Genomic DNA, 70,932 nt, shown 5'->3' with positions numbered 1-70,932 from the left:
GAGAATGAGTGAGAGAAAGAAAGCAAGAGAGAAAGAGGGACAGAGAGAGAGAAAGAAAGCAAGAGAGAGAGAGGGAGAGAGGAAGAGGGAGAGATAGAGTGAGTGAGAGAGAGGAAGAAATCAATAGAGAGAAAGAGAAAGAAAGCAAGAGAGAGAAAGAGGGACAGAGAAAGAAAGCGAGAGAGAGAGAAAGGAAGAGGGAGAGATAGAAAGAGAATGAGTGAGAGAAAGAAAGCAAGAGAGAAAGGGACAGAGAGAGAGAGAAAGAAAGCAAGAGATAGAGGGGGAGAGAGGAAGAGGGAGAGATAGAGTGAGAGAGAGAGGAAGAAATCAATAGAGAGAAAGAGAAAGAAAGCAAGAGAGAGAAAGAGGGACAGAGAAAGAAAGCAAGAGAGAGAGAGAGAGAAAGGAAGAGGGAGAGATAGAAAGAGAATGAGTGAGAGAAAGAAAGCAAGAGAGAAAGAGGGACAGAGAGAGAGAGAAAGAAAGCAAGAGAGAGAGAGGGAGAGAGGAAGGGGGAGAGATAGAGTGAGTGAGAGAGAGGAAGAAATCAATAGAGAGAAAGAGAAAGAAAGCAAGAGAGAGAAAGAGGGACAGAGAAAGAAAGCAAGAGAGAGAGAGAGAGAGAAAGGAAGAGGGAGAGATAGAAAGAGAATGAGTGAGAGAAAGAAAGCAAGAGAGAAAGAGGGACAGAGAGAGAGAAAGAAAGCAAGAGAGAGAGGGACAGAGAGAGAGAGAGAGAAAGCAAGAGAGAGAGTGGGAGAGAGGAAGAGGGAGAGATAGAAAGAGAATGAGTGAGAGAAAGAAAGCAAGAGAGAAAGAGGGACAGAGAGTGAGAGAAAGAAAGCAAGAGAGAGAGGGACAGAGAGAGAGAGAAAGAAAGCAAGAGAGAGAGAGGGAGAGAGGAAGAGGGAGAGGGAGAGATAGAGTGAGTGAGAGAGAGGAAGAAATCAATAGAGAGAAAGAGAAAGAAAGCAAGAGAGAGAAAGAGGGACAGAGAAAGAAAGCAAGAGAGAGAGAGAGAAAGGGAGAGGGAGAGATAGAAAGAGAATGAGTGAGAGAAAGAAAGCAAGAGAGAAAGAGGGACAGAGAGAGAGAGAAAGAAAGCAAGAGAGAGAGAGGGAGAGAGGAAGAGGGAGAGATAGAGTGAGTGAGAGAGAGGAAGAAATCAATAGAGAGAAAGAGAAAGAAAGCAAGAGAGAGAAAGAGGGACAGAGAAAGAAAGCGAGAGAGAGAGAAAGGAAGAGGGAGAGATAGAAAGAGAATGAGTGAGAGAAAGAAAGCAAGAGAGAAAGGGACAGAGAGAGAGAGAAAGAAAGCAAGAGATAGAGGGGGAGAGAGGAAGAGGGAGAGATAGAGTGAGAGAGAGAGGAAGAAATCAATAGAGAGAAAGAGAAAGAAAGCAAGAGAGAGAAAGAGGGACAGAGAAAGAAAGCAAGAGAGAGAGAGAGAGAAAGGAAGAGGGAGAGATAGAAAGAGAATGAGTGAGAGAAAGAAAGCAAGAGAGAAAGAGGGACAGAGAGAGAGAGAAAGAAAGCAAGAGAGAGAGAGGGAGAGAGGAAGGGGGAGAGATAGAGTGAGTGAGAGAGAGGAAGAAATCAATAGAGAGAAAGAGAAAGAAAGCAAGAGAGAGAAAGAGGGACAGAGAAAGAAAGCAAGAGAGAGAGAGAGAGAGAAAGGAAGAGGGAGAGATAGAAAGAGAATGAGTGAGAGAAAGAAAGCAAGAGAGAAAGAGGGACAGAGAGAGAGAGAAAGAAAGGAATAGAGAGGGAGAGAGACAGGAAGAGGGAGAGATACAAAGAAAGTGAGGGAGAGAGAAAGAAAGAGAGAGAAAAAAAGGAGAGGAAGGAAGAGAGAGAGAGAAAGAAAGAGAAAACTTGGCAAGGAGTTGGGGACTTGCTCCACTTCACCTCCTCCTCCTCCCTCAAGGCAGCAGCATTAAGAAAACCGCAGGTTTTTTTTAATAGTTTGGCCCTCCAACAGTCTGAGGGACAGTGAATTGGCCCCCTGTGTAAAATCTTTGGGGACCCCTGGGCCAGAGAGACGAGTAATAATTCAGTAATACAAGCCAGATTTATTTTATTTTATTTATTTTATTATTTAGATTTGTATGCCGCCCCTCTCCGCAGACTCGGGGCGGCTCACAACAAAATAAAACAATTCATGACAAATCTAAATTATAATTTAAAATATTTAAAAACCTCATTTACTAAAACAAACATACATACAAACATACCATGCATAAATTGTATATGCCCGGGGGAGATGTCTCAGTTCCCCCATGCCTGACGACAAAGGTGGGGTTTAAGGAGCTTACGAAGGGCAAGGAGAGTAGGGGCAGTTCTAATCTCTGGGGGGAGCTGGTTCCAGAGAGTTGGGGCCGCCACAGAGAAGGCTCTTCCCCTGGGGCCCGCCAACCGACATTGTTTAGTTGACGGGACCCGGAGAAGGCCCACTCTGTGGGACCTAATCAGTCGCTGGGATTCGTGCGGCAGAAGGCGGTCTTGGAGATATTCTGGTCCAATGCCATGAAGGGCTTTAAAGGTCATAACCAACACATTAAGTGTATATTTATCTTGGCAAATATCTTAGTCAAAAGCAGTTCCAGTCATACGCAATCAGTCAATATATCTCAATAAATATACAGTACTATAAGCTTACTTGTTTAGCTTGCAAATACATAAACCATCATTTGAACACAGTTCCTACTACATCAGAGTCACAAAGACAAAACAAAAAATAACAGAGAATAGCTGAGAGAGTGAATCACGCTTCTGGCTCCCTCTTATGGCAATCCATAATACAGTACTAGCTCTTAAAGCAATAGTGGACTTCAGTTCAGCATTCAATACCATTGTACCGGACATTCTCTTAACCAAACTAAATCAGCTAGCGGTACCTGAACACACTTGTATGTGGATCACAAGCTTCCTAACAGACAGGAAGCAGCAGGTGAAGCTAGGAAAAATCACATCAGATATATGTACAATTAGCACAGGTGCCCCCCAAGGCTGTGTACTCTCACCACTTCTCTTCTCTCTATACACTAATGACTGCATCTCATACGATCCATCTGTTAAACTACTGAAGTTTGCAGATGATACAACAGTGATCGGACTCATTCGAGACAATGATGAATCCGCATACAGACGGGAAGTTGAACAACTATCCTTGTGGTGTGACCAGAACAATCTAGAACTGAACACACTCAAAACTGTAGAAATGGTGGTAGACTTTAAGAGAAACCCTTCCACCCTTCCACCTCTCACAATACTAGACAACACAGTATCAACAGTAGAGACCTTCAAATTTCTAGGTTCTATCATATCTCAAGACCTAAAATGGTCACCTAACATCAAAAACATCATCAAAAAAGCACAACAAAGAATGTTCTTTCTGCGCCAGCTCAGGAAGCTCAAACTGCCCAAGGAGCTGCTGATTCAGTTCTACAGAGGAATCATTGAGTCTGTCATCTGCACCTCTATAACTGTCTGGTTTGGTGCTGCAACCCAACAGGACCGACACAGACTTCAGAGGATAATCAGAATTGCAGAAAAAGCAATTGCTGCCAATCTGCCTTCCATTGAGGACCTGTATACTGCACGAGTCAAAAAGAGGGCGGGTAAAATATTTACTGACCCCTCGCATCCTGGACACAAATTGTTTCAACTCCTACCCTCAAAACGTCGCTACAGAGTACTGCACACCAAGACAACTAGACACAAGAACAGTTTTTTCCCGAACGCCATCACTCTACTAAACAAATAATTCCCTCAAAACTGTCAGACTTTCTACTAAATCTGCACTTCTATTCTACTAGTTTTTCTCATCATTCCTATCACCCATTTCCTCCCATGTTGACTGTATGACTATAACTTGTTGCGTATATTCTAAGATTTTTATTAATATTGCTTCTTCATTGCTTATTTGACCCCTATGACAATCATTAAGTGTTGTATCACATGATTCTTGACAAATGTATATTTTATTTTATGTACGTTGAGAGCATATGCACCAAGACAAATTCCTTGTGTGTCCAATCACACTTGGCCAATAAAAATTCTATTCTATTCTATTCTATTCTATATGTAAACATACATTGTTGGTTTATTTTATATATTGGCAAACCCAACTAGTTATGTACATGGTAGTAACAAATCTTACCAACTTCAAGATGGGTGGGCTTCAACTCCCAGAATTCCCCAGCAGCAGCATGCTTAAAGATAGAGGGACTTCAACTCCCAGAATTCCCCAGCAGCAGCATGCTTAAAGATAGAGGGACTTAAACTCCTAGAATTCCCCAGCAGCAGCATGCTTAAAGATAGAGGGACTTCAACTCCTAGAATTCCTCAGCCAGAGTGGACTTCAAGTAGCTAGAATTGGGAAGCACTGATTTTATAATACAGGTTTTATTATTGGAGCTCTCTTTAAACAAGCTTCCACCCATTGCAGGAAATCCTTGACTTACAAGCATTTTACTAGGGTTCTGTAATTATTTTTTAAATTGTTCTTTTAAATATTGTTTTTATTTGTTGTAAGCCGCCCAAAGTCCTTGAGGAGTTGGCTGGCATATAAATTAGATAAATAAATAAATTTGTTTAGCGACTGCTGGAAGTTACAATATTGAATTGTTGTACAACTGAAAAACCCTGACATTTTTTTTTCCACACTTAGGATTATGGAAGCATCCCCATGGTCAAATGGTCAACATTTCAGGTACTTGACAACTGACTTGTATTTATGACAACTACAGTGTCCTGGGGTCATATTGTTCATTACCTTTTTCTGCCTTCTGACCAGCAAATTCGATGGGGCGGCCAGGTTTACTTACAACCAGGTTACTAATTTAAGAACTGCAATGACTTGCTTAACGACCATAGCAAGAAAAGGTCGTAAAATGGGACAAAACCCGGCATAACCAGTGTCTTGGTTAGCAACAGAATTTTGAGGCTCACTTGTGGTCATAATTCAAAGACCCACCTGTACCAGAGGTGGGTTCCTCCTGGTTCGGACCAGTTCACTGATGACATAACAATGACATCACAGAACTGGCTCGGTTGGGCTTTTTTTGTATTTTTTTAAAAATTGCTTTGGATTTTTTTAAAAAATTTTTGGGGGGGGGGACGGGAATATTTTATGCGGGGTTTTTTTTTTTAGTTCCCAGCACTGTGCATGCGGTTGCAATCTTCTTTTCAGCTTTTTAAAAAAAATGATTTTTTTTTTTACTGCACAAGCCTCTTCCCCATGTGGTGCAGGTAATTTACCTGACCTGTACCAAATGCCATTCTAGATCTGATGTAATTTCTTTCTTGGATATAAATGCTCCATTTCCTTCAAGACTTGCTTAAAAATGTTAGGGGTAAAATGCTCCTGGTTTGCTCATGCCTGTCAATCATCTGAGAGCCAGTCATGAAGGCATTGCAAAGCTCCACCCACCTGTCCAGACCCTGCCATTTGGGTTCTTTTATGCTTTACACATACACAGAACTTTGCGCATACGCAGAGGATAAAAGAACCCAAATGGCAGCATCCGGGCAGGTGGGAGGAGCCTTGTGCAGCCTTCGCAACTGGCACACTGTCAACCGACAGGCATGAGCAAATCGGGAACATGAAAATTGTCCACAGTCACTTTTATCTTTTACCAATTAAATTTAAATTCAGATGCCAGGTCCCTACTATCATATGTGGTGGTGGACATGCTCAAAGGCGAAAAAATATTGGACTAAAATATATACTTGGCTTAGAAAAAATAAAGATAAAACAACATATAGATTTGAAACCAGAAATATTCTTGTTGGATATATTACCAGAACAGTATGACAAAGGGAAAATATATGTTTGTTTGATTGATTGTATTTATATGCTGCTCATTCCAAAACGGACTCAGAGCGGTTAACAACTAAGATAAATACAACAATAGAAAAATAGAGAAAGAGTAAAAAAAACAGTCAAAATAAAACCAACCAGAGTCAGGTTACAAGCGGTGTGCCACAAGGGTCTGTTCTGGGTCCTATTCTTTTTAATATGTTTGTGTGTGACATAGGGGAAGGTTTGGTAGGGAAGGTTTGCCTATTTGCCGATGACTCTAAAGTGTGCAATAGGGTTGATATTCCTGGAGGGGTCTTTTTGTTCTCATTTCTCTCTCTCTCTCCTTTCCTCTTCCTATCTGTCTCTCTTGCTTTCTTTTTTTCTCTCTCTGTCTTGCTTTCTTTCAGTATCTCTTGCTATCTCTCTTTTTCTCTCTTGCTTTTCTTCTCTCGTGCTTTTTCTTGTTCTTTCTCTCTCTCTGTTGCTCTCTCTCATTCTCTTATTTTCTCTCTCTCTCTCTTTTCTTTCTCTCTCTCTTAGTCTCTCTCTCTCTTGTTCTCTCTTATTTTCTTTCTCTCTCTTGTTCTTTCTCTCTCTCTCATGCTTTCTCTCTCTTGTTCTTTCTCACTCTCTCTCTCTCTGTTGCTCTCTCTCGTTCTCTCTCTTCCTTTCTTCTCTGTGGAGGCCAGCGAAGGTTTCCCTTAGTTTGAATGTTCCGAGCAAGCTGGCAGGGGGATGGGAAGCAGCCCCTTTACTGACAGCCCGGGACGGGACTGTGAGAGGGGTGGGCGTTCCCACAGCGCTTGGAGGGGCTAGCGGCCGGATCGCCAGCGCCGCTGCAGCCACCGCTGTGGAAGAAGCCGCACCCCAAAAAAGCCGGAGAGAAGGAAGGATCGGGCGGGCGGGGACAGCCACAAGTGGAAGCCTCAGCCCTGGAGCCCCCTCGCGCCCATGGCTTCTCGTCGATGCCTCTGCCTGCCCGATCCGCGGGAGTGCTAATAGCGGCGGACAGGAGCCCCCTCCCCCTGCTATTCCCGCCGCCGCCGCTATTAGCACTCCCGCGGATCGGGCAGGCGGAGGCATCGACGACAAGCCATGGGCGCGAGGGGGCTCCAGGGCTGAAGCTCCCACTTGCAGGAGCCGCGCCCCCCCCGCTATTGCCTGCCGCCGCCGCTATTAGCACTCCTGATGCCACAAGTGAAAGCCTCAGCCGCTGCTATTGCCAGCCCGCCAAGTCCCAAGCTCACCTGCTGCAAAGAAGGAAGGCACGAAGAAGAAAGGAAGAAAGAAAGGAAGCCGGGACACTCAACTTCCAGTTTGGGAAGCGGAACTTGGCGGCACACCTGACCTTGTCTCGCGGCACACTAGTGTGCCGCGGCACACCGGTTGGGAAACGCTGGTCTGGAGGACAGAAGGAAAAGGGGGGACATGATCGAAACATTTAAATATGTCAAAGGGTTAAATAAGGTCCAGGAGGGAAGTGTTTTTAATAGGAAAGTGAACACAAGAACAAGGGGACACAATCTGAAGTTAGTTGGGGGAAAGATCAAAAGCAACGTGAGGAAATATTATTTCACTGAAAGAGTAGTAGATCCTTGGAACAAACTTCCAGCAGACGTGGTTGGTAAATCCACAGTAACTGAATTTAAACATGCCTGGGATAAACATAGATCCATCCTAAGATAAAACACAGGAAATAGTATAAGGGCAGACTAGATGGACCATGAGGTCTTTTTCTGCCGTCAGTCTTCTTTGTTTCTATGTATAATAAAACAATATTCTAAAAGAACATACATACACAGCAGTCAATCTAATTCCAGGTCTTTACGGCTTTCTGGAAGACCGGTAGGGAGGGGCAGTTGATTCCATAGGGTCGGAGCGGCCACAGAGAAGGCTTTTCCCTGAGATCCTGCCAGCCGATGTTGCTTGGTGGACGGGACCTGGAGAAGGCCAACTCTGTGGGCCCTTAATTTTACATGTAATAATGACAGCAAGACTTGTGTTTGCACAACAATGGAAAAACAAAAAGATCCCTACAGGTGAAAGTGTTACTGTAAAAATAATAATTGAATGTGCTGATATGGACAGATTAACACTTTAATAAAGGAAGAGGTCCACTCCTCTTAAAATGACTAAATTTGAGAAAACACTGCAATAATCCGTTCCATGATTGCAATGCTGAGAACTGAGAGGTTTTTCTTCAACCTGGTTTAAGGCTTTTGCAAACATTAATCCATGAACTTTGACCGTAGTTTTCAAGAGAAAACAAACAACAAAAGCACAGCACAACAGCGCAGTTTGGTAAGTTATTAACGGCCACATGACTGTGTTTAGTTTAAGATAGACACACACACAATGCAACTTGTGATCTACTTTTTTTTTATTCAACGTGGGCCAGAGGGATACACAAGTGAGGTCATCCCTGATCTGAAAAGATCAAAGACCAAATTTATTTCTTTGTTTATTAGTTTAATTTGTTGTTAAATTCCAGATTGATTTTTGAGGAATGGAGTTTTTTTCCCTTTGAGCCAACCAAGACTGCAGATTCCTTACAGTGATTCCTCTCTGATCCAGCAGGGGGCAGGGGCTAGTTGACCCTGGCTGCTTTTTGCATTTAGCACACTCCTTCTCAAATAGTAGGGCACAGGGGTGTGTGTGCAGAGCAATGCTAGGGGAGGGCACATGTGACCCTGAGGAACATGCATAGTCCCTCTCAATTGATTTCCCCTGGATGGGGACAGTTTTCCCAGTTGCACGCTGCTCCGAACCCAGAAGAAAAGGCAGCTTGTTTATGTTTATTGTTTATGTTTATTAATAGAGTTGAAAGGGACCGTTAGGTCATCGAGTCCAACCCCCTGCCTGAGCAGGAAACCCTACAGCACCCCAGCCAAATGGAAGTCCAATCTCCTCTTGAAGGTGTCCAGAGTTGGGGAGTTCACCACCTCCCCTGGCAGGCAGTTCCATTGGTTGATCGCTCTGACCGTCAGGAAGTTCTTCCTTATTTCCAGGTTGAATCTCTCCTTGGTCAGCTTCCAACCATTGTTCCTCGTCCGGCCCTCTGGTGCCCTGGGGAATAAAGAGACCCCCTCCTCACCGTGGCAACCCCTCAAGTATCTGTAAACTGCTATCATGTCCCCTCTAGACCTTCTTTTTTCTAGGCTGTCCATGCCCAGTTCTCTCAATCTCTCTTCGTAAGTCTTGGTTTCGAGTCCCCTAATCATTTTGGTTGCTCTTTTTTGCACCTTCTCCAGAGTTTTGATGTCTTTTTTGTAGTGAGGTGACCAAAATTGGATGCAGTACTCCAGGTGGGGTCTGACCAGGGCGTAGTAGAGTGGTATTAGTACTTCCCTGGTCTTGGAGCGTATTCCTCTGTTGATGCAGCTTAGGATTGAGTTGGCTTTTTTGGCTGCTGCTGCACATTGCTGACTCATGTTTAGTTGATTGTCCACCAAGACTCCAAGATCTCTTTCGCAGTCACTACTGCTGAGTGGGATATCTCCCAGGCTGTATGTATGTCTAGGGTTCTTTTTGCCGAGGTGGAGGACTCTGCATTTCTCGGTGTTGAACCTCATTTTGTTGGTATGGGCCCACTGTGATAGTCTGTCTAGGTCTTCTTGTACTCTGAGCCTGTCCTCAAGGGTGTTAGCTACCCCCGCCAGCTTGGTGTCATCTGCAAATTTTATTAGTTCCCCTTTTATTCCCTCGTCCAGGTCGTTGATGAAGATGTTAAAGAGTACAGGACCCAGGACAGAGCCCTGTGGTACTCCACTGTCTACTTTTTTCCATGTGGATTTGGTGCCGTTGAGGACAACTCGTTGGGTGTGGTTGGTTAGCCAACTGTTTATCCATCTACATGTGTAATAATCTACTCCATTTTCTTCTAGTTTGAGGATTAGGAGATTGTGGTCGACTTTATCGAAAGCCTTACTGAAGTCCAAGTATATGAGGTCCACTGAGTTGCGTTGGTCAACTGACTTGGTTATGGTGTTGAAAAATGATATGAGATTGGTTTGGCATGATTTGTTTCTGATGAATCCGTGCTGGCTATTGGATATGATCTTGGCTGCATGGGTTCTTGTTGTTCTCAGCGGGCTCCAGTAGCGGGTTGCTAGTGGTACGGTAAAAGACGCTGCACCGGTAGCAATCGCTGTGTGGCGCACACAGCTTCAGTTACCTTGCATGTGTATGCATGTGCCCCAGCGCATGCGCAAGAAGCAAAATCTCACAAGGGGACATCCACGCTTGCGAGATTTCAGCTATTTTTTGCTTCTGCGCATGCACAGAAGCAAAACAAATTGCCAAAATTTTACATGCCTCCCCTCAAAACAATTTGTTTCCTGTGCATGCGCAGAAGCAAAAACACGCTGGGACATGCAAGCTAACTGAAGCTGCACGCGCAGCAGACCAGTAGTGGCAGTCAATGTTCCCTCTAATTTTTTGGGGGGGTGGCCGGAAAAGTATAGTGTCTGAGCGGCAGTCCCCTTGGGACTGGGCGGCATAGAAGGAAATTATGTATGTATGTATGTATGTATGTATGTATGTATGTATGTATGTATGTATGAATGTAGGTATGTATGTATGTATAAATCAATCAATCAATCAAATCAATCCATTCTTTTTTATTAAAAGAAATTAATAATAAAACAAAACCAAAATCTATTACAGCAAAGCCAAAAACATAACTATTAATAAAAACAGGTGATGGCTGGAGGTTTTTTTCTCTGTTATTATTTAAGTGCTCTTACCATATGCTTTAAATCAAGAGTCACCTCTCTATTTCTCTCTCTTTCCTGTCATTCTCTGCCTCAATCATTGTCTCATTTCTCTTTTTTCTCCCCTTTTTTCTATCATTTCTCTCTCTCTCTCTTCCTTCCACTCACCCCTCTCTCTCTTGCTTTCTTCCTCTCGCTCTCTCTCACTCTCTTCCTCTCTCCTCTCTTTCTTTCTTGCTCTCTCTCTCACTCTTACTCTCTCTTCCTTCCTATCTTCTCTCTCTCTCTCTTTCTCTCTTGCTTTTCTCTCTTTCTCTCCCCTCTTGCTCTCTTTTTCTCACTTTCTGTCTCCCTCTCTCCTTTCTATCTCTCTCTCTCTTGTTCTCTTTCTGTCTCTGGTTTTCTTTCTCTCTCTATTGCTTTCTCTCTCTCACTTTCTCACTTGTTTTCTCTCTCACGCACACACATTTCTCTCTCTTGTTCTCTCTCTCTCTTGCTACCTCTTTCTCCACCTCTTTCTCTCTCTTTCTCACTTTCTCTCTATCTTGCTCTGTCTGTTGCTCTCTCTCTCTCTCTTGTTCTCTCTTTCTCTCTCTTCCTTTCTTCTCTACAGAGGCCGGCAAAGGTTTTTCTTAGTTTGAATGTTCCAGGCAGGCTGGCAGGGGGAGCGCGCGCGCATGCGCGCTCGACATTCAAACTAACCTTCGCCGGCCTCTGGTGTGAGAAGAACGCCTGCCCCGCCTCTCCTGCAGCCCCTTTGCTGACAGCCGGGACAAAAGTGCTTTTAGTGAAGGGACTACGAGAGGGGCAGGGCGGGCACTCCCAGAGCGTTCGGAGTGGCTAGCGGCTGGATCAGGAGGACGAGAAGCTGCAGCTGCTGCAGCCACCACTGTGGGAGGAGCCGTGCCCCAAGGTGGGAAGTGGAGGACGCTGGGCGGGCAGGGGGCAGTGGTGGGAACCCAGAGGTGCGAGGGGGCCGGAGGCGCTGGGGGAGTGGGGGGCCACGGTTCCTTGAGCTGCCTTAGCAAAGGGTGCGCGGGGGGTGTTTTGGGGTGCGCGGGCATGCACCTTAGAGGGTACAGTGGTGGCAGTAATAGGAATGAATGGTGTGGTGAACCTGGAGGATGGGCGAAAACTTTGAACGACACCCTAAGGCCTCCCTCCACACCATTTGCTGTAAGAACCTGGCAGAGGCGGCGCTAATGGGCCAGACCGCCGACCCCAAAAACATCAACTTGATGAAGCTGGCCTGGCCCCGTGTCCAAAGAGGGCCCTCACCACAGTAGCCTCTGCCTGCCTAACTGAAAAGAGGCTCCCCAGAGTTCAGGGTGACTTACTCCCAGGTAAGTGTGAAGAGCAGCCAAGAGTTTGCCTGCAGTTTATAATAAGTAAAATACTAAATATTAACACGAAAATTCCACTGGGGGCCAGATTGGAAAGTTATGGGGCATGAAATGTTTACTTCTTGCTGGGGAAGGGGGGTGTAACAGAAAGTAATGCTGATGCATTTTTCCTTCAAAAGGAGGCTGCTAAGGAGACCCTAGGACCACAGTGGGAAGTTGCAAAGTCTGTTGAAGCAAAAAAGAAACTGCTAGCCTTTCTATGATGTCAGATGCTCTCTCGAGATCGATTTGGGGAGACTTGACTCCTCTTCATGTCATGCTAAAATTTCAGCAGTTTTGCCTGGGGTTTTCCTACCCAGTTTTGCCTTCACAACAACCTTGTGGGGTAGGTTAAGTAGAGTGACTCAGTGTGTTCTGACCTATCTCCCCAAACATGAGGTGAACTCAAAATATTCCTTTATTAGCAGTCCCAGCAAACAGTTTCTCTCTCACTGCAGGCTAACAAGTCCCTCCGGCAGGGAGATGAATCGTCTGTCATACCTATTCATCTCCGCCCCCTGCCTTTTATCCCCAAAGCTAGGATGGGGCTTCGCTAGCAGCAGTGGCTCTTCTGTCCCAAGGACCGGCCCATAGATTTCCACTGCTCTCCTCTCCTCTGCCTTTTGAGCATCTGCACATCAAGCACTGGGCCCCAGCCGTTCCTCCTCTTGCTCATCAGCCACCTCCAGACCTGGAGACTATTGACTCTCTATCTGAGGGCTGATGGACGGCCCAGGCTCCACCCTGCTCTCTCTTCCCCCCCCAAGTCCATCCCCTCTTCCCTCTTTTGAGTTCTCAGGTTGCCCTAATGCTGACCCTGACTCCCACGCCGCCTCCTTCTCCTCCGATTCAGCTGCTGGAGGAGCTGGCGGTTGACAGGCCACAACAGTCAGCAAATTTCATACACTGTAGTGCAGTGGTGGTTAATGTACTAACAGGGCCATATTTCATGCAGATAGCCACCTCCTTTCCTCCCCGGTAGCTAGTTTGAGACCACCAGCATGCCTCCCTCGGGGCACAAACGGCCCAGCGTGTCTTTTGCGTGAGCTACAACACTCTCCAGGGCCCTTCAGCATTGCTCCCTGCCTCCCCTTCCAGACCTTTCACCACCTGGTCAATCTTCTACACGCTCCATCAGCTCCAAGTTACAGAATACAGATTTTCCCCTAGACAGCCCCTTCCCTCTCCCCTTGTTTTGGGCAAACCCAACCCCTTGCATCCGTTCAGGATCCAGTGGTTTGTATCAATGGACGCCTCGTGGGTTGCATCAAAGCACAACGCAATGGGCTGCATCCTTTTATACCCACCCGATCTCATCAATACTTGGTCCAGTGGATCGCCTCCATTTATGATCCAGTCAATCACTTCCATTTATGATCCAGTAGCAATAGCATTTAGACATATACCACTTCACAGTGCTTTTACAGCCCTCTCTAAGCGGTTTACAGTGTAAGCATATTACCCCCAACAATCTGGGTCCTCATTTTACCCACATCAGAAGAATGGAAGGCTGAGTTGACCTTCAGCTAGTCAGAATCGAACTGCTGGAAGTTGGCAGATTGAGTGTGCAATATTGTATTCTAACCACTGCAACACCATGGCAATAGTATAGCATCAAATTATTTATTTATTTATTTATTATATTTCTATGCCACCCCTCTCCGAAGACTTGGAGCGGCTTAGCAATAGCACTTATACCATTTTATAAACCTCTCTAAGCGGTTTACAGAGTCAGCCTCTTGCCCCCAGCAATCAGGCTCTTCATTTTACTGACCTGGGAAGGATGAACCTGAGTCAACCTTCAGCCGGTGGTGAACAGCCAGCAGTTAGCTGAAGTAGCCCGCAGTGTTGTACTCTAACCAATCCAGCTCTTTGTAGGTTGCATCAATTCACTTTCTAGTGGGCTTCATCCATTTACACCCACGAGATCACATCAATGCTTTATGATCTAGTGCAGTGTTTCCCAACCTTTTTTGAGCCGCAGCACATTATTCACATTTACAAAATCCTGGGGAACATTGGGGGGGGGGGGGGGCCGCTAAAAAAAGTTTGGACAAAAAAAATCTCTTCCTCCCTTTCGCTCTATTTCTCTCTCTCCCTCTTTCTCTCTCTTCCTTTCTTTCCCTCTCTCCCCATCCGTCTGTTTCACCCTTCCTCTTTTTTTGCTCTTTCTCTCTCTTTCCCTCCATGTCTTTCCCTCGCCCTCCTTCCCCCCTTTCTCTCTCTCTCTCTTTCTCTCTCTCTTGCTGTCTTTCTCTTTCTCCCCTCTCTTTCTTGCTATCTCGCTTTCTCTCTCTCTTTTGCTTTCTCTTTCTCCCCCCTCTCCCTCTCTTTCTCCCTCTCTTGCTATCTCTTTCTCTCTCTTTTGCTCTCTCTTTCTCTTTCCCTCCTCTCTCCCTCTTTCGTACTCCCTTTCTTACTATCTCTCTCTCTCTTGCTATCTCTTTCTCTCTTTTGCTTTCTTTCTCTCCGCCCTCTCTTTCTCTCTCTCCCTCTCTTGCTATCTCTCTCTCTCTTTTGCTTTCTTTCTCTCCCCCCTCTTTCTCCCTCTCTTGCTAGCTTTCTCTCTCTAGCTATCTCTCTCTTTCTCTCTCTCTTTTGCTTTCTCTCTCCCCCCTCTCCCTCTCTTGCTATCTCTTTCTCTTGCTATCTCTCTCTTTCTCTCTCTCTTTCTCGTACACCACGCCACAGCAGCAGCATTGGGCAGTAGCCATGGGGCGGCGGCAGGGTGGTCAGCTGTGAGGCGGAGCTCCGGAACGGAGACACTGACAGTGGCAGCTGGACATGTTGCTAGACGCCGTAACATGCTGGCGTTGCGCTGGGCATGGGCGTGGGGCTGGAGCCTCCGTCCCGGCCCACCCAACAGGCAAGTGCCAGCCATGCAATGCCAGCATGTACGGCGTACAGCAACATGTCCATCTGCCGCCGTTGGTGTCTCTGTCCTGGAGTTCTGGCTCGCAGGCGCCCACCCTGCCGCCGCCCAGCGGCTACTGCCTGGTGCCGCTGCTGCTGTCGGCCTCCCGCTGCCACCGGCCTCCCGCCGGGCCCCAAAGCTCACCTGCTGCCACTGCCAGAGAAGCTCCAGCCGGGCGGGGCGCTGCAGCTGCCGGAAAACCTGGAAGGCGCAAAGAAGGAAGCTCAGCTTCCGGTCTCACAACATTTTGCTCTTCGCACTGTCAGCAAAAAGTTGCAAGACCAGAAGCTGAGCTTCCTTCTTTGCGGCACACCTGACCATATTGGGAAACACTGATCTAGTGGATTAGCTCAATGGTTGCGGTCCATTCACAACCCAACAGGTTGCACCCATTTACAGCCAACGGATTGCCTTGATATTTATTTATTTATTAGATTTGTATGCCACCCCTCTCCGAAGACTGTGGGTGGCATGCGATTTGCGATCCAGTGGATTCCATCAAACTTATACCCGGTGTGCTTTGCATCCATTCACAATCCATTGGATTGCATCCATTTATGATCCAGTGGATGGGAGGGTCACAGACCGGTCTCTTCCACTTGTCCAGACCAAGAAGGGGGTGGCAGCTCTTGGGTGCCCATCCAAAATAACAGCCCCCCCACGGGAACAGCCTCAAGTTTCCACATGGAGTTGCTGTTACAGTCGATAGGCACCCGCTTCAGTGGTGTGCCCCCCTCTCTCAGGATCCCTCTCCCCCATTCTGGGGAGCCCTGCTGAGGCCGTGTGAGCAGCCTCCTTCTCCTGGATGCTCCACCTGTGGAAGAGAAAGAAAGGCAGCCAGATGAGTCCACGCTCTTTGCAAAGAGGGCTTTCCCCACCTGCTTCTACACCGCCCCTTCTCAGTGCATATTACTCAGTACATATTATTAATATGTACTGAGATAGAAATGACTTTAATTTGCAAAACCTGCTTAAATGGAAAATCTGAAAATTTACAATATGGAAGTCATAGAAACACAGAAGACTGATGGCAGAAAAAGACCTCATGGTCCATCTAGTCTGCCCTTATACTATTTCCTGTATTTTATCTTACAATGGATCTATGTTTATCCCAGGCATGTTTAAATTCAGTTACTGTGGATTTACCAACCACGTCTGCTGGAAGTTTGTTCCAAGGATCTACTACTCTTTCAGTAAAATAATATTTTCTCACGTTGCTTTTGATCTTTCCCCCAACTAACTTCAGATTGTGTCCCCTTGTTCTTGTGTTCACTTTCCTATTAAAAACACTTCCCTCCTGAACCTTATTTAAATGTTTCGATCATGTCCCCCCTTTTCCTTCTGTCCTCCAGACTATACAGATTGAGTTCATTAAGTCTTTCCTGATACGTTTTATGCTTAAGACCTTCCACCATTCTTGTAGCCCGTCTTTGGACCCGTTCAATTTTATCAATATCTTTTTGTAGGTGAGGTCTCCAGAACTGAACACAGTATTCCAAATGTGGTCTCACCAGCATTCTATATAGCGGGATCATAATCTCCCTCTTCCTGCTTGTTATACCTCTAGCTATGCAGCCAAGCATCCTACTTGCTTTCCCTACCGCCTGACTGCACTGTTCACCCATTTTGAGACTGTCAGAAATCATTACCCCTAAATCCTTTTCTTTTGAAGTATTTGCTAACACAGAACTGCCAATACAATACTCAGATTGAGGATTCCTTTTCCCCAAGTGCATTATTTTACATTTGGAAACATTAAACTGCAGTTTCCATTGCTTTGACCATTTATCTAGTAAAGCTAAATCATTTACCATATTACAGACCCCTCCAGGAATATCAACCCTATTGCACACTTTAGAGTCATCGGCAAATAGGCAAACTTTCCCTACCAAACCTTCCCCTATGTCACTCACAAACATATTAAAAAGAATAGGACCCGGAACAGACCCTTGTGGCACACCGCTTGTAACCTGACTCTGCTCAGAATACTCGCCATTAACAATAACTCTCTGATATCTATGCTTCAGCCAGCTGCAAATCCATTGAACTATCCAGGGATTAAGTCCAATCTTCACTAATTTATCAGCTCTTTATGTGGAACCATATCAAAGGCTTTGCTGAAGTCCAGGTAGGCAATATCCACGGCACCACCTTCATCCAACACCTTTGTGACATAGTCAAATAAATCAATGAGATTAGTCTGACATGATTTGCCTTCAGTAAAGCCATGCTGATTTGGGTCCAATAAGTTATTGGTTTTTAGGTGCTGATTTATCCTCTTTTTGAGTAGAGTCTCCATCATTTTAACTACAACTGATGTCAAGCTAACTGGCCTGTAGTTACCAGCTTCTTATCTACTGCCCTTCTTGTGAATAGGCACAACACTGGCCATTCTCCAATCCTCAGGAACTTCTCCTGTTAACAAGGATTGGTTAAACAAATCAGTCAGGGGGTAGTAATGACAGATCTGAGTTCTTTAAGAACTCTGGGGTGGATGCCATCTGGACCCATTGCCTTATTTATCTTTAATCGTTCAAGTTCTTCTAAGACATCGGCTTCTAAGATCACTGGAGCTGAATCCGTACAGCTGGAAGCAATGCTATATCCCTCTATAGTATTATTTTGTACGGTGTCTTTTGAGAAAACTGAACAGAAGTAGCTATTGAAATGGTCAGCGATCTCCTTATTCCCATTAATGCATGTATTATTCCAGGTACTAAGTTTCGTGATGCCGCAGTTTTTCTTCTTCTTATCACTAATACTGTATATCTGAAGAAGGTTTTATCCCCCTTCTTTACAGATTTGGCAATTTCTTCCTCTTTTGAGGCTTTAGCAGCATATATTATCTGTTTCGCCTCCTTCTGTCTCATTTTATACACCTCCCTATCAGCTATACTTCCAGACTCTTTATACCTCCTATAGGCAGCCTTTTTTTCATTGACTATAGCCCTTACATCATTGCTAAACCATAGCGGTTTCTTCTTCCTTTTACCTTTAGTTATTTGTCTTACATACAGTCCAGTGGCTTTTAAGATGGCCTTTTTTAATACAGTCCACTGGGTGCTCGCTCCTGCCATTTTATCCCTACCCTTTAATTCATTTTCTAAATATTCCCCCATTGCATTAAAATTTGTTTTTTTGAAATCCAATACTTTGGTTGCATTATAGGATTGCTCACAATTAGTTTTTACATCAAACCACAAACATAGATGGTCACTGCATCCTAAATTTTCTCCCACCTTGACATCTGAAACCCAATTCCCATTCGTAAAAACTAAATCTAGAATATTCTCCCCTCTAGTTGGTGTCTTAACCAGCTGTGCCAGAGCTGCTCCTGTAAAGGCCTCTACTACATTCTTACTTTTGCATGTAAGGGCACTGGGGATATTCCAGTCAACATCAGGCATGTTGAAATCACCCATAACCACAATATCTCCCTTTACTGCCATTTGGGTAATTTCATCCACCATCTTGTTGTCATATTCCTCGGATTGCCCTGGAGGCCTATAGATCACCCCAATTCTAATGACAGAACCTTCTTTATTTTGCATGCAAATCCAGAGAGTCTCTAGATCTTGACATGTATTGTGAATTAGTGTTGTTTTTAGACTTTCTTTAATATAAATGGCTACTCCACCTCCCCTTCTCTCTATTCTATCCTTCCTATACAGTGTATATCCTGGTATGGATATTTATCTAGTAAATTGACCATTTATCTAGTAAAGCTAAATCATTTACCATATTACAGACCCCTCCAGGAGTATCAACCCTATTGCACACTTTAGAGTCATCGGCAAATAAGACAGAACATATTAGTAGCTTTGGAATGACATATAAAATCTTGATGACTATGAAGAAAACCTGATATTTACAATGAAAATTAATATAAGATAATATGTTTAATTATATGTTGAAAGATAGAGGTGTTTAGTTACATTAAAAGAAAGAATAAGAAATGTTGAAGAGATCTGGGAAGGGGCAGGGGAAGCAATAAATCTAAAAATGAAAAGGCGCAAGAAATAATAACCATTTTGGAAAGTTAAGTCATAACTTACAATGATGGGCTCCTATGGGAACAGTCAGGTATGCAGAACCGGTAGAAAACTTTTGAATTTTTTTCTTTTTTTCCCTTTTGGGCTCTGGATATGTTTTTCCTATTGCAGTAAATGACGTTGAATGTGTATAATTTTAGAAGAGCTGTGTGTGCGTGTGTGCAAATACAGTTTATATAGTAAATAATGTATATTTTTGTGTGCCTGTATATATTATGTATGTACACATATGGCATATATACAGTACATAGGATTAAATAGTATATTTTGGATGGTCAATAATAGTGAATAGATAGGGAGATCATATGCTGCAACGTCCTGCCTGTCAAAGACTACTTCAGCTTCAACCACAACAACACAAGAGCCCACAACAGATACAAGCTTAATATTAACCGCTCCAAACTTGACTGTAAAAAATACGACTTTAGTAATCAAGTTGTCGAAGCGTGGAATTCACTACCAGACTCTGTAGTATCATCCCCTAACCCCCAACACTTTACCCTTAGACTGTCCATGGTTGACCTCACCAAGTTCCTAAGAGGTCAGTAACGGGCGTACATAAATGCACCAGAGTGCCTACCGTTCCCTGTCCTATTGAGGTGAGGAGAGGCCAGGCACCCTAACCCTAACCCAAACCCTTGACGTGAGTGATGTCAAGTTGGCCACCTTTATGCTTCACTGCATAACTATTAAATGAGGGTGTTAAATGGAGGACTAAGTTGATAGAGAACCCAGAAGACAAAACTATTGGAGGTAGTTTTTTTCCCTTTGGTGTTATATACCTAGAATAAAGAGTTCTTTATATTTTTATTTTTATAAATAACAAGAATTTTTGGCAGACTTGTGGGTAGGCTTAAAATTTGAATATACAGCATCAGTCTGCAAACTACGAGATGAGTTAGAAGGGAAGCTACTGTGAAAAGGTTAAAGAGGGTAAAAGAAGTACAGGGGGGAGGAAGAGAATGAGAGAGAGGTAGAGAAGAAATGAAGGAGTAAGTAGGCAGGAGGAGGAGGAGAAGGAGGGAGAGGAGTGCAAGAAAGAATAAGAAAAAGGGCAACTGGTGTTGGTTAAGATAAGAGCAGAATAAGATGTGGATTCCTAAACAATGGATAGAAATGTGTTATTATGCATGTTATTTGTAATATTGAATATGCACGTGAATTTCTTTTGTGGAGGAAAAATGATTGAAAAACAAAACACCACCCCCTTCTCCTGTCTGTCTCCACCATATGAGATTCTTGCACTGATTGAGCTGCTCCGATTGCTTATGGGATTGTCTCTCCTCACTTCTCTCTATCCATTTATTTATTTATTTATTAATCAGATTTGTATGCCGCCCCTCTCCGCAGACTCGGGGCGGCTCACAGCAGTAATAGTACAATGTAAACAAATCTAATATTTAAGTTTAAATTAATTTAAAACCCCAATTTAAAAAACAATCATACATGCTAGCATACCATGCATAAATTTTATAAGCCTAGGGGGAGGGAGAGTATCAATTCCCCCATGCCTGACGACAGAGGTGGGTTTTAAGGAGCTTACGAAAGGCTAGGAGGGTGGGGGCAACTCTGATATCCGGGGGGAGTTGGTTCCAAAGGGTCGGGGCCGCCACAGAGAAGGCTCTTCCCCTGGGTCCCGCCAAATGACATTGTTTAGTTGACGGGACCCGGAGAAGGCCAACTCTGTGGGACCTAACTGGTCGCTGGGATTCGTGCGGCAGAAGGCGGTCCCGGAGATATCCTGGTCCGGTGCCATGCAGGGCTTTATAGGTCATAACCAACACTTTGAATTGTGACCGGAAACTGATCGGCAACCAATGCAGACTGCGGACTGTTGGTGTGACATGGACATTTTTGGGAAAGCCCATGATAGCTCTCGCAGCTGCATTCTGCACGATCTGAAGTTTCCGAACACTTTTCAAAGGTAGCCCCATGTAGAGAGCATTACAGTAGTCGAGCCTCGAGGTGATGAGGGAAAGAGTGACTGTGAGCAGTGACTCCCGGTCCAAATAGGGCCGCAACTGGTGCACCAGGCAAACCTGGGCAAACGCCCCCCTCGCCACAGCTGAAAGATGAAAGATTTGGCAGAAAGGGGACTCAAGAGGAGACCCTCTTCAGTCCTGGTGCCCGGGTCTCCCCCAGCAGTGTCTTGTTTGGCGCAGTTTTCATCTGGCTAGCCCTGATCAGTTGCGCCCTCTCTAGTGCCACCCTTGGTTGGATCCCAGGAGAAACCTGGTCCTCCCCACTTGGCAGCCGTGCCCATGGCCATCCTCAGCCTGTGCCTGCCGTTGGACTCTGAACCTGGTGTACATGTGGCCTGAAGCGCCTGGAAGTGAGCCCTGCCTTCTTGACGTAAACAGTGGGGCATGGCACTGAAGTTGGCAGTGGAGCGATTCAGAAGAATTCAGAATTTGGAAGGGACCCCGGAGGTCTTCTAGCCCAACACCCTGCTCAAACAGGAGACCCTAGACCATTTCAGACAAGTGACTCTCCAAATCTCTTCTTAGAAACCTCCAGTGATGAAGCCCCAACAACCTCTGGAGGCAAGTTGTTCCGCTGATTAATTATTCCAATTGGAAATTATCTCCTTAGTTCTAAGTTGAATCTCTCCTTGTTTAGTTTCCATCCATTATTCCTTCCATCCGCTCTTGTCTGACCTTGGGGTGACTCAAGAGTCTCAACATCTTTTTTTATAGTGTGGTGACCAAAACTGGATGCAGGATTCTAGGTATGGTCTTACTAAGGCTTTATAGAGAGGTATTAGTAGCTCATTTGTTCTTTTTTAGCATGGTGACCAAAACTGAGAGAGATACATTTCCAACCCTCTCCAAAGTTCTTCAGATAATGTGATGGGACCAACACACCACCTTCTGCAATAGCAATAGCATTTAGACTTATCTACCACTTCACAGCACTTTACAACCCTCTCCAAGCAGTTTACAGAGAGTAAGCCGTCCCCAACATTCTGAGTCCTCATTTTACCCACCTCGGAAGGATGGAAGGCTGAGTCAACCTGGAGCCTACTGAGATTCGAATTGCCAAACTGCTGGCAGCCAGTGACCAGCAGAAGTAGCTCTCAGTACTGCACTCTAAGCACTGCACCACCGAAGCAGCCTCGTATTCCATGGACATTAAGACTACATCACCCATAATTCCCTGGCTGAGTGAGAATTTCCGCATGCTCCCCCAACACATAGATAGGTAGGTAGGTAGGTAGGTAGGTAGGTAGGTAGGTAGATAGATAGATAGATAGATAGATAGATAGATAGATAGATAGATAGATAGATAGATAGATAGATAGATAGATAGATGGCTTTAGCACAGCTGTGGGATTGGAATAAATGGACTGTCTCCATGGGAGTTTAAACCCAGGAAACTGGAGTCATCTCTTCTCCAGCCTTAGCCCGGTCTGCCTCCCAGGGATATTGTAAAGACAAAACCGATCGAGCTCCTCCCACCTGCTTCAGCTGGATTTTTCATGGGTAGCTCAACACACAGCCCAAAGGGGGAGATTTATAGGTGGCAGAAACTTTTTTAAGAATCTTCCATTTCTGAGTCAAGCAAAGGTCTGGAATCAAGCACACACACCTCCACTTCTCCTTTTCATTCTAGGGAAGGAAAAGAGAGAAGGGAGAGGGATGGAGGAAGAAGAAGAAGAAAAAGAAAGAAGAAGGGAAAGGGAATAAGGAAAAAGAAGGAAGGAAGGAGACAGGAGGGGAGAAGGAAAGAAAGAAAGAAGGAGGGAAAGAAATACAAAGGGAGGGAAGGAGGGAGGAAAGAAAGAAAGGAGTAAAGATGGGAGGATGGGAAGAAGGGAGGAAGAAAGGAAAGGAGTGAAGGCGGAAGGAAGATAAGAAAGGAAGAAGAGGAATAAGACGGAAGTAAGGAAGAAAGAAATTCAAAGGGACGGAGGGAGGAAAGAAAGGATTGGAGGAAGGAGAAAGGAAGGAGAGAAGGGAAGAAGGAAGGAAGAAGAAAAGGGAAGGAAGGAAGAGGCAATGGTTTAGGTACCCAAAGGGCACTTTACCTTCTCCTAGGCTCCCCAGCCTGGGACTGTCCTTCGCTGGCTGCTGCTTGGTCGAAAGATCCTCGACCCATCCAGGAAATGGGCAAAGTCAGACCAGCTCCACCCAGCGGGGCCGTTGGCTCATAAAGATTCAGCCAGTTAATGATTAGCCTGCTGCAAATATTTGATAAGTGCTGGGGGAATTCAAAGGGCAGCACCCAGGAAGGGGGGGGGGGGGGCAGGTGCCACGATCCCTTGAAACCCCTGGAGGCTTCATGGCCTGTCCCCATCCTTAGCTCCAATTGATCTAAGAGGTAGCCTGGCTTTTCTGCTGGGAACAAGCCCTCCAGGCACCTGAGCAATTTTTTTCAAATAGGAATGCAACAGAAAAGTTAGACATTAAATGAAGGAAGGGCTGCTCCTACAAACAGGGTTGGACCCCTGATCTGAGTCTGCCCTCATTTCATTCCCCCCTGGACGAACATTCGAGGTCCCCCCTCCTGAGGAAAGAAACTGCCCCCCCTCCAATTCTGCTTGCCTTCTTCTTAAGCTTAGCAGTTCAAACTCTAGCAGAGTCATTTTCAACCTTGTTAACTTTTTTAAAAATGAGTGAACTTCAACTCCCAGAATTCCCCAGCCAGCCACTCTGGCTTGGGAATCCTGGAAGCTGAAGTCCACCCATCTTAAAGCAGGCTGGCTGGGAAATTCTGGGAGTTGAACTTCATGTCAGCATTCCAAATAACATCGGAGAAATAAACCAGAGTCCAGACCTTGACATTCTTCCATGTTCCAATTTATTAACAGCCATTTTGGTTGCGAACTGTAATCAACCCGATACTAACTTTTCCTACAGTTCCCCATCCAGGTTAAGGTTCATCCCTCATCCCCACACCCACAGGTTAATCACGTGGACCACTCCAGTTCTCTCATTGTCCATGATCCCCCCCATGTACTTCCGGCTGGTGCTGAAGAAAGGATGGCCTTTAAACTCTGGAAAGAATTTGCTGTGGCTAATATTTTTCACTCTCATGCAAAGACCCCTCCCCAATTCCCACAGTCCAGTCTCCAACTCAAAACAATGGCTTTTGCCTGACATGTCACATGTCTCAAAGCAAGCTAGCTGGGGAATTCTGGGAATTGAATTCCACATGTCTCAAAGCATACAGACTGGGAAATTCTGGGAGTTAATTCCACATGTCTCAAAGCATGCAGACTAGGGCATTCTGGGAGTTGAAGTCCACATGTCTCAAAGCGTGCAGACTAGGGCATTCTGGGAGTTGAAGTCCACATGTCTCAAAGCAAACAGACTAGGGCATTCTGGGAGTTGAAGTCCACATGTCTCAAAGCAAACAGACTAGGGCATTCTGGGAGTTAATTCCACATGTCTCAAAGCATGCAGACTAGGGCATTCTGGGAGTTGAAGTCCACATGTCTCAAAGCAAACAGACTAGGGCATTCTGGGAGTTGAAGTCCACATGTCTCAAAGCGTGCAGACTAGGGCATTCTGGGAGTTGAAGTCCACATGTCTCAAAGCGTGCAGACTAGGGCATTCTGGGAGTTGAAGTCCACATGTCTCAAAGCAAACAGACTAGGGCATTCTGGGAGTTGAAGTCCACATGTCTCAAAGCAAACAGACTAGGGCATTCTGGGAGTTGAAGTCCACATGTCTCAAAGCGTGCAGATTAGGGCATTCTGGGAGTTGAAGTCCACATGTCTCAAAGCAAACAGACTAGGGCATTCTGGGAGTTGAAGTCCACATGTCTCAAAGCAAACAGACTAGGGCATTCTGGGAGTTGAAGTCCACATGTCTCAAAGCAAACAGACTAGGGCATTCTGGGAGTTGAAGTCCACATGTCTCAAAGCAAACAGACTAGGGCATTCTGGGAGTTGAAGTCCACATGTCTCAAACACAATTCCCTCTAAGGTGCATGGCCGTGCAGCCGCGCACACAATCAACAGCATTTTCAACTTCAGCGCAGACACCCGAGAGAGGAGCTGCAGGACCCTAAGGCTCTGCAGAGAGAATTGCCTTCCGGCTCCTGACAGAGACTGGTGAGCCTGAACTCACGTTACCCACCTTCCCACTGAGCAAAGAACTCCAGGGGTCCAAGTGCCTTTTATCCTATGGTCGCTTCCAGATTACTGCTGCCGCTACCCACTCGCCTCTTCTTTCCCTAACACAAACCTCCCCTCTAACACCGAGAGACTCTTTATCCCATTAATTCAGAGGGGCATGGAAGCTCCACCCATAGGATCGCTTTTGGACTCCATGGGTCAGCCCGCTCTGTCACTTAAGTTTAGTCTCTCCTGAGTGCTTTCATTGGAGGGTTATGAGAGAGGAAGTGGCTCTGGATTGGCAGTCACCCAGAGAAAGGGATGTTTGATTGAAGAGTTCTGATTCATTATTAAAGTGACAAGAAACTCCTCAGACCAGGAGTCTCCAACCTTAGCAACTTTGAGACTTGTGGGCTTCAACTCCCGGAATTATGTTGCCAAGGTTGGAAATACCCTGCCTTAGACGGTAACTTTCAGTTTCACTTTCAACCCGGAAGCAGAGTTCTTTATCATGTACTGTATAATTTTACTCCCTGCAGTTAGACATTACTTAGACAGGCTCAAATAAAATATTTTTGACACTGTCTGAGGGGAAGGGGGGGGAAAGAAGCAAAAACAGGATGATTAGCAGCCAAATGGATTGAGACAGTTACGGCAATGAAAGATAAGTTGTTTGAAAAGAATAGGTTGAGAATATCATCCTGGACAAAACATGTAGTCACTCCAATAAGAGACTTTCCTATTGAATGCTCTTTCTTCTGCCTCTTCTAAATAAGTAATTGTATTTTACAAGTTTGCTCTATAAGAGAGATTTGTTTAAAAGGAAAAGTTCTGTTTGAAATAAGCAAATACAGTGGTCCCTTGACTTTTGTGGGGGATACATTCCAAGACTGTCCGCAAAAGTCAAATTCCTGCAAAGTAGAAACGCTCCCTTCCTTCTTCCCCCTCCCTCCTTCATTCCTGGTTTTACCCATCCCCAGAACCCGTAGGGGCAAAGGGGCAGCAAGCTGAGGGCCTTTGCTGTGCTGGCTGCCAGCGTCTCCCATGGCAGCGGCGGCGGCGGCAGCACCGGTGCTCAGGGTCAGGGCAGAGGAAGGGGAAGCTCAAGGCAGGAGGGATCCAGGCCAGGACTCGTGGTCGGGATTCCAGGCGAGTCAGCTGGGAGGTCGGATGCTACCACTAAGGGAGATGGCTTAGGTGGGTGGGGGAAGAAGAGGCAACGACGGGCAGCAGTAAGGGACGGCGGCGGAAAAAGAGGCTCCGAGAATTAAAGGGGAGGGATCAGGAGGCTGGGGCGGAAGTGGAGCTTTTATTTAAAGAAGCAGGACGGCTGCCCCCCTCTGGAGGAGAGTTAAAATGCATAGTACACTGGGTGCCGTGGGAAAACCCGTGGTGTTCAAAAAAACCGCGGAGTATTTTTTCCATTAATATTTTTTGAAAACCCATGGTATAGCCTTTCCGCAAAAGTCGCACCAGCGAAAGTCAAGGGACCACTGTATATTCTATATGCTGTTTAATAGACTTAATAATGATAAAATGGTTATGATAACATGACAGTATGAATTTTGATATAATTAATACAGATATTTTTTGAGAGAGAGATTGGTTCTTCCTTGTACAAAGTGAATATTATTTTATAGAGGAAAGATTACATGATTAAGGATGGACTAATTCCTGATTTGATATTTATTGAGTTAGTAATGATCCTAATTTATGAAATAGTGTTTAAATGGAAAATGTGAAGATTTACCATATGAAAGTCTGAATTAATCAATTGATTTGGAATGATGATTTTAATCTGTGAGATAATGTTTAAATGGAAAATTTGAAGATTTACTATATGAAAGTTTGAAATAATTGTTTTGAAATAATAATAAACTCCTGATTATTAAGAAAATCTGATATTTATAATGAAAATGAATACAATGTAATGTTTGACTATATGTCTAAAGGCCGAGTAGAGGTTTTTGATTATGATAAATGAAGGAATCAGAAAAATAGACATTGAGGAAATGATCGGGGGGGCGGGAGAGGAAGCAGCAGGCCAAAAAGGGAAAAGGTATGAGAAATAAACAACTATTTTGGAATGATAAACTATAGTGATTAATTGTAGGATTATATTGCTGGATTAATTTGACAATGAACCCCGGAAGACAAAACTAGATATATATTTTTTTACTGGATGTAGCTTCCTTCTTGGACATTATATACCTAGTATAATATTTATTTTAAGTTTTATCATTGAAATGTTATAAACAACAAGAATTCACTTTTTGGGGGGGAAGAGTTAGGGATATTCTTTAAATTTGATTATGTAACACTAGTCTGTAACTAAGATGGGAGATATTCTGGAAAGGTTAAAGAGGCTGGAAGAGGAAGTAGAAAGGAAGGAAGACAAGAGGAGAGAGGTAGAGGAGGAGTGAAGAAGTAGGTAGAAGGAGGAGATGGAGAAAGAAGGAGGAGTTTGAGAAAGAATAAAAGGAGCAGATTGGGGTAGGTTATGAAAAGAATAGATGAAGATGGGGATTCCTGAATAATGGATAAGAATGTGTATCTATATATGTTTTTTGCAACACTGGAAGGAAATACATGTGATTTGTTTTATGAAGGTGGCGAAAAATAAAAAACCTTTTGCTAAAAAAAAAGAGTACCAAAATCACCATCACAGTTAGACATATACTTTATAAAACAATTTTAAAATGAACAGCTTTCAAATGGGTCACTATGTAACACAAATTTTGTTCCCAGATTTTAAATGTTATATTCCAATTGCTTATGTCTAAAACAAATTAAAAATTGCTTACATTCATCATAAACTTCGCTTTTGTGACCACGGCAACGGAAATTATGCATTTTTACTATAGAAACAGACAATTTTGCATCGTCTCATTTATACAGTCAGACTAAGAACACTATATGCATTGCAAATTTACACAGATTACCAAAAACTGTTCAGAAGTGTGCGGTTTTCTGAGATTTACGACTATACTGCAAATCAGTCACCCATCATGTTTTCGTTATATTGTCCTTGGTAACGGCGTTCAAAGTTCATAATGTCCTAGTGAAAGCACTTGCCTTGTTCCTCTGAATAAGCTCCCATGTTCTCTTTGAACTTATCAAGATGAGCATCAGGGATATGGATTTTGAGTGACATCCTGCAGCCCATTACAGCATAGTACTTTATCAGTATGAACCAGTTGTACATAGTTTTCATCTTTATGATTGCCTAGGAAGCCGCAAACCACTGCGACAAAACTGTTCCAAGTTGCTCTCTCCTTCCTATTCAGCTTCTTGGGAAATTCACTGCACTCTATGATCTTCTTGATTTGTGGTCCTACGAAGACACCAACTTTGATCTTTGCTCCAGACAGCTTAGGGAAAAGATCTTGGAGGTAATTGAAAGCTCTCGACTCCTTATCTAGAGCCCTAACAAACAGTTTTATGAGCCCCAACTTGATGTGTAGTGGTGGTATCAGCACCTTGTGTGGGTCCACCAGTGGTTCCCACTTTACATTGTTCTTCCGCACAGTGAATTCTGTCCGCTGAGGCCAGTCCCGCCTGTGGTAGTGCGCTTCAGTATCCCGGCTGTCCCAAAGGCAAATAAAGCAAGGATACTTAGTAAAACCACCTTGGAGGTCCATCAGGAATGACACCATTTTGAAATCTCCGATAACTTCCCAGCCATACTCATCATACTTCAAGGCACCTAGCAACATCTTGACACTGGTGTACAGGTATTCCTCTTTCAGGTGCACCGAGTGAGCTACAGGAAGAGACAGATACTTGTTCCCATTGTGAAGCAGCAGGGCTTTGAGGCTCTTGCATGAGCTGTCTATGAAGAGGTGCCATTCATTTGGGTTACAGGTGATACCTATAGCCTCGAATAGACCAGCCACATTGTTGCAGAAGCACAGTCCATCTTGATGACTGAAGAAGATGGAAAAAACTTGGTGACACTTCCTCTGATCTGTGACTTGGACACTTTCAGCTAATAAGTTCCATTGCTTGAGCCTTGATGTCAGAAGCTCAGCGTTGGACTTGGTGAGACCAAGGTCTCTGATCAGATTGTTGAGGTCTTTTTGGTTAGGGTAGCATGGCTTCCGCTCCTCATCTGCATATGAAGAGAAATCATGATCTTCAACGTCTTCCTCGGTGTCTGACCTGCTGCTTTCTTTTGAAGGTGGTGTAGCTCTATCTGGAGGTGTTGGTACAGGAAGTTCAGGGCAGTGTGGTACTGGGGCAATAGATGAAGGAATGTCAGGATGCGTTACAGGTGGTGCATTTTTGCCAGTGCGACGTTTGGAAGGGTTCACCATGCAGAAGTAGCAATTTGTTGAGTGATCAGTTGGTTCACGCCAAATTCTTGGGATAACAAAATGCATGGCTCTCTTCTCTCCCCCTGTTCCAACCTATAAGCAAACAAAATAAAATTTGGATTGAGAATTTGATTTAGGCCTATTTCACACTAATGACTAGTGATATTTACAATATTAACACAATTAATCTGCTATTTAAGAGAGTAGCATTTATCCACTTACCTTCAAGAGTTTTCTTGCAGTGCTCACATGTGAAATGAGGAACCCATGGTTTGTCTTGGTCACCAACAGGCATGCCGAAGTATGCTTTGTAGGCCTCACACATCTTAGCAGATGTTTCCACAGAGTACTTTTTCGCTCTTGTGTTTATAAACTGGCCACATACGTAGCAAAATGCGTCTGCTGGTTGTATACAACCTTTTGATGCCATCTAAATTGACTAAGTTGCTGTGTACTGTAAGGAAAAAGGATGTCTCTCCAAACTTGATAAAAATGGTATTTCCATGCAGTATTAAAGTACTAGTGTAGGGGAGGATAGAATAGAATAGAATAGAATAGAAGCCCACCCCAGATGTCGCTGCTTAAGTTTAGCTGTGAACCAAGGTTTATTGTTACTGTATTTCTGATTTCTAGTTGGCACACATAGGCCTTCACAAAAACGGACATGTTGATTGTTATGAGGCATGGTGGATTGGCTGGCTGTTCCTTTGAATTAAATTGTTGAGTTTCAGCACCCTCCTTGGTTGTCAATGCTTGACTCCTGGGTTGAATTTGGAGTTCTGAAAAGCTGCTATGAAGAAAACTTAGGAAATCCTTAAAGTGTTTTTTTTAGTGTTTTAAAATGCCCTGATGGGCAGCATCCTGGCTTAGCCCCAATGCTAGTTTGTTTGTTTGTTTTTTTATTAGAGTTGGAAGGGACCTTGTAGGTCATCTTGTCCAACCCCCTGCTCGAGCAGGAATTCCTATACCATTTTGGACAAATGGCAATCCAATCTCTCCTTGAAAGTGTCAAGTGTTGGAGTTCTCACAACCTACGCAGACAAGCCATTCCATTGGCTGATCTCTCTCACCATCAGAAAGTTCCTCCTTATTGCCAGGCTGAATATTTCCTTGGTCAGTTTCCATCTGTTATTCCTTGTCTGGCCTTCAGGTGCTTTGGAAATCAGCCTGACCTCTGTTGTGGTTAGCTCTGGCCCAGCTCCTGCCCCAGCGAATGTGGAGGTGGTTGCAGGGCCTGTGTTATTGCCGACAGAGTCAGTTCAGAGTTTAGTTTGCTCAGATGAAGAAGAAGGTGGGAGTGACTTGGAAGAGGGGGGCTTGGCACACAGCCCAGGCAGTCAATCTCCCTTATCTTCCATTGATTTGGATGAAGACGTCTTGGACCCAAGCAAGCGCAGAATTATGCGTAGAAGAGACCAAATAAGGACATATTACAGGAGATAAGAGCGGCCACCTGTGTTTGGGTGGGGCTCCAGTAATTAGGGCTGCTGCTATAAATAGCAGCGTGTGGGTTAGGCCTTTGTGGAAGAGTATCTGATCGCAGTTCTTCAGGAATCCTGTGTTGCTGTTTTCTGGACTTTGTTGATTTTTCACGCCTTTGAAACCAAAGCAGAGCAACGTTCGTTGGAAGAAGAAGGGGTATGACGTTTCTTCACAGCTGCTAGCTAAGTACTTAATGACTGCTTAAGGGAAATTGTACAGATTACCCGGTTGTTTTGGGACGAGTGCTCTTTGCAATACAAAAAGAGTGCTTAGTTTATTTTGAATTTTGTGAACGTGTGTGTGTCTGAAATTTGTACCCTTGAATTTTCGGGAGGCTCCTACCAGAGAGCCCGGCAGAACAACCTCAAGTATTGGAACACTGCTATCATGTCTCCCCTGGTCTTTCTCTTTGCCAGACTAGCCGTGCCTAGTTCCTGCAACCACTCTTCATATGTTTTAGTTTCCAGTCTCCTTATCATCCTGGTTGCTCTCTTCTGCACGTTCTCTAGAGTTTCAGTGTCCTTTTTGTTGTGTAGTGACCAAAACCTAATGCAATACTCTAGGTGTGGTCTAACTAAGGCTTTATAGAGTGGTATTAATACCTCCCTAGTCCTTTATTGTATCTCTCTGTTTGGAACCTCTTGCTCTCGGTTGCCCATGGAGAACATCAGAGCAGCCAACTCATAATGGGAGCCCATTTCCCCACACCAGAGCTTCTGGAATGTTTCAGTGGGAGCTCAGCAGTGGCCATGGATGTCCGGAGAGACTCTTGGTTCCTGGTCATGGCCTGGGCATTGCTGGAGGGCCCCTTGTCCTCTGGGGAGAGTCAGGGTACAAACGGCCCTTGTGAGCAGCAGCTGCGATTTCGGCACAACAGCGTTGAGGGTGGGGGTCCCTGGCTGTCCACCCTGGCTCTGCTCAGCAGTATTGGCGCCATTTGGCTGTTCGTCTTCTACGCCATCCGCTGCTTGTGCCTCCGGAGGAACCAGTGCATTCAGGAGCTGGACGAGGGAGTAGAGAAAAGTTGGGAGGTAAGCCCGGGGACACAACCACTGGAGGGCTGAGTTCTTGAGGAGGCTGCCTCAGAGAAGACAGGGTGGAGCCATTCCCAGAAACACCTGAGGGCAAGAAGCAATGGGCGGAAGATCATCAAGGATAGAAGCAACCTAGAACTGGGGAGACATTTCTTGGCAGTAAGAGCTCAATGGAACATCTTGCTTCTTCCAGAGGTCATGGGTTTTAAAGAAGAGATTGGACAACCATTTGACCATTTGGGTGGGTGGACGGGCAGATAGTGGATAGATGATAGATGATTGATAGTTGATTGATAGCTGATAGATGATTGATGATAGATGATGATACATGATTGATAGTTGATATATAATGGATGATAGATAGATAGATAGATAGATAGATAGATAGATAGATAGATAGATAGATAGATAGATAGGATTTGTATGCCGCCCATCTCCGAGTAGAGATGAGAGATCAGAGATAGATGATAAATAGATAGATGATAGATAGATAAATGATAGAGAAAGAGAAAGAAAGAAAGAATTGGTAGATGATAGATAGAGAAAAAGAGAGGAAGGAAGGAAAAAGAAAGAAGGTTGATGAGAGAGGGAGGAGGGAGAGAGAGAGAAAGAAAGAGGAATGCAAAGGCAGAGGCAGCGCGATCTGCTTTCCTTCTGAAATTCTGGATTACAGTACTCCAAATCTGGAGGTTTTCTGGACAGCCATTTGTCCAGAGTGATATAGGATCTCCTGTCTTTTGCAGAGGGCTGAATAGAAATCCCTTCCAGCCGTAGAACTCTATGATTCTGTGAGATGACATCAATATTTATTTATTTATTCGATTTTTATGCCACCCTTCTCCTTAGACTCGGGGCAGCTTACAACATGTTAGCAATAGCACTTTTTAACAGAGCTAGGCTATTGCTCCCACAATCCGGGTCCTCATTTTACCCACCTTGGAAGGATGGAAGGCTGAGTCAACCTTGAGCCGGTGATGAGATTTGAACCGCTGACCTTCAGATCTATAGTCAGCTTCAATGGCCTGCAGTACAGCACTCTACCTGCTGCGCCACCCCGGCTCATAGTTCCCACAACCTACTTAGCCAAGTTAGGGAAGGATGCAGCCCCCCTGCAGCCAGATCAAATGCATAGCCTCTTCTTCAACCTTCCTTCTTTAGCTGCCTTTGTCTTATTGCTTTTTTAAAAAAAAAAATTCTACGGTAGTCTACCCAGAGTCACTGTTGTGAGCGCTCCTTGTCCACCTCTGGTAATGTCAGATTCTGAGGAGGATGAGTCAGGCCCCTCTGGATGCCCTGGGCCAGTGAGGTTGCCAGCTGATGTAGACAACCCTCACTCTGTAAAAAACCTTGGAATACTCATATCAAATGACGTAAATGCCAAAGCCCACTGCAACAACATCACCAAAAAGGCTTCAAGAGTTATTAACCTAATCCTACATAGCTTCTGCTCCAGTAATCTCACATTACCAACCAGAACATACAAAAATTTCACTAGACCAATCCTTGAATACATTAGAAAGTGTCCAGAGATACTTTACTAGAAGAGCCCTCCACTACTCCACTCACAACAGAATACCCTATGCAACTAGACTTACAATCCTATGTTTAGAAAGCTTAGAACTATGTCGCCTTAAATGTGACCTAAGCATAGCCCATAAAATCATCTGCTGCAACATCCTTCCTGTCAATGACAACTTCAGCTTCAACCACAACAACAAAAGAGCACACAACAGATACAAACTTAAAGTAAACCGCTCTAAACTCGACTTCAGGAAATACGACTTTAGTAACCGAGTAGTTGATGCATGGAACTCACTACCAGACTCTGTAGTTGTTGTATCCTGTAATGGCTACCTTGTAACTCTGTAAATAGTTTGTTCCTCTTTCAGCGCTGTCTGAGCCCAAGCAGGAAGTCGCTCCTGATTGGCTCAGACGCGGCCGGCTCTAGCTTTGGCGGGAACCGCAAATATATAAAAGGAGCGGTTTCTCCAGGCAGAGTCAGTCGGTACTCGCTGAATTGTCACTTTACCTTGCTGAGCTGTCACTTGTTCTCTGAGCTGAATAAAAGTACCGATTGCTCAAAACCCTGTCTCTGGGTCTACTTCACTGGCGACGAACGGACGGAAGAAACTTCGCGTGCAACATGGACAAAATCCAGATCGGCCAGGCTCTGGAACTCTTCGATCCCGAGAAATCGACATGGGACGAGTACATGGCCACCTTCGAGATCTTCCTCGAGGCGGCGGGAATGCAGGACGCCGAAGCCGATCGCAGACGGGCTATTTTCCTTAACTACTGCGGCGCAGAAATCCGTAGACTTGCCCAAACTCTCACCGAACCGGAACAAGCAAGAGCCACAGCGTGGGACGTCCTACAACAAAAACTGGCGAGCCATTTCAAGCCGACCAAACCAGCCATGGTTTTTCGGCATCAATTCCACATGATGGCTCAGAGGGAAACCGAGTCGATCAGCCAGTTTACAACGCGGCTTCGAACGGTACTTGCTCAATGCAAGTTTAAAGACCCGGAAGCTCGCCTCACCGACGCCTTGGTTTTCGGCATGAAAAACAGCACGGTGAGAAATAAACTCCTCATCGAAGAAGAGCCGAGCCTACAAACCGTAATTAAACTGGCGCAAACCGCAGAAGCAGCCGACGCAGCGGCGAGAGAATTGAAAGAGCACGGAAGGCGAGAACTCATTGCAAAAATCGACTCCGCGTCTCCCAGCGCCGTGGAAACAGACAACAGCCAACAAATTCCCAGCGGAGACAACTGCCTCCTGGTGCAAGACCAGCCGAGACACCTGAGAGCTACTCACCCAGCCCCCTGCGCGGGCTGCCGGGGAAATCACCAGCGCCATCGATGCCCCTTCCGAGACGCTACATGCCGCCGTTGCAACCGGAGAGGCCACATCGCCATCGCATGCAGAGCAACAGCGCCAGAGGAAACATTTGCCACACCGCAATACCAGCGACCTCAAAACCAGACCCCCCAAGCGCGAGAAAGGAGACCATTCCGCAACGCGGGTCAAAGGAACTACTCAACCGCTAACCGCGACTACTATAGAGGTAACTCTCAATTTTCCGTGAATAACACGGCAACCAAAAAAGGGGCTAAAATTGTTATATCACTGTTACTCAATAACCAACCTTGCTCAATGGAGCTGGATACGGGCTCTAGATATACCATCATGCCCTGGGAAAAATTTAAACTGTATATGCCTAATGTATCTAAGGCTGACCTAAATCAAACCTCTTTGGTGATTAGAGACTTTCAGGGGGGAGTAATCTTGGTCTTGGGAACAGCAAATGTACCTATCGCATTCAAGAATGTTAAATGTACCCTTCCCATGCTTATTGTAACAGGGGCCAAGCACTCTCTTCTGGGTTTAGCATGGATGGAACCACTGGGGATCGAGATTTCGGGTGTGTGTAATGTAAACTGTTATGATATGCCTAACTTTGTGAAAGAGTTCCCTGAAGTGTTCAGCCCCACACTGGGATTGTATAAGGGGCCCCCTATATCTTTCTCTATTGACCCCAAGGTCCCACCGATCAGTCCCCCTGCCGCTCCTCCCCAAACTAGACATACAGCTGGACAAACTCATTAGCCAAGGTATTTTGGTCCCTGTGGAACAGGGGCCATGGGAAACTCCCATAGTTACCCCTCTGAAGCCAGATGGCTCTTTAAGAGTTTGCGCTGATTACAAATCGACCCTGAACAAGGCACTCCAACACCACCCCTACCCCATCCCGGTTGTGCAACAACTGCTACACTCCCTGGGGGAGGGGAAAAGGTTCGCAAAGATCGACCTGGCGCAAGCTTACCAGCAACTTCCGGTCGATGAACAAACAGCAAACGCTCAAACAATTGTAACGCACAGGGGGGCTTTCAAATGCACGAGGTTACAGTTTGGGGTAAGCATAGCCCCAGGAATATTCCAGAGCATTATGGAACGCCTATTGTCAGGGGTAAATGGGGCCATTCCATACTTTGATGACATCTTAATTGCAGGGGAAAACCAGGAACAAGTAAACAAAAGAATAAGGGAAGTACTTAAGAGGTTACAGGACAAAGGTTTAAGAATCAAGCCTGATAAATGTGTCTGGGGAACCAACAGTATAGAATTCCTAGGATATAAAATAGATAAGGAAGGTATCCACCCCACAACAGAGAAGCTGAGAGCAATTAGAGAAGCCCCAGAGCCACGAGATAAGAATGAGTTGCAGGCATTTTTGGGCCTCCTTAATTTTTATTCCGTTTTTTTAAAACAGAAGGCAACAGTAGCAGAGCCTCTCCATCGTTTACTCCAGAAGGAAGCCCGCTGGACATGGGGGAAAACTGAACGTGAAGCTTTTTCTCAAATAAAAAATTTATTAACTTCTAAAAGTGTAGTAGTCCAATATAGTGCTTCACTACCCATTAGGCTCACGTGCGACGCTTCGCCGTACGGCATAGGAGGAGTCCTAGCTCACGTTCTACCTAATAAGACAGAGGCCCCAATAGCATTTTTTTCAAGAACCATGACCAGCACAGAAAGGAATTATAGCCAGTTAGACAAGGAGGCTCTAGCATTAGTGGCAGGGGTAAAGAAGTTTCACAATTACATTTTTGGAAGAAGCTTTGAGCTAGTCACTGACCACAAACCCCTACTAGGCCTGCTAGCCCCCAACAAGCCCACTCCACCTTTTATGTCTCCAAGACTAATCAGATGGGCTCTTTTCCTCTCAGGGTATCAGTATGAGCTCACCCACAAGGGGGGGAAGGAAATCAATCATGCAGACGGTCTCAGCAGATGCCCCATAACAGACTTAGTGGAAGACCCTGTTCCTTCCACAGATGTGTTAATGATAGAACTCGAGGAAAACCCACTAACCACAGCAAAAGAGGTAGCTGCACACACGCAGCAAGATCAAATCCTTAAACAAGTGGTGAACTGTGTTCTAAAGGGATGGCAAAATGATGTTGTGAAACCTGAATTGTGTGATTTTAAAAACAAAAGACTTGAGTTATCGTATGTAGAAGGTTGTTTGCTGTGGGGGGATAGAGTGATCATCCCCAAAAGCCTAAGGGGAAAGGTACTCAAAATGTTACATGTGGGTCATCCTGGGATTGTCAGGATGAAGAGCCTGGCAAGGGGGCATTTATGGTGGCCAGGGCTGGATGCTGATATTGAAAGTTGGGTTTCAAAGTGTGATCCGTGCCAAGAGTCACGGCCCAGTCCCCCCAAAACAACTCCGGCTGAGTGGGAACAGCCTGCTGGTCCTTGGTCTAGAATCCAAATTGATTTTGCTGGCCCAGTGGGGTCTCAGTATTTTTTAATAGTGGTTGATGCCTTCTCCAAATGGTTGGAAATAATAGCAATGAACAACATAACCACAAGTGCCACTATCAAAGTATTGAGCAGACTGTTTGCATCCCATGGTTGCCCAGATCTCTTAGTGTCTGACAATGGGCCACAGCTAACAGCCAGGCAATTCGAATTGTTCTTAGATGGCCTAGGGGTCAGGCATGCCCTCATCTCGCCTTATTCGCCCTGGGCTAACGGATTGGCAGAACGTTACGTACGGGTGGCAAAGGAGGCATTGCGCAGGTCAGGCCCTGGGGATGTGCAACAGAACTTGGACCAATTCTTACTCACCCAACACATTACCCCTAACTCGCACACACATGTAAGCCCTGCAGAGTTATTGATGGGAAGGAAGTTGAGGTCACCACTAGACAGGTTAAACCCAAGGTTCTGTGTTAATAATAACCAAATGTGTACAAAACCTGAAAGAGAAATGTATTTGGGACAAAATGTATATGTAAAAAGTTTTGATGGAAATGTAAACTGGATGAAGGGAATTATTGTTAAGCAAAATGCACCTAAGACCTATGTTGTTAAACTAGAGGATGGTCGTTTGTGGAAACGACACATAGACCACATTCGGAAGCGAACAGAAAATCAATTGCCACAAACCGCTGACATGGACTCTCCCCCTTCAACAGACTTTAGTACATTGCCCGAAATAAGAAACACGCAAAGAGACTTATCGGGCCAGGGGGAACCATCCAGCGACGCCGAACCATCCTCGTCCTCCGAAGCCTTCGTTGGGCCCGCCAGGCCAAGTCCGCCACACCGGGAGAACAGCGGCGAGCCATCCTCCACAGTCAGTGGCGAAGGAGAAATTGAACTGCGCAGGTCAGCGCGAGCTCCTCAGAGGCCCCACCGATTGGACGACTTTGTCACATGGCTTTCTTGATGGATGTGTCCAACTATGAGGGGAGGGGTGTTGTATCCTGTAATGGCTACCTTGTAACTCTGTAAATAGTTTGTTCCTCTTTCAGCGCTGTCTGAGCCCAAGCAGGAAGTCGCTCCTGATTGGCTCAGACGCGGCCGGCTCTAGCTTTGGCGGGAACCGCAAATATATAAAAGGAGCGGTTTCTCCAGGCAGAGTCAGTCGGTACTCGCTGAATTGTCACTTTACCTTGCTGAGCTGTCACTTGTTCTCTGAGCTGAATAAAAGTACCGATTGCTCAAAACCCTGTCTCTGGGTCTACTTCAGTAGTATCATCACCTAACCCTCAAAACTTTACCCTTAAACCAGGGGTAGGCAAACCTGGTTCTTCTATGACTTCAACTCCCAGAATTCCTGAGCCAATCATGCTAGCACAGGAATTCTGAGAGTTGAAGTCCACATGTCATAGAAGAACCAACTTTGCCTACCCCTGCCTTAGACGATCTACTGTTGACCTCTCCCGATTCCTGAGGTCAGTGCACCACAGTGCCTTCCATCCCCTGTCCTAATGTTTCTCTTTTACTGGTGTCATGTATATAAATATTATATAAATATAGTATATAAATATTTTATACCACCAATATGTACTTGACAAAACAAACAAATAAAATAAATAAATAAAGAGTGAGGAAGAAATAGACTTGGATGAACCCGAGGAACCACCAAAGATTGCAGATATGTCAATGCGGGATTGGCCCCAGTCAGATGATGAAGACATTAGAGTGGATGAGCCATTCTTAGATGCTAGATTCAGGAGGTTACAAAGCAGACAACAATACTTACCATATATACTCGAGTATAAGTCGATATTTTCAGCACAAAAAATGTGCTGAAAAATCCAACCTCAACTTATACTAGAGTCACTGACTTTCACTGACCTGAAAACTGTCCCAAAGCTCCACAGTTCCGATGTGAAAGGCAGGGAGGAAAGAAACCTCATGGCTGGCAACAGGAGGGTTTTTTTTCTTTCTGCTCTTGCTACCCCTCAGCTGCCTGATTGGCAACAGGCTGAACCAATCACAGCTCCTTCTCTACACAGAAAGGAGGCACTGAGAGAGCTATCTGATTGGCAGCAGGCTGTACCAATCACAGCTCCTCCTCTACAGGAAGCACTGGGGGAAGGGGCGGGAGGGTTGAAGAATGAAGGAACCATGGCTTTCTCTTCTGATCAAGCCAGGAATAATATTTTACAAGTAAATAAAATGTACAAGTAAAATGTAAGTTACCCATTTGAATTTGATTAACAGGATAGGTTGTTTTGTAAGAAAATGTTGCTTAAAGTGGGGATAACTCTGTGTAATTAAACTTTTTCTTCCAACTATACTTATCCTACCCAAGAGGATTGTTAATGCTGACTTGTTTAAAACAATACAAAGATTAGGATAATACAATAGTATGAATTTTGTCATTAATCATTTGTTCTACATAATTAATACGAATAGATTTACCTTTTTTAAAGAGTATGGTTACTCCTTATGCAAGATAAATATGTAGAAGAAAGATTTTACAATTAATGATTGAGTAACCCCCAATTGTTATTTACTGATCTATTGAGATATAATAATGATTTTAACTTATAAAATACGTTTTAAATGGAAAATCTGAATATTTATCATATGGAAGTTTGATTTAAGCAATTGTTTTGAAAGAATACTGTATATGAAATCCAATTATTAAGAAAATTCTAATGATATTGTAATGAAGATTCCACTCGGTTGATAGTGATATATTTAGAGTAGGGCACGATGATTCCACTGGGTTTACAATGATACAATTAGAGTACCGTATGAGGATTCCCTGGGTATTCAGAGAAAAAAATTGAGAAGGAAATGATGAGTTTATCATTTCACTGAGTTTATAGTAGGTTGGAGGATTTTATTGGTTTATTTGTGAACTATAAAATTCTGTAGGGTACGATAGCTTTATTTGAATCTACATGGGATGTATGCAAGAAAAAGGAGAAATATATCTTTTTTTTCCTTTTCTCTGCGTGTTTGGATGCGTTTTTGCCGCAGCAGGATACAGGATACAATTCACTGAAAAAAAATAAAACATCCCCTGAAAATAAGACGTAGCACATCTTTGGGAGCAAAAATTAGTATAAGACGCTGTCTTATTTTCGGGGAAACACGGTAAGTGCCAGAGCTCACTGTAACGACATTGCTAAAAAGGCACCAAGAGTTGTTTACCTAATCTTGTGTAGCTTCTTCTCTGGCAATATTAATCTGCTAACCAGAGCATACAACACATTCTCCGTACTGAGAGAGCGGGTCCAGCAGTCATGTGGGTTGCTCGCTGTCCAATCCGTCGGGGACCGAGCCTTGTCTTTAAAAAGCCTGCTGGATCCGCCCCTTTCCCAGAATTCGCTCGGTCCTGCAATCCAGCGGGACTCTGTGGTGGCTCGTTCCTCTCGCAAAACACCTTTCCTTCATCTTATTTCTACCAGATAAGTAAATTTAATTTCTGCCTTTTGCCTTAAAGCTTACCTTGATTGCGCGCCAGCCTTACTGGGCTCGGTGCCAAGAGAGAAACCGCGGCATGGCTCCTGCTGTTTTACTTTTACAAACGCCCTGCTAGCGCCGCTTGCCGGATTGTATTTACAAGTAAATCTACGCGGCCAAGAGGTTTATCGGCAAGCTAAAGAAAAACTGGGGTTTTTGGGGTTTTTTTTAAAGGGGAAAAAAAGGGGCTCGAGTTCCTCCTGCGGTGTGGGACTGTTAGCAAGCTTCCCTTGATTGTCCCCCGGACTTTAGTTTTCCCTCCGTATTTAAATCTCAGAGTGGTTTATTTTGGCGCGAAGGCCCTCAGCGCCCAGTAATTGTCAGCCCTTGCGGATCGCCCATGCGCATCCCGTCTGGTGCCAGTAAGTCTGCCGCTTGGCCTTGGAGTAAACTTTGAGTCCCTCAGGCCTTTTCTCCCTGGTTAGGCCTCCAAACCAGTGTGCCTTGGTTTACTTTTTGTTTAAGGTTAGCGAGGCCTGCCCTTCTGTACTCCCAGGCATGAACTCTGGTACCGTCCAGATTGACTGTGAGTCGCAAACGTTCCTGGGCCTAGCAAGGCCCTCTTCCTCTTGGGAACGTTACACTAGAAGCTTCTCCCATCAGATTTTGGCTCAAGTCTTGTCCCTGTAATTTGTTCAGGCCATGACTTCGTTTCCCAAGAGAGGCACATCTAAAGGTCCCAGAGAGGTTAGGCCTACTGGTGATGAAATCAATAGTATCCCCCAGGCCTCTTCCTCGGGGGCCCATACAATGGCTAAACCCACCAGGGCTGAGAAGAGAAGGGACCTAGCCGTGCCCCCCAGAGGCTTCTAACCTGCCTCCCTCTGGGGTCCCTGTGCTCTCTCTGGATGAGCCAAACCTAAACAAACCCCAACGTAACTTATAGGGCTTAGGTCCAGAGGATCCAGACATTATGGAAGATCCCTCCGAGCCAGACCCATCCCAGGCCTTCGGGGAATCTCCATCTTTACCTGCAGACATTACTAATCTGCCTCCAGAATTTCAATATATGTTTTCTGTCCTGTCTAAAGCCATTGATGCCAAACTCTTGGCTTTCAATGTGCCTTATCACTCTCGTTCCCTTCCATACGTCCCCCGGTCTGTGGGGTCCCTCTCATCCTACAGAGCTCCAATTAATGAGGATTCGGATTTTTCCCAGGATGAGAACGAGGACGTGGACATAGAGGATGATGATGACCCGTTTCATCGACTGTCAGAAGATGAGGAATCTCAAATTAAGGTTCCAGCCCCAGCTGCAATTTTTCCATTCCAACTCTTCAAATCTCTTCTTTTCAAGGCAAGAGTTTCTACAGGCTTAGCCGGGCAAGATAAACAGTGTGCTCCTTCCACAGACCCCTCTGAGGAAAATTTACCATACTTCATGGAGGAGCAGGAGGATAAAGAGGTCATTCCAATGCCCAAATTGTTTAAAGATGCTTTGCTTAAGCAGTGGAACCACCCAGCTTTTAGCTTTAATCCCACAACTAAAGACAAGAAGTTATATAAGCTCTCCCCTTCTTATGAGGATCTTCTTGTCTGCCCTAAACCTGATGAACCTGTTAAAACCTTACACTCTGCGGCTGCTATGCCTGGTGAAGCAGAGGAGGTTTTAAGACCTGAAAACAAACGCTTAGAGCAGATGCTCAAGAGATGTTTCTTCGCGGATATTTGGGCTATCCAAAGTGCAGCATCAGCATCTTTCTTTTCTAGAGCTATGCTTTTATGGCTTCAACAGCTCCAGCAGCACATTCCCCCTGATGATCTACGGGGCCAACAGGACTTTAACAGTTTTTGCAGTGGCCCAATATGTAGCGGATGCTAACCTGCAATCATCAAGATTTGCAGCCAGGTCAGTAGCGGTATCAACAACAGCCAGGAGGCTTCTATGGCTGCGCCCTTGGCAGGCAAGGGTGAGGAAAAAATGGCAGCTGGCCATGGGTCCTTTGCAGTACGACCTCCTATTTGGTGACCTTCTGGGCCCCCTTCTCACGGAAACCGCTGACAAAAAGAAAGTTTTGGGGGCCACCAACAAGGAGGCCATCAAAACTCAACCCTTTCGACGTTCCAATCGTCAACAAGATCAAGGGTTTGCCTTTCAAAGAAACTCAGGTCAGTATGCCCCTCGTTTTTGTTCCAAAGCAGGCAGAAACCCCAGGGGTAGAGGATCCTGTTACCAAAGAGGTTCTTCCTCGACCAGAGCTTCCAGAAAGCCCAGATGGTGAGCTTCATTCCATTCCCATAGGGGGGCCCCTGGCCTGGTTCTCCTCCAGATGGTGCCATTCCTGTAGGGACCCCTGGGTTATTGCTACTGTGGAATGGGGCCTGCAGTTGGAGTTTATTTCTCTACCTCCTAAACTTTTTATTTCATGCCCATCCCCCAGGTCTTCTCTATCTCGTATCCGAATGGAGGAAGCTATTCAACATCTGTTGTCTATCAGGGCTATCCAACCTGTTCTCTCTTCCCAAAGAGGTCTGGGCTTCTACTCCATCCGCTTCATGGTCCCTAAGACATCGGGAGGATGGAGAGCTATCTTGGACCTTAAAAATTTGAACCAGTTTATTAAATATAGGAAATTCAACATGCACTCTTTGTCATCCATCTTAGCCGCTATCCATCCTGGGGACTTTATGGTCTCCCTGGATCTCACAGAAGCCTATCTTCATATTCCCATTGCCAAAGGTCATAGGAAATTTTTATGCTTTGCCTTCCAGGGCAAGCACTACCAATACAGGGCTATGCCCTTTGGGCTTTCCTCGGCTCCTCGAGTCTTTACTAAGTTCCTAGGAACCCTGGCGGCTCATATTCGAGCCACGCCCATCCACATTTTATGCTATTTGGATGACATATTAATTCATGGGGCCTCTAAGGAGGGCACCCGCTCAGACCTCAACATTACCATGTCTATCCTACAGGATCATGGTTTCTCCATTAATCTCAAAAAAAGTCAGCTCCATCCATCTACTTCTATTCAACATCTGGGAGCCATCATTAACTCAGATCTCTCTTGGGGTTTTCTCTCTACTGAGAGAAAAGTCAATATTAAGGAGCTCATTTCCCAAATACGATCTCAGAGAAGGACTTCCATCATTACCCTGTCTTCTCTACTGGGAAAGATTGTATCCTGCATTGGCATTATTCCCTGGGCCCATCTTCATGCCAGAGACCTCCAATGGCTTCTATTACCGTTCCAGAGATCGGGGAACAGCAATTAGACATGCCTCATCACCGTCCCATCCACGGTTTTAAGATCCCTTACGTGGTGGACCTCCCCCGCTCTGGACAAGAGATCTCCCTTCAGGTGTCCAGACTAATTCACCATCACCATGGATGCCAGCTTATCAGGATGGGGAGCCCATGCCCAGGGCCTGATAGCCTGGTCAGCGGAGGAGGCTTCCAGACCCATCAATTGGCTAGAATTGAGAGCAGTGTCTCTGGCCCTCAAGCAATTCAAACCGCACATCATCGATCAACATGTTCTGATTCTCACGGACAATATAGCCACAAAGAGCCATATCTGCAGACGAGGGGGCACCAGGTCCAAGGCCCTGATGAGAGAAGTCCTGAAGTTGGGTCTTTGGGCAGAGAGGCATCTTCAGTTATTAAAAGCAGGAGTCCTCAATGTACAGGCGGACTGGCTCTCCCAATCGACTCTAGATCCAGGAGAGTGTAGCCTTCATCTGGCTCTGTTTCAACAAATCTGCTTCAGGTTCAGTCTCTCATCTCTAGACCTATTTGCGACCGAAGCCAATGCTCAACTCCCTCGGTTCTTCTCCAGGTTCCCATCCCCGGGAGTGGAGGCGACCAATGCACTTAGAATCCCTTGGCCTCGAGGTCTGCTGTATGCCTTCCCTCCAATTCCAATTCTCCCAGATGTGATCCACAAGATCATCCTCAAGAAGGCCCAGGTAATTCTAATAGCCCCTCTCTGGCCACGCCGGCCCTGGTTTGCGCATCTGCAACATCTGTCCGTCCAGGACCCCTGGCGACTCCACGTTTCAGAGGATATGTTGCAGCAGGGCGCCTCTCTCCAGATCCGGAGTGGTTCCACCTCACCGCTTGGCTTTTATCTGGCGCAGCTTAGACTTGTGAGGGTACGACCCGGACACTGTAGAAATAATCCTAAAAGCCAGAAGAGTGTCCACCAACAGGATTTCTGACCATACCTGGTTAAAATTCCACCAATGGTGCTCACAAGAAGATCTATCCCCCCTGTATCTTCCCATCCACAGGATAGTAGCTTTCCTCATAAGAGGGTTCCAGCAAGGCCTTTCTTCCAGCACCATCCGTCGTCACCTGGCAGCCCTATCCTCGGTCTTGGCAGGGCCTCGCAGACCACCACTCTGCTCCTTTCCAGAAATTCAATAATTTCTTAGAGGTATTTTGAACCTCAGACCTTCCAGAGTTCACAGATACCCGTCCTGGGACTTACCACAGGTTCTTCACTCCCTTACTCAGGCACCATACGAACCACTAAAATCAGCGTCCTTCAGGTACCTATCTTACAAGGTAGCATTCCTGGTGGCGATAGCATCTGCCCGATGCATCTCAGAATTGGCAGCTCTTTCAATCAGGCAGGATCTATGCCAGTTCCATCCGGACAAGTAGTCCTGCGTTTGGACCCCACCTTTCTACCTAAGGTCAGTTCCATGTTCCACAGATCCCAGGACATTGTGTTGCCCTCATTCTGTTCCAACCAAAACCATCATCTTGCGGTCAGGTGGCACACCCTAGATCTCACCAGAGCACTGAGAATTTACATCCAACGGACAAGACCCATTCAAAGGTCTGAAGCTCTATTCGTGGCCTACCATCCCAGATCTATTGGATCCAAGGTATCCTCAACCATAATAGGCCGTTGGATCAGAGGGACTATCTCAAAGGCTTGTGAGTCAGCTTCCCTCACCATACCAGGAAGTATCATAGCACATTCCACAAGAAGTGCAGCCACATCTGCCGCATGGTCAACTCAAGTTCCATTGGAAGAAGTCTGCAAAGCAGCCACTTGGGCCTCTCTAAACTCTTTCATAAGGCATTACAAAATTGACTCTTACGCTTCAGCAGATGCTGCCTTTGGCAGAAGAGTCCTCCAATCCGTTATCTCTCACGATAGAGAACTAATCCCTCCCTAGGGACTCATCTATTGGGTACGTCCCACGTGACTGCTGGACCCGCTCTCTCAGTACGAATAGGCGTTGATTGCTTACCTGAATGCCTCTTCTCGTACAATGAGCGGGTACAGCAGTCACTTCCCTCCCTGTACTTCTTTTTCTAACTATGGTTATTCCTTTAACCTATTCTTTTCCCTATCATGAGAGTTGAACATTATTGAGCCACCACAATCGAGCCTAAATCTACGGATTCACGAATTCTGGGAAAGGGGCGGATCCAGCAGGCTTTTTAAAGACAAGGCTCGGTCCCCGACGGATTGGACAGCGAGCAACCCACGTGACTGCTGTACCCGCTCATCATACGAGAAGAGGCGTTCGGGTAAGCAATCAACGCCTATTTTCTAGACCAATTTTTGAATACAGCTTACCTATCTGGAACCCGCACTGCATATCACATAACAATATAATCGAGAGAGTCCAGAAATATTTCACAAGAAGAGTTCTCCACTCCTCTGCTTGTAACAGAATATCTTATTCCACCAGACTTGAAAGTTTGGGCCTAGCACTTTATCGCTTTCAATCTGACCTAAATGTAGTTCATAAAATCATTTACCACAATGTCCTCCTATCTGTCAATGATTTCTTCAGCTTCAACTACAACAATACACGAGCACACAATAGATACAAACTCAATGTAAACCGCTCCAAACTCGACTGCAGAAAATTCAACTTCAGCAACAGAGTGATCAATGACTGGAATGTCCTACCTGACTCTGTGGTTTCTTCCCCAAACCCCCAAAACTTTAATCTTAGACTGTCTACAGTCAACCTCACTCCATTCTTAAGAGTTCTGTAAGAGGCGTGCATAAGCGCACCATCACGCGTACCATCCCTGTCCTACTATCCTATTCTTCTAATTTACCTGAACCTACTTTGCTTTTGTTCATGTTTATACCAATACCTACTACCTTGTATATGCTTGATAAATAAATAAATAAAAACTTAATTGATTAATAAATAAAAGTGGTTTGTTGTAAGCTCAGGAAGGAGTGGGCTTATTTGAGGGTGCAAACACATTTTTGTGGAAGTTTGGGGTCCGTTCTGCAACAAAAGCAAGCCGGAAGAGCATATGAGAGATCAGTCATGTAATTTAAAAATTAGAAATGGTTATTCATTAACCAAGAATCTATGATTGGTCATTAATTAATGAAGCTATATCATGGAAGGATAAATTGCTCATTAATTAATTAAGAAATTGATGAAGAAACTCCAATAGGTTGTTGGTAGATTAATTAATGAACTAATTATGTGGTTCACAAATTAATGAAAAACTGTGACTGGTCAGATCATTAATTAATCAAAGAAGACACTCCAACTGATCATTAATTAATGAAGATAATGTTCAGTTCTGGAGACCTCACCTACAAAAAGATACAGTAGTACCTCTAGATACGAGCTGCTCTATATACGAGCATTTCGAGATACGAGCTAGGAAGGGAGAGATATTTCTGTTCTACTCCCGAGCTCAAATTCGAGATACGAGCCGAGGCCAAGTCTCGCTCCGGGCTGTGCCCCCTCCGAGCGCTCACCGCCTGTCCCTGTCAGCGGCCCAGCCACCTTCACCCGCCCGGACAACCGGCAGAGGGGCTCCTCCGGAGGGGCTCCGGGGGAAGGGCTTGAGACGCCTCCTTCTCCCTTCCCCGTGGGAGCGCCGCACCTCTTGTCTGCCCGGCCCCAGAGGCACGAAACCACCGCTCATACTGGCGGCCTGCCTGGAACGCCAGCATTGCCGCCAGGCCGATTGCCGAGCGGGGGCGGGCCGCGGGAGGAGGCAGCGCCGCACCAGCCACCTCAGGCCGCTCCGCCCGGAATGGGGCTCCTTCGGAGGGGCGCACAGGGAAGGGCTTGAGCCGCCGCCTTCTCCCTTCCCCGTGGGAGTGCCGCATCTCTTGTCTGCCCGGCCCGAGAGGCACGAAACCGCTGCTAATGCCGGGCGGCCCGCCTGGAATGCCAGCATTGCCGCCAGGCCGATTGCCGAGCGGGGGCAGGCCGCGGGAGGAGGCAGCGCCGCACCGGCCCCCTCAGGCCGCTCCGCCCGGGATGGGGCTCCTCCCGAGACCCCGTGAGTCTTGGCAATCGACCCGGCGGCATTGCTGGCGTTCCAGGTGGACCGCCCGGCATGAGCACCGGTTTCGTGCCTCTCGGGCCGGGCAGACAAGAGGTGCGGCGCTCCCACGGGGAAAGGAGAAGGTGGCGGCTCAAGCACTTGCCTGTGTGCCCCTCCGGAGGAGCCCCTCCGGAGAAGCCCCTCTGGCAGTTTCTGGGCGGGTGAAGGTGGCTGGGCCGCTGACAGGGACAGGCGGTGAGCGCTCGGCGGGGGCACAGCCCGGAGCGAGACTTGGCCTCTGCCGCAGCTGCTGCCCGCCTGCTTCTCTCTCCCTCCTTCCCCGCGGTGCTTGGCGAATGGAGAGGCGGTCGCCTCGCCTGCCACCCCGCTCTGCTTCCTTCCCTCCCTCCGCAGACCCAGAGACAAAACAAACAGAAAGGAGGCGCGGAGCGGGGGGAGCCGCCTGGCAGACCACCTTTGTGCTTTTGCCTGGGGGGGGAGAAGGATGACCTTCCTGACTGCATGGCATCCTGCATGCAGGATGACATGCATGGCCACAGGGCGGGGAGGATCGGGAGGCTCAAGCCTCCTTCGGTGGTGGCGGTCGGTTTTTGATTTTTGGGCTGGCACGCATTAATCGCTTTTCCATTGATTCCTATGGGAAACAATGTTTCGTCTTACGAGCTTTTCGACTTACGAGCCTCCTCCCAGCACCAATTAAATTCGTAAGTCGAGGTATTACTGTATTAACAAAATTGACCGGGTCCAAAGACAGGCTACAAGAATGGTGGAAGGTCTTAAGCATAAAACGTATCAGGAAAGACTTCATGAACTCAATCTGTATAGTCTGGAGGACAGAAGGAAAAGGGGGGACATGATCGAAACATTTAAATATGTTAAAGGGTTAAATAAGGTTCAGGAGGGAAGTGTTTTTAATAGGAAAGTGAACACAAGAACAAGGGGACACAATCTGAAGTTAGTTGGGCGAAAGATCAAAAGCAACGTGAGAAAATATTATTTCACTGAAAGGGTAGTAGATCCTTGGAACAAACTTCCAGCAGACGTGGTAGATAAATCCACAGTAACTGAATTTAAACATGCCTGGGATAAACATATATCCATCCTAAGATAAAATACAGGAAATAGTATAAGGGCAGACTAGATGGACCATGAGGTCTTTTTCTGCCGTCAGTCTTCTATGTTTCTATGTTTCTAAGATATTATGAATGGTCATTCATGAAGAAAGTCCAACTGGTCATTGATGAATAAAGTAATCCTGAGTGGCTAATTAATGAAGAAGACATGTGTAGTCATTTATTCATTGAGAAATTGCAATTGGTTTTTTAATTAATTAATTAAAACATCTCTCCTCATTCTTTTTTCCTTATTTGCAGCAGGAGGTCCAGACGCCCTGCCCAGAAGAAGACAGGAGCCAATCGTGCGGCTATCAATCTCAGGTGCTTGTCCCAGCCCAGCCCGAGTTCGGATCCAGCCCTCCGGGCACCAACCCCACCCTCCAGGCATATGCCCACCAGCTGGCCTGCATGGAGCATGAGCTGGAGCATTTCCTGAGTGAGGTCCGCAACCGGCAGGGCACCCTGGGGGCCAAAGGAGGGAAGGAGAAGGGCTCCCCGAATCTGAAAAAGTGGGGTTCAGACAAACTGCGCATCACTGTCTACGAAATTGCCGACAGCGAGCAGCCGGACTCGGCATGGGGCAGAGGACGCAAGAGGAAGTTCAAATAGAGAAGTGGGCACTGTGAAACTTTGAGGTCTGTCTAGTGGGCAGCTGGCAGCCGGAATAAAGGGGAGTAGCTGGGTATCATGATTTGTCTTGTCACATTCATTAGGAATAAATTATGAATCCAATTGAGATGAGTCCAGGTAGTCTTCTTCGGTGCACCAGTCAAGTCATTTGGGAAATGGGGTGTGCTGTCAGGAATCGGGCCAAGGCGGCAAAGGTGCTTTCATTGGTTTGGACTGCCACAGGTTCACCATCACTGATTTAGTGACTTTTTTGTTGCTGAATTTCATTGGCTAAATCTTCAATTGAAGGTTGGTATTTTGTACACTTCAAGCCCAAGCAAGCGCTACTAAGTTCATCTGTCAATCTGTTTCTTTTGTTGGTTTTGATATTATTTAATGCTGAGAATAAGGTCTCACAAAAGTACATAGAGGGAAAAATAGTAAGTAAAGCCATTGCTATATTTTTCAGGGTGCTAAAAGTGTCTGGTAACTGATTCCAGGCACTCCAAATTTCCTGTTCATAGTGGCACTCCTCTTGATTCTCCAAGCGGCACCTTTCTAGATTCTCAAGCTTTGACCTCAAGTCAACAAACAAGCTTCGCCGAGTCTTACTTTCACTTTGCGGAATAGTCCCCGGAATCTCTTTATTTAAAAAAAACTCCTGCAGGAGAGGGAGGGGTGCCCTTGCCCCAAAGACTCACTGAAACGGCGAATTCTCACGTGAATTGCAGGTTATTTCCAAAAGCCTGGGACAGATATCCTTGCAAAGGTTTGACAGAAAAAGCAAGCAAAGAGCAAACTTCAAAAGAAGGGAAAAGACGGGAGGGAAGGAGGAGGCGAAAGGAGGAAGGGAGCAGAGGGGAGAAGGAAGGAAGGAGAGAGAGAGAAAGAATGGTAAGAAGAAAGGAAGACAGAATGAAAGAAAGAGGGCGAGAGAAAGAGGGAGAGAAAGAAAGGAAGGAAAGAAAGAAAGATGGTAAGAAGTTAGATAGAAAGAAAAAGAGAGAGAGATGGAAAAAATGAAGGAAGGACGGAAGGAAAGAGAATGAAAGAGAGAAAAAAAGAAGTAAGGAAGGAAAGAAAGAAAAAGAAGGAAGGAAGGAGAGAGAGAAAAAAGAAAGATAAGGAAGGAAGATAGAAAGAAACAAAGTGGGAGAGAGAGAAAGAGAGAGAAACAAAGGAATGAAAGAAAGATGGTAGGAAGACAGAAAGAAAGAGACAGAGAGAAAAGGAAGGAGAGAGAGAAAGAAAGAGAAAGAGAGAAAGAAAAAAGAAAGAAAGAAAGATCCCGTGGGCTTTGAAAATGGGGGGGGGCGCGTTGAAGGGCAGCCCAGCCTCTCTCTTTCCGGAGAGAAGCGGGAATAGCCCGAGGAGCAAGGCCCTCTCCAGCCCGTGCCCAGCTGAAGCTGGGGGAAGAAAGCAAAGGCTGCTCCGCCAGTTGCCTCCGTTGCCCAATTCCTGGCATAGAAAATCGAACGGAGGGAGGGGGAGTTTCATCCGGAAGAGCGAATGGAAGAGCTACGGGAACGTCCGTCCCCCCCGCACGCAGGCGCCCCAAATCCCTCCATTGTTTCTCCCATTGTTTGAAAACTCTGAACTGCAGTTGGTTCGAAGATTTGAAATCCAGTCGAGGTTGACCTGGATCTCGAGAAGTCCCACGTTTTGTGCAGCATCTGACGGTCCTCTTTCCCCCACCCACCCCCAAACATTGGGAAGCCATGCGTTCCCCGTAATGTCTGATGGTGGAGACTTAACGATCCCCAAGAGACAGTAAGACAAAAGGCTGGGGAATTCATGCTTAGAAGACCTGTTTTCTGTGCGAGCGATGAATGGGATCATAATGCCATCTGCTGGACAAACCGCGGTATTGCTCCCTCGGAAACGAGTAGAAAAACCCCTTCGGCTCAGCTCCGTTCCAGAAGGGGCTCTTTGGAAGGAACAGGTTTCGTTATAATGGGAAGAATCGGCTCACCCAATGAAAGGGAACGCGAAGCGACGATATTTCTTCATCTTGAAAAATGGACATCTGACTTTCCTTAGCGGCCGTGTGTCACTGAAAATGGCTACGCGTGTCAGTGCTGACACGCGTGTCATAGGTTCGCCATCACTGATCTAGTCCAACCCCCTTCTCAAGCAGATTTCTACAGAATCAGACAGATGGAAGGGACCACAAAGGTCATGTAGTTCAACCCCCTTCTCAAGCAGATTTCTACAGAATCAGACAGATGGAAGGGACCACAGAGGTCATGTAGTCCAAAACCCTTCTCAAGCGGGTGACCCTTACAGAATTGGATGGGACCTTAAGGAGGTCATCTAGCGTGCCGCTCTCCCAGGCAGCCGGCTTGCTGACCAGAGAAGAGAGCGATCCGGGACTGTGTGGCTTTGCGCCGTGAAAGCAATGGCGCCGTGGCGGCATTCAAGGGCCGCCCTTCGTGGTGCCCCACCACTGGTTCCTGCAGGTAGAAGTCGGGTGCGCTGCCGGGAGGTGGAGGCGGTGTGTGGCCAGGCGCTGAGCGCCATGGACGCCTGGGAGGGCGAAGGGGTGGATGTAGCTACTGCCTCTTAGCTACAGAGCCGGACGGGGTGGAGGAGAAGGCGACGGTGGAGTCTGCGCTGGGGCCATGCGGGGCCACTAATCCAGGGGGCCGCAGACCGGCAAGCCGCCCTCCACTCTCTCTCCGCGCTCTCTCTCTCTTTCTCTCTCTGTTGTCGGCGTGGTGTACGAGAGAGAAAGAGAGAGAGAGAAAAAGGAGGAGATAGAGAAAGAAAGAGAGAAAGAAAGCAAGAGAGAGAGAGAGAAAGAAAGCAAGAGAAAGAGAGAAGGAAAGCAAGAAAGAGAGAGAGAAAGCAAGAGAGAGAGAAAACAAGAGAAAGAGAAAACAAGAGAAAGAGAAAACGAGAAAGAGAAAGCAAGAGAGAGAAAGCAATTGAGAGAGAAAGCAAGGGAGAGAGAAAGAGTGTGTGAGAGAGAAAGCAAGAGAGAGAAAGAAAGCAAGAAATAGAGAAAGAGAGAGAGGAAGAGAGAAAGAAAGCAAGAGAGCGAGAGAGAAAGAAAGCAAGAGAGAAAGAGAGAAGGAAAGCAAGAGAGAGAGAAAGCAAGAGAGAGAAAGAGAGAGAAAGTGTGTGAGAGAGAAAGCAAGAGAGAATAAAAGAGAGATAGCAAGAGACAGAGAGAAAGAGAGAGAAAGAATGCAAGAGAGAGAGAGAAAGTGTGTGAGAGAAAGCAAGAGAGAATAAAAGAGAGATAGCAAGAGAGACAGAAAGAGAGAGAGAAAGCAATTGAGAGAGAAAGCAAGGGAGAGAGAAAGAGTGTGTGAGAGAGAAAGCAAGAGAGAGAAAGAAAGCAAGAAATAGAGGAAGAGAGAAAGAAAGCAAGAGAGCGAGAAAGAAAGCAAGAGAGAAAGAGAGAAGGAAAGTAAGAGAGAGAAAGCAAGAGAGAGAGAAAGAGAGAGAAAGTGTGAGAGAAAAAGCAAGATAGAATTAAAGAGAGATAGCAATAGAAAAAGAGAGAAAGAGAGAGAAAGAATGCAAGAGAGAGAAAGAGAGAAAGTGTGTGAGAGAGAAAGCAAGAGAGAATAAAAGAGAGATAGCAAGAGAGACAGAGTGAGAGAAAGAATGCAAGAGAGAGCAAGCAAGAAAGAGAGAAAGATGGGAAGGAGGGAGAGTGAAAGACATAGATGGAGGGAAGGAGGGAGAGAGAAAGAGCAAAAAAGAGAGGAAGGAAGGAAGAAAGAGGGATGGAGAGAGGGGGGGAAGAAAGAGGGAGGGAGAGAGAAATAGGGCAAAAGGGAGGAAGAGAGGGGTTTTTGTCCAAACTTTTTTTAGCCCCCCCCACCCCCACCCCACCCCCCGCTCAATGTTCCCCAGGATTTTGTATATGTGAATAATGTGCCACGGCTCAAAAAAGGTTGGGAAACACTGCTGTAAGTCTCCTGAATGAGAAGGAGGCTCAGACTAGATGGCCACTGAGGTCCGTTCCCTCTCTATAATGCTAAACACAACAGAACAGAACAGAATAAAGATGGGTATAGAATAGAAAAATAGAATACAGAACAAAACGGAACAGAACAGAACAGAATAGGAGCAGAATTCAACCTACAGTGGGTCAGGGTGGTGTGTGGTAGAAGCTCCGTGTTTTCTCCCTTCACTTATAAAACAAAAGCTTTTGTGGTACTACCAGTGACCTTTATTGTCCGATTCGTCCATGTTGGATACAATCCTCCACCATCAAGTTGAAACCCTTCTTGGTTTCTCCTCATCCTTCCCCAAAATAAATGCCTTTTTAGTTTTATTTTTGTGGGCGTTGTCCAAAATTCTTGCACTTCGCCGGCAGGGAAAATGAATCACTTCCTCACCAAAGGATTCATCTCATCGCCCCTGTATCTCTCCTGAAAGATTTCTCCGATTCTCAGAGGCTTCCCAGAGGCCCAAGGGTGATCCAAGCGAAGAGAAGACCCCATGGAAGGAAGGGCAGAGGAGTCGAGTTGCGCGCAGCTGCGGAGACACAAGCGTCCAACAAGGATTGTCTTTTTTTTTTTAAGCCGAAATCGTGGTTTTAAAGCATTGTGCAAGCATACCTCCAGTTTCAAATCCTTTCCATTTAACAATGTTGAATCTCCACACCCCATTTTCCACAATCCTTTGCTTTTATACTGCCTGGAACGTTGATTTCTCCACACCCCCATTTCCCACAATCTTTTGCCTTTATACTGCTTGGAAGTGTAACAACGTTAACACTTTACACCCCATTTCCCACAATCCTTTATTTGAAATCCCACTCTTTATTTGAAATCAAGCATACATGAATGAAACACAGGGTGAAAACAGCCCAGAAGCAGTGTATTTATCTCTTTAGAGCTAGCTGTAATCTATGTCCAGAAAGAGCGCCAGAAACTCATTTCTTATCTGCATTCCTGAGATAAAGCCCATTCGTTTACTTAAACATATCTGTCTGCTCCGCAAAGTTTTCCCTAGCACAGCGTCTAATAAGGATTGTCTTTTTTGAAGCAGAAATCGTGGTTTTAAACTTTGTTCAAGCACACTCCCAGTTTTATGTCTTTTCCATAGAATGGCGTTGACTCTCCACACCCCATTTCTCACGATCCTTTACCTTTATACTTCCTGGAAGTAAAAATTGTCAATTTCTTTGCTTCGTGCAGAAGCAAAAGAAACATTGATTTTTTTTTTTACTGGAATCATGACACACCCACCCACCTCTGAGCCCCTTACCGTTCAGGACTTCGCAGTTGTGCCGACTGAAAACCCCGCGGGATTCCAGCCTGATGTCAGTGCCGTTCTCGACACGGTGCCTGGTAACGGTGAAGGACTCGTAGGGCGGGATGAGAACTTCCTTTTGGGATGTATGGTACGAGAAGTCATCGATGGGCACGCCGTGACAGGTCCTGATGGAGAAGAAGGTATCCTCACCGAATCCTTTGGCCACTTTTTTATCCAAGGAAGAGGAGGCGAACTGCCCGAAGCGCACCACCTTCTCGGAAAGGGTGAAATGGATGTCCTTGATCCCGCGGAAGACTTCATAGCACTTTTCCTTGTTCCTCTTCGCCTGGAGCGCTTTGGTAAGGAGCAGGTGGAAATCCCGAAAGAGATAGTGGTCGTATGAGGTTTGGGACTTCCCAGCTTCTCGTGTGGCAGCGTTGAAATCGCGGTACAGTTGATCTCCGACTGTATATGCTACAATTGCAATGCCATAAATAGGGGTGAAGTTGCCAACAGCTGGGCCGAGTCTTTCCCAGTGGCTCTTGGCCTTTTCCCAGGTCGTTCTATACTTTTCCTCCAAAGGGATCATTTTCAACTCCTGCAGCTGGGATTCTCGGCCATGTCTGCAGCCGATATACTGGTCGTCCACGGAGTGGTTGAACATGGTGAGGGGGACCTCTACGACACACAACACCTGTCCAGCAAAAAAAGAAGGTGAGCAAGGAGACGATGGGAAGGAAGGAATCCGATGGTTGGGGGAACCAACCCAAACCCTTAAGTGAATCCTTTAGGAGTGCATAAGGGGATTAAACCCGAGATACAATGATACCTTGTCTTACAAACTTAATTGGTTCCGGGACAAGGTTCTTAAGGTGAAAGGTTTGTAAGACGAAACAATGTTTCCCATAGGAATCAATGGAAAAGCAATTAATGCGTGCAAGCCCAAAATTCACACCTTTTGCCAGCCAAAGCACCCGTTTTTGCGCTGCTGGGATTCCCCTGAGGTTCCCCTCCATAGGAAACCGCACCTCTGGACTTCTGTGTTTTTGCGATGCTGCAGGGGAAATCCCAGCAGGGGAATCCCAGCATCGCAAAAACAAGTGCTTCACTGTCAACGAAAGTCCGGAGGTGGGGTTTCCCATGGAGAGGAGCCTTAGGGGAATCCCAGCAGTGCAAAAACGGGTGCTTCGCTGGCAACGGAAGTCCGGAGGCGGGTTATCCCAGCAGCGGGTGGTGGGTTTGTAAGGTGAAAATAGTTTGTAAGAAGAGGCAAAAAAATCTTAAACCCCGGGTTTGTATCTCGAAAAGTTTGTATGATGAGGCGTTTGTAAGATGAGGTATCACTGTATACCTTCTTTTCCTTTCTCTTTCTCTCTCTTTCTTTCTTAAACCCGAGATATACCTTCAGGGTATTTTACCAGATAATTTTGATAAAAAAGAGACATTTAATTATACATATAATTATAGCAGCTAGGATTGTATATGCACAATGTTGGAAATTAAATAGAATACCAATGTAAAGGGAAGTTTTGAGAAAAATTAGGGATAGTGCAGGGACGAGTAGACTGACTTTGAAACTTAAAGATAAACAAGACTTGGATTATTATAAAATTTGGGGGAAGTCTTATGATTGGATAGAAAATTAAGAGATACATATGCATTAGTAATTAGTCAATTTTGGAAAAATTGAAACATGAGAATTTGATTTAAACTTTGGAAGCCAGATGGCAAAGATGAGAAATGGTGGTAGCACTATTTACTTATTGTTTAGATTTTAAATATATAGAACTTTATTTTATGAAGTGGGTGATATATCATGAATAGTTTCTTTTACTAAAGATATATATATATCTTTATATATATATAATTTTTAATTTGCTATATGATGCAATATTAAAATTTAGGAAAAAAAAGAGATTTTATTATTCTTTGCATTGATGTAATGTAATTTTTCATAGTAAGATGGAGAGGAAGAATTTTTATTTAGATTTTTAAGAATTGATAATGTTGTATAAAATTAATAGAAAATTTTATTAGACTAAGAGAGATAAGAGCCTCCATTGAGGGAGCAATAAGAATAATTTATATATTATTTATTTTAAGAATTGTTGTTGTGTTTGTTTTGTTTTATATTGTTTTACTTTATGGTGGAGAAAAATAAAAATCTTATACCGAAAAAAAAGGAGTGCATGGGGGGAGACTAAGGGGCCCCCGTGGATTTTACTCCACCAATCATTCCTGACTCTTGACAATGGTGCTCATCCCTCTTTTGAAACAGTTGAAATGGTGGTAGACTTTAGGAAGAAAACATCCCGTTCTAGCAACTCTTACAACACTCGACAACACAGTATCAGCATATCATATCTCGAGACTTAAAATGGACGCCTAACATCCAAAAAGCACGACAAAGAATGATCTTTCTGCGCCAACTTGGGAAGCTCAAACTGGGTGATACAGTTCTACAGTTCTTTTTCCTTTCCTTTCCTTCTTCCCTCCTGCTCTTCCTCCCTCCCTCCTCCTTTTCCTTCCTTCCTCCCTCCCTCCTTCCTTCCTCTTTTTCCTTTCATCTCCTTCCTTCCTTTCCTTTCACTCCCTCTTTCCATTCTTCTGTCTTTCCTTTCTATTCATACTCCTGCCCTTCTCCTTCCCTCCCTCCTCTTTCTGCTTCCATCTCCTTCCTTCCTTCCTTTCCCTTCCTCTTTCCATCCTTCCTTCTTTCCTTTCTTATTCAGACTCCTGCTCTTCCTCCTTCCCTCCCTCTTCAATCTCCTTCCTTCTTCCCTTCGCTTCCCTTTCCCTTCCTTCCTTCCTTCCTTCCTCACTCCTGCTCTTCATCCTTCCATCCTCCTTTTCCTTCCATCTTCTTCCTGTCCTTTCCCTTCCTCTCTCATTCCTTCCCTCCTCCTTTTCCTTCCATCTCCTTCCTTCCTTTCCTTTCCCTCATTCCTTCTTTTCTTCCTTATTTACACTCCTGCTCTTCCATCGTTTCCCCCTTCTTCCTTCTCCTTCCATCTACTTCCTTCCTTCTTTACTTACTTACTCACTCCTACTTTTCTTCCCTCCCTCCTCCTTCTCCTTCCATCTCCTTTCTTCCTTCCTTCCTCACTTCTGCTCTTCCTCCCCCCTCCTTCTCTCCCTCCTCCTTTTCCTTCCATCTCTTTCCTACCTTTCCTTTTCCTTCCTTCCTTCTTCACACTCCTGCTCATCCTCCTTCCCTCCCTCCTCCCTCTCCCTCCATCTCCTTCCTTCCTTCTTTACTTACTCCTACTCTTCCTCTCTCCATCCTTCCCTTCCTCCTTCCCCTCCTTCCTTCCTTTCTTTATCTCCCTCTCTCCCTTTTTCTTTCTCTCGCTTTCTTTCCTTCCTTCTTTATTTCTTTTCTTCTCTCTCTTTCCTTCCTGAGGTTGACTCAACCTTCCATCTGTCCGAGGTGGGTAAAACGAAGACCCAGATTATTGGGGCTGACTCTGTAAACCGCTTAGAGAGGGCTATAAAAGCATTATGAAGCGGTATATAAGTTTAAATGCTATATGCTATTCTTTCTTCCTTCATTCTTTTCCTTCCTTGCCTTCTATTTCTTTCTTTCCCTTCCTTCCTCCCTTCCTCCCTCCCTCCCACCCTCCTTTCTTTCTTTCTTTCTTTCTCTCCCTCTTTTTCTCTCTCACTTTCTTTCCTTCTCTCTTCTCTCTCTCTTCCTTCCTTTCTCTATTTTCTTTCTCTCTCTTTTCCTTTATTCTTTCTTTCCTTCCCTCCTCTTTCCTTGCCTTCCTTTCCCTTCTTTCCTTCCATTTCTTTCTTTCTTTCTTGCCTTCCTTTCTTCCTCCCTCCTTTTCCTTCCTTTCCTTCCATTTCTTTCTTTCCTTCCTTCCTTCCTTCCATCTTTCCTTCTGTTGTGTCCAGAGGACAGTTAGGCTTTGTATCCGCCCCATATTCCTTGGACGGGAAAATACCATGTAATGATTGGTTGGCTCAGCCTGGCAGCCCAGGGTATATATAGAGCTGCCAGGCATGGCCGTGACGTTGTTGTTATCTCGTTCCATTCCGTTACTTCTGTTATAATAAAAGAACCGTTGCTTGATCGAAGAGTCTGCGGTTGATTCTTCCCTGGATCTAACACCTTTCTTTCTTTCTTTCTTTCTTTCCTTCCATTTCTTTCCTTCTTTCTTTCTCTCCCTCTTTTTCTCTCTCCCTTTCTTTCCTTCTCTCCTCTCTCTCTTCCTTCCTTTCTCTTTTTTCTTTCTCTCTCTTTTCCTTTATTCTTTCTTTCCTTCCCTCCTCTTTCCTTCCCTTCCTTCTTTCTCTTTTTTTGTCTTCCTTCCTTCCTTCCTTCCTTTTGACTGTGGAAGAAAACCTCCCCCCTGCCTACCAAAGTCTCAGCCTGGTTTAGATGACCTCACAATCCCCACCCCCACCCCAGGAGATTTTCTTTCCTTTTTTTAGACCCAACTACAATCTGAACAACAGGAAGTGGGTTTTGTGTCAAGCAATGAATATGTGTTTGTGTGGGGGAAATGGAGGATTGAAGCCCGCCTATTTTCCGGCCACCCCTCCCCATTTTAAACAGGTGGAAAGTTCCTAGGGGGGGGTAGTAGTACATTTTTGCACTATTTTTTTAAAAATATTTGAGTAACTGCTTGCATCGCTATCACCATTTCAATGCGCTGTTATCCAACTATCTTATCACTGGCTTATTTATGCATTGATCTTTACATAATATTTACATGAAACTCTTCTAGCTACTAATTTGTAATTTGTCATTATTTATATAATTGATATAAAACTTCCAACACTGGAAGTTTTGAAGCAGAGGTTGGATAACCATCTGTCTGAAGTAATGTAAGGTTTCCTGCCCAAGCAGGGGGTTGGACTAGATGACCTCCAAGGTCCCTTCCAACTCTGTGTTTGTTGTTGTTGTTGTTGTTATTTCAGCAATACAACACAGCAAACAAGGTCACTATGCTGGATAAATAAATTATTTTAAGAAATTATTATAAGTTATTTTAAGAAATTATTACAAATTATTTTAAGAAATTATTATAAGATTTAAGATTTAATTGGATTTGTATGCCGCCCCTCTCCAAGGACTCGGGGTGGCTCACAGCATGTACAGAAAAACAGTAATAACAATCCAATGAATAAATTATTTTAATAAATTATTATAAATTATTTTTTAATAAATTATTTTATAAATTATTAAATTATAGGTATTTATTTTTATTATTATTATTTTCAAGCCACAAGTACAATTTTTCACACACGGTGTAAAATTCTTTCCTTTGCGTGTGGACACAGTGGTGGGTAGTAAGTTTATGCACTATTTATCGAATACTTTGTAGTTCTTTTATTGTCCTTCCTTCTCTAGTAACTTAATATGATCCTTAATTCCTATTAAAATAGGAAATAATTAAATAGTATGCTTTAATCATTTTATTATTTTTTTCAATTTCAGTAATATTCTTTATATGCACACAGATAGTTCTTCGCTTATCATCGATTAATATTTTCTTTCACTACGTATGTATATTTATTTGTTATATATAAGACATAATTTGTCAGCCATATACAGTGATACCTCATCTTACAAACGCCTCATCATACAAACCTTTCGAGAAACAAACCTGGGGTTTAAGATTTTTTTGCCTCTTCTTACAAACTATTTTCACCTTACAAACCCACCACCGCCGCTGGGATGCCCCGCCTCCGGACTTCTGTTGCCAGTGAAGCACCCGTTTTTGCGCCACTAGAATTCCCCTGAGGCTCCCCTCCCTGGGAAACCCCACCTCCGGACTTCCGTGTTTTTGTGATGCTGCACGGGAATCCCAGCAGGGGATTCCCAGCAGCACAAAAATGGGTGCTTTGCTGGCAATGGAAGTCCAAAGGTGGGGTTTCCCAGCGAGGGGAGCCTCAGTGAAATTGCAGCATCGCAAAAACACAGAAGTCCGGAGGTGGGTTTGCGATGCTACGATTTCACTGATGCTCGCTTCGCTGGGAAACCTCACCTCCAGATTTCCATTGCCAGCGAAGCGCTTGTTTTTGCGATGCTGGGATTCCCCTGCAGCATTGCAAAAACACAGAAGTCCAGAGGTGGGGTTTCCCGTGGAGGGGAGCCTCAGGGGAATCCCAGCAGTGCAAAAACGGGCACTTCGGCTGGCAAAAGGGGTGGATTTTGGGCTTGCACACATTAATCACTTTTCCATTGATTCCTATGGGAAACATTGTTTCATCTTACAAACTTTTCACCTTAAGAACCTCTTCCCGGAACCAATTAAGTTTGTAAGACAAGGTATCACTGTACTTGGCTGTCACTATCAAGCGGCCTAATATTAGGAAATAATTAAATAGTATTTTTTTTACCCATCAATGCTGGAATCATTTTAATCTTCATTTTAATCATTATCTAGAACTGGATTTTTTTAGCAATAAAAGAAACATTGAGCCACTTGCCTAAATTGTTCTCATACTGAACCTTGTGGGTTCAGGATAAAACCTTCAAATGTTACTGACAACAAATGATGCTGTCTATCATTTGTCTTTTTCAAATAATGTGACTTGCTATTTTTTCTCTCTCTCTCTTTCTTGCTTCCTTCCTTTCTCTTTCTTCTTTCTCTTTTCCTTTATTCTTTCCTTCCTTTCCTCCTCTTTCCTTTTCTTCTTTCTTTCTTCTTGCCTTCCTTCCTCTTTTTCCTTCCTTGCCTTCCTTTCCCTTCTTTCCTTCCATTTCTTTCTTTCTTGCCTTCCTTTCTTCCTCCCTCCTTTTCCTTCCTTTCCTTCCATTTCTTTCTTTCTTTCCTTCCTTCCTTCCTTCCATCTTTCCTTCTGTTGTGTCCAGAGGACAGTTAGGCTTTGTATCCGCCCCATATTCCTTGGGCGGGAAAATACCGTGTAATGATTGGTTGGCTCAGCCTGACAGGCCGGGGTATATATAGAGCTGCCAGGCATGGCCGTGACGTTGTTGTTATCTCGTTCCATTCCGTTACTCTGTTATAATAACAGTAATAACAATCCAATTAATAAATTATTTTAATAAATTATTATAAATTATTTTTATAAATTATTAAATTATACGTATTTATTTTTTATTATTATTATTATTATTTTCAAGCCACAAGTACAATTTTTCACACACAGTATAAAATCCTTTCCTTTGCGTGTGGACACAGTGGTGGGTAGTAAGTTTATGCAATATTTATCGAATACTTTGTAGTTCTTTTATTGCCCTTCCTTCTCTAGTAACTTAATATGATCCTTAATTCCTTTTAAAATAGGAAATAATTAAATAGTATGCTTTAATCATTTTATTATTTTTTTCAGTTTCAGTAATATTCTTTATATGCACACAGATAGTTCTTTGCTTATCATCAATTAATATTTTCTTTCACTACGTATGTATATTTATTTGAATCATTTTAATCTTCATTTTAATCATTATCTAGAACTGGACTTTTATAGCAATGAAAGAAACATTGAGCTACTTGCCTAATCTGGTCTCATACTGAACCTTGTGGGTTCAGGATAAAACCTTCAAATGTTACTGACAACAAATGATGCTGTCTATCATTTGTCCTATTCAAATAATGTGACTTGCTATTTCTCTCTCTCTCTCTCTTTCTTCCTTTCTTTCTCTTTCTCTTTTCCTTTATTCTTTCCTTCTTTTCCTCCTCTTTTCTTTTCTTCTTTCTTCTTGCCTTCCTTCCTCTTTTTCCTTCCTTGCCTTCCTTTCCCTCCTCTCCTTCCATTTCTTTCTTTCTTTCTTTCTTTCTTTCTTGCCTTCCTTCCTTTCTCCCTCCCTCCTTTTCCTTCCTTTCCTTCCATTTCTTTCTTTCCTTTCTTCCTTTTATCTTTCCTTCTTTCTTTCTTTCCTCCCTCCCTCCCTCCTTTTCCTTTCTTTCCTTTCCTTCCATTTCTTTCTTTCTTTCTTTCTCTCCCTCTCTCTCTTTTTCTTCCTCTTATTTTCTTACCTTCTATCATTTGTCCTATTCAAATAATGTGACTTAAATCAACCGAAAAAAAGTGTGCAAGCGCCTATTTGAAAACTTATCTCGGTCGGGAAGCCACTTCCACACAGTCACACGACCTTTAAGCCACTCCCCCCATCACATGATTGTTGAGCCACTCCCACCTGGTCACATGGCTGGCAAGCCACGCCCACACCGCTCACAGCGCGCCCACACAGCCCACAGTGCAGCAGTAAAAAAATTTGGCAGCCCATCACTGGGTGGCCCCCTTTCTTACCTGCAAAGGCCCTGCAAACAGGGCAATCAGGCCCAGGACCATCGGGATGATCTTCATGGTGCCCCCTGAGAAAAAAAAAAGAACAAGAAGAAAAACTAGCCGGTTGCATGCGAAAACCCATTTGCAGCCTTTGGAAAACATTGAACATTTTTTTAAAAAAAAATTAAAAAAGTAATTTTTATTGAAATATAAACATTAAAAAGAAAACAAGGCACAAAAAATATCCATAAATATGACGTACAAACAAAAATCAACACAAATACAAACACAAAACAAACAAAAAAAGGAAAAAAAAACCTTTGAATTGAAATTGAAAGTTTCAGTGCATTAAACCCATTTTCCCTAAAAGAAAAGAATTTTCTTATGGCAATCACAGCTGATATTTTAAAAATTGCTCTTTATATACTTTATATACACATTTGCGCTGCTTTTTACCACGTTATTTTAATCAATATTATGATATTTCAACCGATTACTAGAAAGATCTAGTAACAAAATTGGAGCCAACTTACACTAGAGTTACAGAATAAACAGGAAGAAGAATATTATACTGTTTGGGATAAATTGTAATTGGATGGATGGAAAGAAAGAAATAAGATAAATGTAAATTAAACAGAAAAATAGAGAAACCGAAGAAACAGAAATGTAACTGTTAAATATGTTTTCATGCTTAATATTTTTGCTGCATGTTCTTTTTTTGTTGTTATTTATTTTGTTTTTGTTCATAAAGAGCCAATTTTTTTTAAAAAATAAATCATTATTTGCATGTTAAAAAAACAGATGAGAAAAAATAGTCAAATACAAATACAAAAATGAGCCAAACAAAAAGTGGGAGGAGAAAGGAGAAAAAGAGAGAGAGAGAGTATCGGAAAGGAAAGAAAGGAGAGAAAAAGAAAAGAAAGAGGTGGGGTCAACTAAGATGTTACCGGTCATTATTTACACAGCCTTTAGGTAACAGTTTTCAGCAATTGTTTTAACCCTTGTACACGTGTTTTTTTCTAAATTGTTCTTTTCAGTAGGATTGTAAGATTATGTATCTGTAAATGTGTTCAGTATTTCTTGTAAGTAGTGGGTAGTATTTATGTGAGCTTTATGTTTTAAAGTATTTCTTTTGATTCGAACAGTTGTCCCATATTTTATAATATTCGGGATCATCTTTGTCTTGAAGTTCTAAGGATGGTTTACTCATTTCAGCTTCTTTGTGTATTTTATTAATTAAATGTAATGTTGGGGTATTTTGTCTGTTTTCCACAATTGTGCAGACATTTCATGATCCAATTGGAGAACATTGGAGGAGGAGGAGGAGGAGGAGGAGGAGGAGGAGGAGGAGGAGGAGGAAGCGAAATGGAGGGAGAAGGATTGGAAACTGGATGGGTGGATGGATGAGAAAGAAGAGGAGGAGGAGCATAAAATGGATGGGTGGATGGAGGAGGAGGAGATGGGGATAAGACAGAGAGAGAGGAGGAGGATTAGAAAATGGATGGGTGGGTGGATGTGAAAGAGGAAGAAGAGGAAGAGGAGAAGGAGCATAAAATGAATGGGTGGGTGGAGGAGGAGCAGAAGGAGGAAGGGGGGGAGTGGAGATGGAGGAAGAGGAGGAGGATGGGAAAATGGGTGGATGGGTGGGTGAGAAAGAGGAAGAAGAGGAAGAGGAGAAGGAGCATAAAATGAATGAGTGGATGGAGGAGGAGGTGGATGGAGGAGGAGGAGAGAAGATGGAGAGAGGAAGAGGATTGAAAAATGGATGGGTGGATGGATGAGAAAGAGGAGGAGGAGGAGGAGCATAAAATGGATGAGTGGATGGAGGAGCAGGAGGAGGATTAGCAGAAGTGGAGAGGGCAGTGATGGAGGTAGAGGAGGAAGATTGGAAAATGTATGGGTGGATGGATGAGAAAGAGGAGGAGGAGGAAGAGGAGGATAAAATGAATGAGTGAATGGAGGAGCAGGTGGATGGAGGAGGAGAAGGAGGAGAGAAGGAGAGAGAGGAAAGAGGATTGAAAAATCAACGATGGATGAGAAAGAGGAGGAGGTAGAGAAGGAGGAGCATAGAATGGATGGGTGGATGGAGAAGGAGGAGGGAAGGGGGAGTGGAGATGGAGGGAGAGAAGGAAGATTGGAAAATGGATGGGTGGGTGGATGAGAAGGAGGAGGAGGAGGTAGAGAAGGAGGTAGAGAAGGAGGAGGAGGTAGAGAAGCATAATACGTATGGGTGGGTGGAAGAGAAGGAGGAAGGGCAGGAGGATGAGAAGATGGAGGGAGAGGAGAAGGATTTGAAAAGGGGCAGGTGGGTGGATGAGAAAGAGGAGGAGGAGTTAGAGGAGAACGAGTTTAAAATGGATGGGTGGATAGAGGAGGAGGAGGGGAGAAGATGGAGAGAGAGGAAGGGGATTGGAAAACGGATGGGTGGGTGGATGAGAAGGAAGAGGAAGAGGAGGAGCATAAAATTGATGAGTGGATGGAGGAGCAGGAGGAGGAAGAGCAGAAGAGGAGAGAGTAGTGATGGAGGGAGAGGAGGAGGATTGGAAAATGGATGGGAGGTAGATGAGAAAGAGGAGGAGGTAGAGGAGAAGAAGCATAACATGGATGGGTGGATGGAAGAGGAGGAGGCAGAGCAGAAGGATGAGAAGATGGAGGGAAAGGAGAAGGATTTGAAAATGGGTGGGTGGGTGGATGAGAAAGAGGAGGTAGAGGAGGAGGAACATAAAATGGATGGGTGGATGGAGGAGAAGGGGAGGAGGAGGGAGTGGAGGGAGAGGAGGAGGATTGGAAAATGAATGAGAAGTGGTGGATGAGAAAGAGGAGGAGGAGAAGGAGGAAGAGCAGGAGGAGGAGAGGGGGCGGAAATGGAGGGTGAGGAGGAGGTTTGGAAAATGGATGGGTGAGTGGATGAGAAAGAGGAGGAGGAGGTGGCGGAGGAGCATAACATGGATGGGCGGATGGAGGAGGAGGAGGGGAGAGGGGAGATTGAGGGAGAGGAGGAGGATTAGGAAATGGATGGGTGGTGGATGAAAAAGAAGAGGAGAAGGTATAGGAAGAGGAGGAGGAGGAGCATAAAACAGATGGCCCTGTCATCTCTTTTTGAAATCCTCCAGTGATGCAGAACCCACCACTTCTAGTGGCAAGGTGTTCCACTGCTTCATTGTTCTCCCAGTTAGGAAATCATTTCTTTTTGGTTTGGATCGCTCTTCGTTAATAACCTTCCATTTGTGGGCGGCTTGTCTTTCGCTCAAGAGCACACAGGACTTGATTGAATCCCAACTGAGGCTATGTCCGGTTTTTATTTTATTTATTTTATTATTCAGATTTGTATGCCGCCCCTCTCCACGAACTCGGGCGGTTTTGGTCCCCATCTCAAAGAAGGAGGAGGCCATTTTATCCGTGACTCTTTCGTTAAATGTCGGAAGCATCCATCTCATCTACCTGGCCATGGGCCATTTGCAACCACCAAAATCACCCATTTTTAAAAAAAAATGAATTGAAATCAATCAGTTTGATGCATGTCATCCAAACCCGCTTGGCCCCCCACCCCGACTTACAATTTGGTGCTGGTGTTGAGTGGCACGATGCACGTGATTTCCCTCGAACTCTGCCGAATGGTGTTCGCCTCCCGGGAAGGGATGTTTTAGTCGCGCTGAGTGGCTGCTAATGATTGAGGATCAATCTGGGTGTCCCATTCGAGAAGAAAATCGACGAGGGGGACATGAGCAAGAAATTTCTGTGGTCGGAAAACGGAAACACCTGTATCTGAGAGAAGAAGGGACCACCAATCAAACAAAACAGGAAGAGAGAAAGAGAGAGATGATGCACACAAACCACAGTGTCGATAGCTTTTAAAAAAATACATCTTCTAATTTGTTATTCACTGCGAAAAGAGAAAGTGAATTTATAATTTATATATAATAAAGTTTATAGAATTATAATTTCTGATTTATTTTTAAGTCAAATTAAATGAATGTATGAATGAATGAATGAATGAATGAATGAATGCCTGGGATAAACATATATCCATTGTAAGATAAAATACAGGAAATAGTATAAGGGCAGACTAGATGGACCATGAGGTCTTTTTCTGCCCTCAGTCTTCTATGTTTCTATGAATTTATATTGACTGATTGATATTTACCGGTATGTACAATTTGGTGTCATACAAAAGCCCTATAGGGTAAAATGTAAATTGTGGAGAGAGAGAGCGAGGATGCACACAAACCACAATGTTGACTGCTTTTTTAAAAATACATTTTCTAATTTGTCGTTCACTGCGAAAAGAGGAAGTGAATTTATAATTTATATATAATAAAGTTTATATAATTAAAATTTATAATTTATAAGTCAAATTAAATGAATGAATGAATGAATTTATATTTATATTGATTAATTGATATTTATGTTCAATTTACAAGAAAGCCCAATAGCCTTTTGATTCTATCTTCCTGAAGTCAGAAAGAGACCAAAGTTCAGACTGCACCTGGAATCCAGCATCCAGTTTTGACCGCCACATTACCAAATAATAGTAACAATAATAATAATAATAATGGTATGAAGTCACCGATGATGTAATTTTCGGGAATTTTTTTCCCCAGCGTCTCTTGAGAAGAAGCTTCTCAGCTGTACTTTGGATAAAAGTCAACATTAAGGCAAGGGCAGGGTGGGGGGAGCTTCTTCTGACATGGGGACGCCAGAAAAAATGCCAAAAATGGAGTCATCAGTAGGTTCACATACACTGATAGGAGCCTACCATCACTGCATTCTCATCATCTAATAATAAAGTTACCCTATCAAAAAATGTCATATGTTCACAGCTTACCTACCCTCTACTAATAAAGTTACCCTATCAAAAAATGTGATACATTATGTTCACTGTGTACTCACCATCTACTAATAAGGTTTCCCTATCAAAAAATGTGATACATTATGTTCACTGTGTACTCACCATCTACTAATAAGGTTTCCCTATCAAAAAATATGATACATTATGTTCACTGTGTACTCACCATCTACTAATAAGGTTTCCCTATCAAAAATGTGATACTAATATCTGCTTCCATACATATACATTGTCCACTCATGAAGGCCTTACATGCATCCCACACAATTGATTGTTTAATACCACCCACATCAATTCTAAAATATTCAGATAACTTTGTTTGCAATTTCTCTTTATCTTGTTCCCTAGTAGTTACAACTGCATTATATCTCCAAATTCTTTGATTGTGTTCCTGACCTATTTCTAATTCTGCCAATAGTGGGGCATGATCTGATAACCAAATACTTTTAATATCTACTTTTTTAACTTGTATATTGCCCCCCCATTCATTAATATATAATCTATGCAGCTAAATGTATGATATCTTGCTGAATAATATGTAGTTCTGTTTAAAATATCTGCATGAAGATCCACCATATTAAGTCTGTTTAAATGTAACATCCTGCTATTTGTAGTCCCGTTTGTTAATTGCATATTAAAATCTCCTGCCAAAAAAGTTGAGCCCTCCATAAAGTTGTCTAACTTCCTCTTAGTATTTATTATAAATTGTTTTGTTTTCACATTTGGGACATAAATTGCTGCTAATGTCAGCTTCTTTTGGTTTATTTTCCCTTTAACAAATATCCACCTTCCTTGTCTTTCTGAATTCCAACCTCTTCAAAATTAACTCTCTGATGAATCAGAATCGCTGTACCTCTACTGTTTTGTGTTCCTCTAGATTCAAATACCCATTTCTAATTTCTATCATTAATCAATTTATCCCTTCCTCCCTGTCTTTTATGTGTTTCTGTCAAAATCATAATATCCACCTTATATTGCTTAGCCATCCTTATTATTCTAAAACGTTTCAAATCGATCCCAAACCATTCACATTTAAAACCATTATCTTACACTCCATCATAATATACTAAAATCACCCTTTTCCCCTCTTGTTTTCCCCTTGGTTTATTCCCCCCCTTTCTTTACCCCTATTACCTCCCCCAATGTGCCTCCCCCCCATGCTCCCCCCACCAAGTGGGGGGAAGACAAGAAAAGCCCTTGTCCATTCATGAGGCACATTCTCTTGATTGCGTTCTCACTCAGCTAGCTCCTCTTTCAACCCCTTTTAATTGTAATAAAAGAGAAATCTTCTCCTCCCCCCCTTTCTCCTTTAAATAATTCCTTCTTTAACTTTAACTTCTTTAACCGCCTTTTTCTCCCCATTAGACTTCCCCCACCAAATAACAAATATACCAGAATCCCAAGGCATCTCCAAGAAAAAAAAAATACAACAAGACAAGGAGACCAAACAACATCACTTTCTGGCTCTCTTCTCATGCAGAGCTCGTGTTTTTCTCTGCTCCTTTCTGATGGCCTCCACCTGCCCAGTTAACTCCTTCAGCTGCTCTTCCCTTCGTCTTTCCTCATCGTCTGGGGTATTACAACCGTCAAAAACCTCCTCTCCTTCTTGTGCTAGTGCTCCAGCTTCATCAAACTTAAATCCCCAGTTGATCCAATAAAGCCTTTCCCTCCTCCAATGTACGTGCTCTATACATTTTATTTTCCTGGAACACCAAAATAGCCACTGGATACCCTCAAGTAAATCTTTCTTCCACTTTGATATAAGCAGCTTGCAATTGGTTTTAAAGCAGCTCTCGCTCTCAAAATTTCCCAGGAGAGATCCCTCAGAACTCTTGTTTCACTTCCATCTTGTTTAAGGCATGTAGAAGTCTTCAAAGATTTGTAAACCATCTCTGCTTTTTTTTTCACTGAGAAAAGCCACAACAATGTCTCTCTGCCTCTCCCTGTCTCTTCGTGCTGCTGCCCAGTGGACTCGCAATAAATCTTCCAAGCTGACTTGAACGTTTATTGTTTATTTATCCAAGCGCAGACTGCTTCTGTTAAGTTTGAATCAGAGGCAAAGTCCATTCTGAACCCACGCAGATGCAAATTTCTTCTTCTCTGCCGGTCCTCCAGATTAGCAATTCCATCATTCATTTGTTTAATTAATTCATCATGATCCTTCATTTGTTTTTCAACTTTCTGTATCTTTCCAATTTGCTTAACTTCTGAAGCCAAATCACCCATTGTAGTTTCTACTTTAATAAATCTCTGCTCAAATCCAGAACAAATGTCCAGCAATTTATCCAGGTGTTTTTCAATGTTCGCTAAGCTGGAAGCGTCTTCTTTTTTCCCTCCCTCCGCCATTTTAAGATTTATTGTATTCACTTATCACTTCCTTGTTATAGCAAAAGAACCTCCATCTTTGCTTGAAATCCTAAATTGCGCATGTGCTGACTTGGATTTTAGTCGCTTCACCTAATATATAATGTAAAGGGATTTCTCTCCCTTAAAAATACTATAAATACTTTTTAGAAAAAAATAGGAGGTACAGGAATCTATGGACATCAAAGAAATATTTCCCTTTGTTTATCATCACTTTCTTACCTATGAGCTTCAGGGAGGGCCCCCACGTCCTAGTATTGTGTGATAGAGGAAGTATTTTTTCCCTATCCACCTTTTCTATCCCATGCATGATTTTATCTCTAGCGTTTCAATGTCCTTTTTAGAGTGGGGTGACCAAAATTGAATGCAGTACTCTAGGTATGGTCTGACTAGGGGATTATAGAATGGGATTAGTACCTCCTTAATCTTGGAGTGCATCCCCCTGTTGATGCAGTTTAAGATTGTGTTGGCTCTTTTAGCTGCCACTGCACATCACCAGCTCATATTTATTGGTTATACGCCAAGACTCCAAGATCTCTCTCCCAGTCGCTGCCATCCTCCCAGTTTGTATGCGTATCTTAGGTTTTTCTTACCTGGGTGTAGGATTTTGCTTTTTTCGACATTAAATTTCATTTCATTACGTTTAAGCCCCCAGTACTAATCTATCAAGATATTTCTGTCTTCTGAGCCTATCCTCTGGGGTATTGGCTCCCCTGCCAGCTTGGTGTCATCTGCAAATTTGATTAGTTCCTTCTCTATTGTGTGTGTGTATGTGTGTATTAACCTTATC

General features: G+C 44.4%; 2 protein-coding genes and 1 long non-coding RNA gene across 3 annotated transcripts; 1 reads left to right on the top strand and 2 right to left on the bottom strand.

Moving 5' to 3' along the window:
* Positions 1-15,228: 15,228 nt before the first annotated feature.
* Positions 15,229-22,972, bottom strand: LOC139175492 (uncharacterized). The gene is made up of 2 exons (XR_011560525.1): positions 22,896-22,972; positions 15,229-15,630 (listed from the first exon to the last, which is right to left on the bottom strand). It is a non-coding gene; the product is annotated as an uncharacterized lncRNA (long non-coding RNA).
* Positions 22,973-31,465: 8,493 nt separating this feature from the next.
* Positions 31,466-49,604, top strand: LOC139175491 (uncharacterized). Its single transcript, XM_070766616.1, has 2 exons — positions 31,466-31,758; positions 49,154-49,604. The coding sequence occupies exons 1-2, from the start codon at positions 31,477-31,479 to the stop codon at positions 49,502-49,504; spliced, it is 633 nt and encodes a 210-aa protein (XP_070622717.1). The 5' UTR covers positions 31,466-31,476; the 3' UTR covers positions 49,505-49,604.
* Positions 49,605-53,667: 4,063 nt separating this feature from the next.
* LOC139175125 (NAD(P)(+)--arginine ADP-ribosyltransferase 2-like) lies at positions 53,668-66,705 on the bottom strand. The gene is made up of 4 exons (XM_070766014.1): positions 66,490-66,705; positions 62,954-63,018; positions 54,734-55,415; positions 53,668-53,998 (listed from the first exon to the last, which is right to left on the bottom strand). Exons 2-4 carry the CDS (start codon positions 63,008-63,010, stop codon positions 53,913-53,915), a joined length of 825 nt encoding a protein of 274 aa, XP_070622115.1. The 5' UTR covers positions 63,011-63,018; positions 66,490-66,705; the 3' UTR covers positions 53,668-53,912.
* Positions 66,706-70,932: the final 4,227 nt, after the last annotated feature.

The sequence above is a fragment of the Erythrolamprus reginae genome, chromosome 13 (assembly GCF_031021105.1).
Source record: "Erythrolamprus reginae isolate rEryReg1 chromosome 13, rEryReg1.hap1, whole genome shotgun sequence".
Lineage (NCBI taxonomy): Eukaryota > Metazoa > Chordata > Lepidosauria > Squamata > Dipsadidae > Erythrolamprus > Erythrolamprus reginae.
This window is presented reverse-complemented; position numbering and strand designations above follow the sequence as displayed.

Bases quoted from the DNA above. Each gene is read 5' to 3' on its own strand.
- LOC139175491 (XM_070766616.1), top strand. From the start codon at position 31,477: ATGGATGTCCGGAGAGACTCTTGGTTCCTGGTCATGGCCTGGGCATTG. The intron at 31,759-49,153 runs GTAAGCCCGGGG...CCTTATTTGCAG, and splicing joins GAGTAGAGAAAAGTTGGGAG to CAGGAGGTCCAGACGCCCTG.
- LOC139175125 (XM_070766014.1), bottom strand. From the start codon at position 63,010: ATGAAGATCATCCCGATGGTCCTGGGCCTGATTGCCCTGTTTGCAGGG. The intron at 55,416-62,953 runs GTAAGAAAGGGG...TTTGCTGGACAG, and splicing joins TGTTTGCAGGGCCTTTGCAG to GTGTTGTGTGTCGTAGAGGT. The intron at 53,999-54,733 runs GTAAGGGGCTCA...GTGTCTCCGCAG, and splicing joins CAACTGCGAAGTCCTGAACG to CTGCGCGCAACTCGACTCCT.